Source organism: Mytilus galloprovincialis, chromosome 2 (assembly GCF_965363235.1).
Source record: "Mytilus galloprovincialis chromosome 2, xbMytGall1.hap1.1, whole genome shotgun sequence".
NCBI lineage: Eukaryota > Metazoa > Mollusca > Bivalvia > Mytilida > Mytilidae > Mytilus > Mytilus galloprovincialis.
In genome coordinates this window covers 51,037,095-51,109,183 of record NC_134839.1, presented here as the reverse complement: position 1 = coordinate 51,109,183, position 72,089 = coordinate 51,037,095, and the positions used below count along the sequence as shown (strand labels likewise).

At 32.1% G+C, this 72,089-nt stretch overlaps 2 protein-coding genes and 1 long non-coding RNA gene across 4 annotated transcripts; 1 reads left to right on the top strand and 2 right to left on the bottom strand.

Annotated features, from left to right (window-relative positions):
• Nucleotides 1-34,125: 34,125 nt before the first annotated feature.
• Nucleotides 34,126-35,335, bottom strand: LOC143062284 (uncharacterized). The gene is made up of 2 exons (XR_012974659.1): nt 35,250-35,335; nt 34,126-34,263 (listed from the first exon to the last, which is right to left on the bottom strand). It is a non-coding gene; the product is annotated as an uncharacterized LOC143062284 (long non-coding RNA).
• Nucleotides 35,336-49,999: 14,664 nt separating this feature from the next.
• LOC143063803 (putative ATP-dependent DNA helicase RecS) lies at nt 50,000-54,272 on the top strand. 2 transcript variants are annotated; one of them, XM_076236182.1, is made up of 3 exons: nt 50,000-50,515; nt 51,690-51,843; nt 53,267-54,272. In XM_076236182.1, the coding sequence occupies exons 1-3, from the start codon at nt 50,185-50,187 to the stop codon at nt 54,207-54,209; spliced, it is 1,428 nt and encodes a 475-aa protein (XP_076092297.1). In that variant the 5' UTR covers nt 50,000-50,184; the 3' UTR covers nt 54,210-54,272. The 2 variants fall into 2 exon arrangements, with proteins under 2 accessions (XP_076092297.1, XP_076092298.1); XM_076236183.1 differs by having other exon boundaries at nt 50,000-51,843.
• A 5,332-nt stretch (nt 54,273-59,604) lies between these two features.
• Nucleotides 59,605-64,127, bottom strand: LOC143063804 (uncharacterized). The gene is made up of 5 exons (XM_076236184.1): nt 63,651-64,127; nt 62,628-63,107; nt 62,151-62,277; nt 61,576-61,706; nt 59,605-61,072 (listed from the first exon to the last, which is right to left on the bottom strand). Exons 1-5 carry the CDS (start codon nt 63,981-63,983, stop codon nt 59,903-59,905), a joined length of 2,241 nt encoding a protein of 746 aa, XP_076092299.1. The 5' UTR covers nt 63,984-64,127; the 3' UTR covers nt 59,605-59,902.
• Nucleotides 64,128-72,089: the final 7,962 nt, after the last annotated feature.

Here is a 72,089-nt window from a genome sequence, read left to right as displayed (position 1 = left end):
AATCTGGACCTTTGGTTCTCTGTTTTTTACAATCCAAGATGGAGGAAGACACCCATACCACCTTAAGTAAAGACAAAATATCATTAAGTAATAATAAAAAACATAAAGTAATATCAGAGTTCCACATAAGACAGCTGTGGCGTTTCATACATTTTACCATTTATATTATTTAATAACATTTTATAAAACAAACCATTTCGCCATACAGTGTCAATAGCCTTCTCAAAATCTATAAAGGCACAATATAATTTCTTTTTCTTACATTTCATTAATTCAAAAAAAGAATACAAGGTAAACATATTATCTGTAGTAGAATATTTTTGCAGAAAACCACTTTGATTTTCTTGTATTATGATTAACTCGTCTGAAAAATCATTTAGTCTTCTATTCAAAACTGCTGTAAACAATTTTCAAGACAGCTAATGATAGTAATTGGTCTATAATTCTTTGGATCTTTGGAGTTGCCTTTATTTTTATAGATTGGTTTAATTGTACCTATAAGCCAGGTATGTGGAATAAGACCTTTATCAAAGATAATATTAAAAAGTTTCTCATAAATGCATAGAAACTGATTTGATGTGGATTTTATGTATTCGTTTATAATTTTGTCTTCACTGTAAGATTTGTCAACAAAAATTACGAAAAATTGACTATAAAGGACAATTACTCGTTAAGGGGTCAACTGACTATTTTGGTCACGTAAACTTTTTTGTAGATCTTACTCTGTTTAAAATTATTACTGTATACAGTTTATCTCTACCTATAATAATATTATGATAATTTAATAATATTCTCAAGATAATAACGAAAAACGGCAAAATTTCCTTAAAATTACCAATTCAGGGGCAGCAACCCAACAACGGGTTGTCCGATTCATCTGAAAATTTCAGGGCAAATAGATCTTGACCTGATAAACAAATTTACCCCCATGTCAGATTTGCACTAAATGCTTTGTTTTGAGAACATCTTTTGCAAAAGGCGAATTTATATGTTCATTCAGCTGTTCACATTGCATGGGATCAATCTTTGGAAGTTGCACATGTTGGTCATCTTCCGGTGCAGCGTTTAAATTTTTGAAAAAAAATCGTGTAATTTTCCAATGTCAATATCGGGTTGTTTCTTTCTTTTATTCTGATTTAAAATTTTCAAATATTCTTTCGAATTTTTGCAACGCAAATTTTGAATTTTATCCAAAAGATCTTTTCTAAAGTTTCTAAATTTGTTATCAAGAATGTGTTTATAAGCTTTTTCGGCATTTAGCATTTCTGAATTATTTTTAGAATGATTTTTGGACTTTTTAATTTCCTGTAATTTTGACGCGCAAGTTTACATTCCTCATCAAACCAGGGTTTATACTTATTTCCAAAATCTCCCTTTTACCTATTCTTTTTCACTGTACTAGTACCAAAAGTTGTCTGCCCAGACTTGACAAAAATATTACACCGATCATCCATAAGTGAATTAATCATGTTCTTATTCACTACAGTCAAATCAGTATTTGTAAGTGTGTATTCTAATTCTGCCATTTTTTCTACATCAATACTATTTTGAAAATCATTTATCTTTTCAGAATTCCATCTATTCATCTTCATAAATGTATTATTTTTACTAAAATAATCAACATTTTCTGCACGGTCAATTGCCAAGTTTTTATCACAAAAAAAAGTAATAGAGAGTGGGTTATGAACATCTGATAATAACTCACTTGAATCTAAATCTTCGAAGTCCTTAAACGTTTTCAATGGTTCAGGACTGCTTATACAATAATCTACTACACTGGCATTACGACAAGTAAATCGCCCGATATTTTGATCCCTTCCTATTTTTCCATTTACTATAAAAACAAAAACAAAAAAAAACCCGTTGCCTTTGCAAAATTCAACAGCATATTGCCATATCTATTTTTACCTTTATACATACTTTCCCGCTCCATGGGAATAGAGAGAGCTTCTAGAGCATTAATAGGATTTCGATAAGTCAGACAAGTTATTATCACCATGTTCATCTTTACTTATAAGTACAAAATCATCATCACAACCTGTTCTGGCATTAAAGTCCCCTAAGAGGCATATATAATTTGAAATGTTCGAAAAGCGTAAAAATTCTTGTTCGATCTCATTAATAGCTTCATTTGAGGAAAACTTAGTATATTCCGGAGGTATGTAAACGACTCCAAAAACAACGGATTTATCTAAACTAAATATTTTACCGTTAACTTGAAACCACATTACATATTTGCATTCTGTGTCTATTATTTCTATTATGGTTTTCAAATTTTCTTTGTAGCCAACTGTAATAGTTACCAACCGATCTCGTTTTCGCAACTTTTTTCCTGTCTTTCATTTTGAATTCATAACCAGGAAGATTTATCACTTCAATGTCATCGGTTTTAGTTTCTACAAGACATACTATTTCATGATTATTCATAATGTTTTTAAATTCTGGGTAATTCACGCGAGACTTTATTCAACAGCAGTTCAAGCATAAAATGTTTAGATCACTACTAGCTGAAAACTATTGCTAGGACTCCTACATGTATCGCTACTGATTGAAGTTGTAGCTTATAAATGTCTGAATTCGGGAGTGAGAATATGTTACTGTTTAAATCGTTTTCAATATTCGTTTTTGTATGTTGTCTAGCTGGTTGTTCTCCGTGGCTACTCTAATATTGTTTTGGTTGTGTGTCGTTTGCATTTGTTGATGGAGAAGGTATGGAATCAATGTTTCTGAGATTTCTTCTTATAGGGACTCAGTCCTAGCTCGTTTTGATCTCGGTGGGATTGGTGGGCTCTGATTGGTTGCCTCAATTTTCTGTTGTGTCACATTTGCCGGTGTTTGAAAATGTGTCTTTATTTTTTCTTCCATATATAATTTCCCGTTTATAAATAGTTTATCTCGTACCAGGATTGCCATTTTGCCGTCCTGTTTGGCTTTCTTTAAGATAGGATACAGCTTTCTCGCGCTTGTTCAATTTCAAACGGAAACTGTTCTTTAATCCCAAAAATTCCATAAAATCCCTGTTTTCCAAACCAATTGGCGTTTCCGAACTCTATTCGATGGTTAATTTTAAGCTCGTTGTTTAAGAAATGTCTGAGTTTTTCTTCAACATGCTCATCCTTCTGGTATTGTAAACCGGAGAATATAAATTTATTTTTCATCTATCAAATTTTCTTCCATTTTCTGAATAACGTTCGATTGATCGGTGACTTTTGCGGTGTTTGTTTTTTTCACTTGCGATCCTATTTTTTCCATTTCCAATTTCAGCTCTTTAATTTCTTGTTTATTCCCGGTATATTGGTTGATCACGCCATCCAACACTGTGCTTAAGCCTACAAAACTGTTCTCAGTCTGTTTGTTTCTTTCATTAATGGTTTTGACCGCGTTCTCAATTTCTTCTAGCTTGAAGGTAATTCGTTCTGTTTGGTCAATTTTCCTCTCAATTTTACCCATTCTAGCCTCCATTTTAGTTAGTGTCTTTAATATCTCTACAAGAACGGTAGGATTTGAAATTCTAGCTTCTTCATTTGAGCTATCGGAATTCATTATTTGTTCTCAGTTCTCCTTTATGACGACGTTACTCGTTTCGTTGTTTTTTTTTCTAACAGTCTAGGCTGAATGAATATTAGGAACATTATGGCTTTAGTGCGATATTGGACTGACCAGTTTTACCTTTTAACTCAGAATGAAATGCTGGATAAGTTTAGATAGTTTTTTCGTATGATACGCTCCTTAATACATCCTTAATACATCTAACACTTGGATTTTTAACGGAGAAAATTTTCCTTGTCGCATCCTCACAACACATAAAAATGTTGCCTATAATTTTCATAAATGTAATTACTGTTAAAACTTGTGAGACATAATGCTCGTACATATATGTATATATGACAATTTTAATTATATTTTAATAAGAATAAATTCAGTCACAGTTTAAACTTCTAATGAATATTCTCTTGGTCTGGTAGTATCTATTTATGAAAGTCGATATTTTTGACAGAAAATCCTTTTGTTCGATTATCTTTCTGCTTTCCGACCACTGTGTTTCCAACGTAGGATAAATATTGTTACCTAAAATATCGTTTTCTTAAATTTCTTAATGCTTTATGACATTTTCCAAGCAGTAATTAAGATACAAAACATATCAAATGATAAACGTTCAGAAATAATCAGTTTGTTCTGGGATATTATATATCAATAAACTATTCCCAGGTTTATTGTCATAATGCACAAAAGCACGCTGTATAAAATACTACATACACAACGCGTTCAGGGACCGTCTCAAAGCATGCATTATATAATTGCTTTATCATTATACTTGATATTTGATAAACATTCCCATGATAATAAAACATAATTATTATATGTTTTGTCAAGAGGCAGATAGATTCTAACATATATATGATTTTTTGACTGCAACATAGTCTTTATTGTTTTACTTTCCAATCTACAAATGAATTTGATTGTTGAATTATACAATGTCACGTGGTAGCCTATCCATAGATGGACCGTATCAAAGACAAAGATAACTATTAGCCTGGGATCCTGGCTTACTACTCGGCAGTCGACCTATCGACGAAGTATTATATTGGGTCAGGATGCCAGGCTAGTATAACAACCTGTCGTGTATATAAATGACCGAAAATTTTCGAGACACTCTCAAAACTCACCAGTATATAACAACAAAAACCTCAGGGGGTTCACGCCAAAAACCTGAAGTTTCGCTTGCTTGTACTTTTTTTTAATTAATCAAATTTCGAGATGAAGAAATTTCATTACTCAGGCATACATAATTTTTTAACTTTCAAGCCAAAAAAAAAACTTTTTAAAAGAAGAAAAAAAAATGTCCACGAATCGTTGTTTAAATTCAACAATGGAGAAAGTCAGATTGAAACATTTCATTCATTTTTTGTTCATAGAAAATAAAGAGATGTAGAATGATTGTCAATGTGCAAATTTTCACCAAGGTTTATATGAAGGGGATGTAAGCAATTATAGGAAACTATACGACCATCAAAAATGAGGCAAATCCATACCGTAAAGCATGTAAAGTATGCTTTGTTTTTAAGCACTCTTTATTACATTTAAAATATATAAAGCAATTAAATAATTGGTTGTTCTTTTTTTTTACATTGCTGGTCTACTGACTCCTCAGGGGGGGGGGGGGGGCACTTCAATATTAAATTGATATGGTGCCGCTGGAATTTTGTTACACCACCCTTTTCATATAATTTATATTTTAAAAATGTATACCTTTTCATAAATACGTATAGGTAAAAATGTTACCTTTTCCCATATTGCTTGGGTTTCATGTGGTGTTTAATGTACGAATGGAATACCAAAGCGTCAAAAGAGAAAAAATGGTTGATAAAAACACAAACGTGAACAACAAGAAAGATGACAGACAAAGACGTTATGGGTACTTTTATTGAACTTATCATATATTTCTGATACTTTTCCCGACCTATTTACATATTTTTAAGCCTGAAAAGGTGACCTATTCCAGCGGCACGTCCTATCACCTTGTATATAGGAAATATATACCACCCCAACCCAAACCCACCGCCCTAAGACTGACTCAATTACGTATGTCCTAAATATCTTGCTCTTATATATAGAGGGATAATTGCATCCGAAATCACATTGTGTAAATGATTACTTTGATCAATTTTATTGGTACCCTTTATTTATAGGTAGGCAATCCGCTGTGACGTGAAATTCCTCGCTTAGTATATCACGGCTTCATTTACACACACAGATGACTCTTTATATTTATACAAAATCACTTAAAATTTGCCCTTGTATGATAATTCATCATTCTTTGAAGTCGTGTCAAACTGTAAATAGTATCCAATCAAGTCAAACCAATATCGAACACAGATTGACATATGGTGATGCTTGAAACAATGTTATTTATAAAATAATACACAATAATGTATCTATTGTCCAAATAAGGTCATGATATCTCCAAAAGCAAAAATGGTGGAACATTACGAACATAATCAATAAAAGGGAGAGAACTTCTAAAGGGGATAATGAAATCCTACACAGCCTCATCTTCTAATACTGCATGATGAGGTCTATCGATGGTCCAAATTTGGTCTTGATTATTCCAATAGAAACAAGGGTAGGGCATGTAAAAAAATGTTTGAAGAAAAAAAAACAGAAACAAAAATTAGAAAAACAATAAGTTCTTTCCTCACGTAGGGGAAAGAACTTAATAACATTGCCATAGTTTTATGATACTGCTAAATAAACACCAAATAGCCGTGTATTCTAATGTCGAAATTGTGAATTGTTGATTCAAAATATTGTTGATTTCGACAACGAGGTATGAAATTGTGGAGAAAAAGTTGAGGATAATAACAAAAGAAGTAGTACCATATCAGTCTAATAAGCAAACTGAAAAAATGTTAGTCTTATATGTAGATGATTTTGTGTATTTAAGAATCATGAAACTTACTTTACTGGGCTGTTGTTTTCTGAAATAAAGTAAGCAATAGCATGATAATTGTTTAGATGCATCATTTTTCAAATAGCTGATTTTACCGCAATAAAATATTTTAGATCTCAATTGACACTTGCTATTATTTCTAAATCATGATTTTTTATATCATTGTGGGTTGTTTTCAATGCTCTTTATCTCTTATTCAAAACACCCACCATGAGGTGGGTTGATCGTTATGAGATATCTGTTTCACAGATGACGACGGATATGTTTCAAATTGTCGAAACTACTATCCTTTCCCCTTTTCCCTGAATCAAACTTACCGAATAATTATCACCAGTTTTGTACTTACATGAGAAATATGAAGGGTGCCAAATGTGGAGCTGGATCTGCGTACCATTCCGGAGCACCGGAAATCACCTGCAGTGTTTGGTTGTGTTCGTGTTGACATACTTTAGTTTTCTTTAGTTGTTTTTAGTGTACTGTTGTTTGTCTTTTTCTTTTTTTTAAGCCATGACGTTATCAGTTTATTTTCGACTTATGAGTTCGAATTTGCCTTTGGTATCTTTTTTGAACTGTTACGCACAAAATCCCCTTTCCTCCTTAATTTATCAGAAACTTAACATTGCTTAAAATTCTTTTCGCAGTTATGCTATCATGCATGGTACCTTGTCGATGCAAGTAATGTTCGTCCTTTGGAGTGGAAATTACTTTTGATTTTAATCTTGTTAGCCTGACTGTATCTGTGTTACGAAATTCAAACAATAATTATTATGACACCGTTTGCTTTCTCTTCGTTTAAATTTCGTCTCATGATTTATTAAAACTGTTGAGCTGTTAAAGCTAAGTTATACTTGATTTATCTTTATTGCAAAATTATAAATTTTTATTTGCACGTATTTTATTTATTTCCCTTCTTGTCGTATTTTTAGGTGTTGAGTTTCCGGTATTTAATTTTTTAACATTAACCGAAAGCACGGCTATTAACGTTTGTATTTGATCTATTTTAAGTAAGTTCCTTCGGGTAAATATTGGCAGTATATTAAGAGAGTTCTTCATTATTTAACAAAATAATATCATCAAAATAACGGTAAGTATTTTTGAATATATCAATTAAATGGAATTGAAACGGGTTCGTTGTAAACTGAAAACAATGGTGACATACCTATACATTATGTGTTGAAGAATTGCTCTTGGAGTCTTCCATATTTGAAAAAGAAAATTTCCTTCGTTTGTCCAAGCACTAATATAATTAGCTACATGTACAATGTGTGCTTGTGACTTAATACGATATATGTAGGGTCAGTAAATTTCATATGGGACGAGAGCGAACCTCATATGGAATTTACTGACCCCCATATATTTGGTCCGGGAACACAGTTATTGTCCTTTGATTTTCGTTGTCTACAAATATAGTCCCTTATGTCGACAGTATGTTATTTGCTATTTTCTTTATACCCCTTAGATAATTGTTTCTTCATGTTTAATGTCTCAAATAGCAGGTAGGGGATGAAATTACACTGTAAAGATATTTGGGTCATGAGTTTTAAAGTAAAGTAGTGAAGTTAAAAAGGTTAAAAATTAGTATTTCGGAAGCGGTAAAAAGAATTCATGACCCCCTAAACATAAAATTGTTCATATTTTAAGTAAGAGATGATGAAGTTTTTCTATAATTTTGATTTAGTTTGTACCACACTGTAAAACTTTTATCGAGAAATCGCAGATGGGATTTTTTTATTTGCATTTATCGTCTAAAAGAAATGCACAACGAAATAACTATGTTCTCGTGCCATATCGTATTAGATTACTAGGACACTGTGTAACAAATTGATCTTATCAACTATCTAAACATATGGCATTTAGACTAGTGGTTTATCAAAGTGACCAAGTTTTCAATATTTTGAACCTACTCTCATTGGTATACAAAAAAACAGATGCCAACAATAACAACTTGTCAGCTTTTAATATGTTATTCTGCGTTTATTGCAATCGTTCATCATCAATTTTTTCGTCGTTTAAACCTTTCAGATTTTTCCTTAACACCGTGCTATTATTACAAAGGGACGTACCACCACTTTTAACCGTGTATCGAAATAAACCACGCCTTATAACGCCATACGAAATATACAGTTCTACACGGGGTTGCTTTTAACCAATCATTAGGTTAGAAATGTGTATAAGGTAAGATAAGACAGACTATTCAAAGGGGATCGGGTTCTCATCATTTAAACACACACATGACTATTTTTTATCATGCAAAATACTCAAATATAAATGCATGCATATCGGTGTGTTTGATATATCATGCTGCATCAAGCTGCAAACATATCTACATTATTGCTTCCTGAAAGTAACAATCTATCGAAAAAATATTACTGTTTGCCATTTTGAATGACATTCTATTATTGTTTCTAGTTTTACCCGTGTACAAATACGTCTTATGTCTTGTATGTGGTGTATAATAAACATTTTTAGGGACGAAGGTTTCACTGCAGTTGATATTTTTGAATACGTTTCATTGTATAAGTCTTGCACGATTAAGTTATGTTAACAGTGAAATGAATAATCTGAAATACCTCAACACATTTAATGAACATTTTCCGGTACATTTGTCATGCTTGTGATGGTACATGTTTTATTGACGATTTTTCCAGATTTTGTATTGTGTATAATCATTTACCTTACCTCAAACCATCCCGTACGTAGTTCATCCCGAGAGTGGATAGACCCATGATCAGGGCAGTAATATTCGCCGTATAGTTTATCATGTTTATCACAAGATATTTTTCCAGCGTTTTTGAAATAGATTCCTTCTGAACATTTAAGAAAACATTCATACTGAACGCGTATCTTATATCTACTTTGAAGTGACTCTACGGTGCTTATTATGAATTCCCTGGTATTTCCGTAGTTGCATATCTGTTGCTCTTTATTGCGAAAATTCCACACTTGTGCTGCAATAGAATTTTCGGAAAGACAAACTATCAGCTTTTGGCAACCGTTCTCTTCCAAGTCGAAAATGCCCATACCACGATAAAGTTGCTGTCTGTCATTTTTGTCCGTACACAATACATAGTTTTTGACAAAGGTAACTAATAAGTGATTAAAAAATGATGGCGGCAAAAAATTAAAATCCAAACATAACCATGCAGTTCTTGAACAATTCTTACTTGTAACATTTAAAGTTTTTGTAATGATTTCAAAGCCAGATGCATTTATCATGCAAGGCATGTAATATTCTTCGTTTCCTTCCAAAGTAGTCGGTTTTACAATGATATCGAATTTTCCCATTATTTCTAATGCAAATTGTGCATGATTAGCCGAATCAAACCCAGGTACCTTTTTGAATAATTTTTTAATCAAAGTGTCTGGTAATACACCTGTTTTTTCTAATTGTGACCATTCTGACAAACCAACAAATTTTTGTTGAAATTCAAATGGTGATACAAAACATTTGAAAATATCAACTAGCCACTCTGGCTTTAACACAATGTAACTTTTGATATCTTCAAAATATATCAAATATCCAATCTCGTGTTCATACTTTAGAAATGAATCCAATTCAGACTCCATTTCACTGATTGGAAATGAACAAATTTTAGCAAGAAGTTCAGCTTCCTTATGTGTAATGACACGTTTTCCATCATCAATTAGCCTGTCGATCTCCTTTTCGAGAACTATCCATCTAGTTGGTAGATTGTCTCCCCATTTCGGTATAGCGCCTGCCAATTTGAAAATAACTTTTCGTAGATTTTCGAATTCTGTTTTGTATTTAAAAGGCTCTTTGTTTGACAAGAAACATAATTCGCGTATATGCCTACGTTTTCGATGACCATCAAGAAACGAGTTCAGACTCTTTGTCTTTTGACATCTCTCCTCTTCATTCTAAAAAAAAATCGATAAAAAGCATAAACATATTGTTAAGTCATGTAACTGCAAATGAACGTTGATGCTTATTCTTTATATGATTTTGATTTTTGTTGTGTTCGTGTTACTCAATCTGAAATGTTCTATGTTTGTGGTTTTTAGATTTGTTTGTCTTTTCTTAGTGTTTCGTTTTTTTTTTAAATAACTCTCAAGTAAAAAAAAAAACTGACTTTTCGTTGACTTGAGGGTTTAAAATGTATCCTTGTTAAACTGAAGCTCTTTTTGACATGCTAAACAGAAACTGAAAATCGACTAATAGTTCATTACAACAGTGTACAACTACTTGTTTTTTAAACTACATGTCATCCAATGATTTCATCTTGAAAGAAGGTCCATATTTATAACTAGTGAGTGTAAACTAAATTGAATTCTTCCAGAATAATCTCATAGTTCTTATCACTTCAACTGCTTTCATTAACAATCGACAATATTGCAGATTCTTTTAAATTGTTCGAATATTTTAGAGAAAAGTTGCATAACATTGTCAAAATAAAAAAAACACATAACGCTATAAATCATCCGTTCGGTTGTTTCTGCTGGAACACAGTTAATAATGTATAGTTTACCAAAATAGAAAATACATCTGCAGGTATGACTATTTTAAGTCAGTTGCGACACTGTGCGAGTCTTTCGCAAGTTCAACATGTATCTATACAAATATTCAAGGGTTCTATAATGAAAAAAAAAATAAACACTCACTTCTATAACTGAAAATACCAGAGATAGTCAATGAAAATAAATGGTGATTCCGAGGTCTTTGATTCTGAGTTTTCCTGCATTAGAAACCCCGAAATATGTTTCCATGTCAGTGTCGTTACAAGTCATGAACTCTTTCCCATTAAGGGCACTATATATCACTCCAATTTGTTGATAGGATTTAAATTTTCGTTGAACAATGTATCTGTTTAATTTACGCAAAATTTTTTCTTCTATTCTAGGGGGCATGCGGGTTTCTCTTTGTGTTTCTTCGACTAGCATAGTTTTTGCATGAACCAGTACAACGGCGTACTAAGACCCTATACAATTCTAATTCATTTTGTAATCTAAAACATTTAACAAATTAGATTACCACTACTACTCGATTAAATGAAAGTAGATAGAAAGAAAACATATTACTTGGTAGCAAATCATAAATAGAAAAAATAAGTCAGTAGTTCATCTTTTCCTATGATTTTAAACTTATGGGAAACTGAATTTCATTTGATAAATGTGATAACTCTTGCTTGTTTATTTGAAAAAGCAAGCGGTTAGCAAGATAATCCATGATTTATAATAACAGTTTACTCTTAAACTCTTCGGGTTAAATGTCCAAACAGACGACCAACGAAATCTCGAATAGAACACATCATTGTGGTGATAAAATAGTATAATAAAAAGTATCTCAAGTTACAAAGAGCTAAGATAAAAACAGAAAATAAACATGCAGAGTTCAAACTGCATTAATCCTTTAATCCTATTGCAACACATGAATGATTAAAACTTTAACGCAATTGATAACTTGGTATAAAAATATAGTATCAACAATGAATCATTCATGTTATTATATACTACAAATTTGCAATTAACGCAGCTAAGTGGCATTGATCGTATACCTATTTGTGATATACTGTCACTTGTCTTAGCCATCTAACGCTTTGATTGTGACGTCGACGTAGATAATGTGTTCCCGTAGAGGTTTATTTATGACGTCAATAACGTAAACAAGTCTTTGGATGTTTGATATTGTCCGCTTCAAATTCAGCCATTGTTTAATTTATCTAAATTATTTCATTTTAAACATTTGTGATAGTTGCAGTATCAAGTGAACAACTACTCATTGTCTCGAAAAGACAAATTTTTTTGCACTCGGCTCGACACAGAATGTTTGATCGACAAAACCTCGCATTCTACCTATGTCGATGCAGTGTACTAATAAATGTTATATGATGAGACTATGCATTCTTTATAATATTTATCAAAGCATTAAAGTAAGCGAGGAGGTCTGTGAAACTCTTAAGAACAAAATAAGTGAGTTCCTCCATCAGTTTTCTATAAGAAATCAATTGATATTAGAAACTCATTAAGATCTATTCTGCCTCGGATAAGATATCATTGACAACTACTGACTAATCAACTTTCCAAAGCATGATGTTAGATAATAACTTTATACAAAATTGAGTCATAAAATAGCTTTGATGTTTGACCATCTATAATACAAAATTTGAGTAATATACTTTTGATTGCCAACCAAGCTTCAATCTATATGTTGTTTAATTAAGGATGTTATACAGTTATATATGACATATGGACACCACAGGGGCTATCCTGATTAATGAAAAAGCGGATGATGATACACCATATGCGATCCTTAATCATTAGTCGAAGAAAGACAGTAAAAACATTGCTAAAACAAAGAACAGATAAAAATCAGTCAACTAAACACAAGAAAAAAAAAACCCAATACAATGCGAAATAAGAACCAGCATAAAATAAGTTTCTGTTCCACCTGTTGAACCCTTCGTGCTGGTAATTTCAGGTAAAGATCGATCCAAAGATATATCTCTTTTGAGAATCTCAATTTTCAGATAATTTGCTAGCTATGCTGCTTTGACAATATGTTAAAAAAAATAGTTTCTTTTGCAGGACTTGAATAATTATTGTTGGATGTTTTCACCACTTTTGTAGAGTCGAAGTGATATAGAAACTGACATATATTGTATAGATACGTTTCTGGTATATATATTTATTTGTGGTTTGTATACACAAATACTTGTTGGACATTTATCAAGACATTTTTGATCGAAAGACACACACAAAAATATTACATTTTCAATTAATTACTAGATAACTTCATCATACCTTGTCTAAGTAGGTTGAGCATGCCACTTATTAAGTTTTCTCTGTAATTTACGTCAACATTAATAGTTTGTTCAATTACGGGACAGTAAACATGGTCATCTACCTAGAGCGCTTCTATCACCACACAGAGCGGTCCGATTCAAATAATTCAATATTAATAATTTGTTCAATTACAGGACAGAAAAGATTTGCCTCCACCTAGAGTGGTCCGATTCAAAATAATTCAATATTACGAGTTTGTTCAATTACGGGACAGAAAATATTTACCTCCACCTGGAGCGGTCCGATTCCAAATAATTCAATATTGATAGTTTTTTCAATTACGAGACAGAAAAGATTTGCCTCCACCTAGAGCGGTCCAATTAAAAATAATTCAATATTAATAGTTTGTTCTATTACAGAACAGACAATATTTATCTTCAACTAGAGCGCTTCGATCTAAAATAATTCAATATAAATAGTTTGTTCAATTACGGGACAGAAAATATTTGCCTCCACCTAGAGCCGTCCGATTCAAAATATTTCAAAATTAATAGTTTGTTAAATTCCGGGACAGCAAATATTTTCCTCAAACAAGAGCGGTTCGATTCAAAATACTTCAATTTTAATAGTTTTTTCAATTACGGGAAAGATAATATTTGCCTCCACCTAGAGCGGTCCGATTCAAAATCATTCAATATTAATAATTTGTTAAATTACGGGACAGCAAATATTTCCCTCAAACTAGAGCGGTTCGATTCGAAATAATTAAATATTAATAGTTTGTTAAATTACAAGATAGAAAATATTTGCATCCACCTAGAGTTCTTGATTCAAAATAATTAATGTCTTTGTCATATAAGAATAGAAATAATTCATGATGCTGGATTAGAAAATGACTACACCACGGGTTGGCCCTTTATGCCGACATTTCACACCTTTTTACCGCCTTTGGTAAAACAAATAGCATAGAAGGCAGTCCGTGGTATACATAAATTTAAAGTAAAACCCAAAATAATTATTATTTTTTAATTCTGATATTAAGGGTTGTCAATTTTCCATTGTGGTGGAAGGGGGTTTGGGGCAACATATTCGTCGTTAATGATTGTTTATATATTTGTGATACTAAAGTAAGTATTGTTATTAGTGTGCACTTTTATCAGATTGTATAAAGATAAAAAAGCTCTATGTAAATATCATAAATATTTAGAATTGATAGTGGAAACGGGGAATGTTTCAAGAAGACAAAAACCCGATTAAACAGAAAAAACAGACCAAACCACCATCGCAGCGAGAACAAATCTTGCCTCCGGATATAATAATGTATACTTGTTCAGTAAAATGGACGCCCGCACAACTTCGAAACATATAACTGAATTGAAAAGTTAAAAAAAAAACAAAAACAAAAAAAAACACACAAGACCACAAAGGCCTAAGGTTTGTGACTTGATACCGGTGCATAAATGCGGCGGGGTAATTCATATACTCTATACTTCTAGCTAATGTTGAAAGAAGAAACACACAGTAATACGCACAGTAAAACTCAGTTTTAAAGAAGTACAAGTGATTTGACAACAGTATTTAATCATATCCCTTCTGAATTATTCTGTTTAAAGTTTTTGCTTTTGAGTTGAATTGCGACATTTTCATGCTTTCATTTCATGTATAGAGTATTCCCATAAAAGATGCGATGTGAAATACCTGAACGTATAAGATTCGTAATTACAAATGATATTCTGTTCCGATGAAACCACTTAGTAAAATTTTTGATATCGAAACCCCTGCTGTTATGATTTTTCAGTAAAACAAGACTTTTAACGTAAAAATCAATTACGCTGTTACATATTCGAGCCAAATTCACCCTCAGTTTTTGGTGGGGTTCGTGCTACTTAGTCATTAGTTTTCTATGTTGTGTTTTGTGTGGTGTGGTGTTGTTTGTTTGTTTGTCTTTTTCTTTTTTGGCCATGGCGTTGTCAGTTTATTTTCGACTTATGAGTTTGAATGTTCCTCTTGTATCTTTCGCCCTTCTTTTGAGAAATATATAAACACCATAAGACGGTATCAATAAAACTCCACCATCTACAAATGGATAAAAACAATAGGAAATGAAAAATTGTTCTTTTAAATTTTGTATCAAACTTCCCGTTTAAGATATAGATACCAAAATCTAGGAAATGGCAGTGATCATTGTTAGTTTAGGTTTCATGTAAAGTCATATCAACAGGATAAATATCTTTAGTTTACATACTGAAGTCGTCATTTATGTGAGACAATATATCATCCAAATATCTATAGTGTTTGTATCAGATCATGTTTCGATGGGTCTTTACTGATTTTAGTCATGTCCGCAATAAGTTGTTTACAGTTAGTTTCCATTGGAATTCCGATAACTTGGTGATATGCGGTATCTCCACAGCGAAACAAAATGTGTAGTTCTAATATCAAAGCAAGTCTAATTGACACAATTCTTTTGTTTGTTGTGACTTAAAATTGAACTTTTGAAAATTGAGTTTGAGCATATGTATTGACATTCAGACGTTTTAAATGCCCATTTAATTATTCATGTGATTTTTTTTTGCTTAATGACATTATAAGGAAAAGAAGTAAATAGGGTCAAAAATTTAAACCGATTTGAAAGCATCAATGTAAGCATCAAATTTATTAAGTACTTCCAACGAATTAGTACTACTAATTTGTTATGCCTTATTTGAAAAATAAATTATTACCAAGTTTTTTGAATATTTCATAAGCTTAATGCTAAACGATTTGACACTTACATATTTTAGGAAGGCCTAAATATATGGAAAAAAAAGTTTTGTAATCTCAACTCCTCGCCAGTTTCGTATTACATATACATAGAATTTAGAGTTTAAAAAACACGTTTTTTAAAGTAAAAACAAACACGCCTTAGGTTGAAAGTGAGCTGTACTAAATAAACTAACAAAAAAAGTAATAACTCTGAACAATTGAAGGTCTTTTCACCCGAAACGATAATTTTAAAATCCAATTGAACATGTCATTTCCAGTGTCAAATGATAGCTTATTGTATACTGATTCCAAAAAGATATGGTTGATATACACTTTAAAATTTGTTTGAAATAAGGGAGATAATTTGTTACTTCCGGTTTGAAAAATGACATTTCCGCTATATTTGATAGTTTACTTCCAATGATTCCAAAGATATATGGTTCTATATACTTTTACATTAAATAAGTACAAACAACCTTCTTCCGGTTTACACAAGGTCACTTCAAGTTGCCCTTTTTAAGGTCATATGGCTTCCAACATAATGCAAAAAGTTCCATGGCTTTATCATGTATACATATGAAGTTAAAGCAAAGGTCTAAATCTACAACGTCAAATTTACCTATGACCTTGAGCTCAATTTCAGATCTTAAAACAAGGACCTAACATCAAATGTACTAAGTCTTTATTGTGTATGGTTAATGAGTTATATCACCACACATGTAATTTTAAATATTAGAAGGAAAACTCCTAATTAATGTCAACTTTCCTTGTTAACCAAATGTATTTGTTACGACATGTCGCAACTAACAATTTAGTATAAACATGTTGTCGATTTCTTATCTGATTTTTAAAAAGATTTGAAAATAAGCCAAAATTTATAATATGACCTTGACCTTTGACCTTGATCTTATTTCCTTCTTTTTTTTGGACCAAGGACCTCAAATTTAAAGAACACTTCGGTGTTGACATGACTATCAATACTGTGGTCATTTTTTAAAATGTCCTGTTTACAAAACTTTGAATTTGTTTGAGACACTAAGGATTTTCTTATCCCAGGCACAGATTACCTTAGCCGTATTTGGCACAACTTTTTGGTTCAACTTTGTACTAGTTTGGCTTTATAAATATTTTGATATGAGCTTCACTGATGAGTCTTATGTAGACGAAACGCGCGTCTGGCGTACTAAATTATAATCCTGGTACCTTTGATAACTATCTCTATCACTTATGGTTTACTAGTTACAAATGCATATCACTTAAATCAAAATCATAAGGGGAAATAACTCTCATATGGAGTCACCGCAACGCTTCTGTTAATACCAAACTCAACATTCTGAAGATATAGCGAGCAATTTGGTTAAATCAATTTGTTGGTTTCTTTTATCGTTGCGAAGTAAAGTGGTCAGAAGAAAAACAGTGTTTAGGGAGATAACTCCTACAAGAAAAAGTGTTCGGTTCAATATGGTCAGTTTCAAAAGCTTATAAACTGTTCGATAGACCCCACCTATTGGATTAATAGTTCTTCGGACAAAAGCTATAAACAAATGGGGCGAGCAAGCGAGCGAGCGATTTTTTTTTTTTTTTTTTTTATTTCTTGAAAAGGAGTACTCTACAAGTGAAGCGAGCGGTATATAATTTTTTAAATTGTGTGATTTAGAAGTTGTACAATATATGTATATATTATAACTGGGTTATTTCATAGAGAATCGAGGAGCATATAATTTGATTTATTGGTGCCTGTACCATATTAGACTTACTTGACTCACTGTGGTTTAGTTAATTTGTGTTATTTTCTTCAAGTTAGCTTTGTCTGTGTGAATTTTCATTTAAATCCATTTATATATTTAGGAAGCATAGCAGATGCAGTTTTACAAGAGGAAGTACAATGAATGTTAGTTAGGTAAATGTTGAATAAAATTAAAATATGTGTATGAATAAAAAAAAATCACTCAAAGATATTTGATAGTTGTTTTTCATTGTATTGTGATGATTGTTTATTGTTGTAGTTCAGTTTTTCTGTTGTTCCGTTGTTTTCCTCTTATAGTTGATATGCTTCCATCGGTTTTAGTATATTACCCAGATTTGTTCATGTTTTTTTTTTTTTTGCTTAATCGAATTATAACTATTGAACAGCAGAATACTACTGTTGTGTTTAATTATTGGCTGCTTGACATCCAGTTGGAACTATTTATGCATATTCAGGATCATAATAATGACTGAGGTGAATATTTCTTGCTTTGGACTAGAACAACATCCTGTGTAAAATAGTTACATTGTTATATATACATGTGATCCAAACGTAGTAAAATATTCCCTTAAAAATACCTGTCGTCCCATTCACATGCATTTTTCCTACTGAGCAAAATTCTCTCCTTTTACTCCTAAAAGCTGTAATGTATTTAAAATTATTTTGCTTGACTAGAAGTGGTTGAACCAATTACACAACCCTAATTATTATGAGCATGCCAATCACAATACGGCATCACATTGGTCTGTTTGGAACTATTTAAATTAAACAAAATAAGAATTATATTTTCATGCCAAAAGATTAACAAGGTTCATCAACATGGATGAATTTACCATGCATTTCATCTTAAAGAAAGATAGGTTGAAACAAGGATGGGAGTGACGATGGTTCTATCAAATATTGATGTGTTTGTGGTCATCTAACGAAAGATTATTTATTTTTTTGCATCCTACAAAAGTTCTCTAAAGGTAAAACGAGAAGCATTTCGGATATCTGTGTGTTCAATAGCTACTTGTCCACGGCAATGCACTGACACAACTGCATGGTGGAATCCCGATTTTTGACCTTTTATTTACAAATCAATTTATCACACGTGCGTTTGAAACGATAGAAGCATTATATGCAACATAAAACCGTCGGTATGAAAAAAAAATTCAAGCAAAAATTAATTTTGGATTTGAATGCGGACCAAAAATGTACACAAGCGGAAATATTTTTTTGTTCATGAAAAGTCAATTTCTCCCAAACAGGAGCGGGAAAATCCAAAGAACTATTAATCAAATTTGTGTGGCCATATCATATACAAAATAGCTAAGTGACATCTTGTTTTCTCTCAATCGATTTATGAATTTTGAACACCGGTATACTACTGTTGCCTTTTTTATCTAACAAAAGTTTTGGAAAATACTTTTCTTTGTTTAAATATAAAACAAAACATGAAAAATGTGAAAAAACTGATCACATCCTGACAAAAAGTCTAAAATAAAAATCATAATAACCATACGTTAAACCACTTAAATGGTCTACAGTTTATTCAGATAAGGACAAACACAATGTAATAGTGGTTGTTTGATTTAATATCATTTTGTCGATACCACTGCTGGTGGACTGTAAGTATAGTAGTCATTGTTTCTGTACCATACAATTTATAACGTATACTTATATACAGAAGACATAAACGAGAAACTTAGGTTCAAACTCCCGTAAGCAACGATAACCTTATACAAATTTGGCTTAATTTTTCTAGTAAAGTCTTTTTTGGTCATAATGTTGCAGCGTATACACGCACACCTGATGGCGGTAAATCTAGAAAAGCGCTTCGGATGCACGAAACGGATGAAAAGGGTTTATTCTATTTTTATTTAAACCGATATAAATTAGAGATTTACATTCGGTCTCTTATATAAATAATAGAACAATATTCATACAATAATTTTAGCTTTCAGTATATCAAGACTGTATAAGCGGTGTATAAGCAGTTCAGATGGCCAGGAATATAAACTTTCAAGAAAACGATGTTGAGACAATATTCTAGTACATATGAGAGAAAAAAAGATCTCTTGGAGTAGAATTACTATAATGAAACTTACAGGAGGGTCAAAAGATACCAGAGTGACATTCACAAACAGACAAACAATAGTACCAAACCACAACATAGAAAACTGCTAAAGACTAAAAAATTAAATGTTTCCTAGTGTAAATTAAAATTTAAATTGAAAGACAGGAATTATATGTTAGCTAGTATATTTTTTTGTGTCTTTGACTTATAGTATACTATTTAATTGACCTCCTCTGCATTTCAAAAAAAACAAAGAAAGAAAACACACGAAGAAACGAATTACTAGCTTCACCTTTATCTTGTCCATTCCAGTACCAATTAGTATCACTGGTGGGTTCGGCAAATCATCTTCAGCATTCAAAGAATAACAGTGGATATTATCTAGCCAAAAGTCAATATATTCTGAAATTTGAAAACAAAATGTTTACAGACGAACACATCAAATTTATGAGTGACATTCATTTTACAGATTTCTTTCAAAATAGAGTATTTCGGATAGCTTCATAAAAATTTATACAAATCGTACTCATATTATGAAACTATAACACACTTGACCAATACTAGTTTACTTTTACAAATTGTGACTTGGATGGAGAGTTGTTTCATTTGAACACTTACCGTATCTTCTCATATCTAACAACTTCGATAAATCAATTTGAGATGAACGAGTCATGCATCAGTATAATATCCATTCATTTGATGTGTTTGAGCTTTTGATTTTGCCATTTGATTAGGGACTTTCCGTTTTGAATTTTCCTCGGAGTTCAGTATTTTTGTGATTTTACCTTTTATCAATGTAGACATACTTTGTGGCACACTTTGTTGAGCAGTAAATATACAGGTTAATACATTTGTATAAACCTGATGGACATATTTCAACACTTTCAATTCTCTACATGTCTTTTGCATTATGTACAGTCTTTGTTCAGTAATATACTGTCTAGATATATTCCTTATAATCGTAACTTAATATGAAAACAATCTGGATGCGTAAATTCTGAACCGTTTCAGTGTATATAAAGTGCGAATCCAGATAGTTCATTTGCAATGCCATATGATTGTATTACTATTGTAGAATAAGCGAAAACTTCGTATTTTTATTTGAATGTTTTTTTTAACATAATAACAATTGAACAAAGTTCCAAAATATGTTGTTAAAACGACAAAATCTAGACAAAAATTATAAAAAGCAATTCATTTTGAAGTTAAGTGTGATGCATTATAACTGTAAGTACGATGATTTCTGCTTTGGTATATTTTTAGGTGAGAAGGCTTTTCATTGTAGTTTTGATAATTAGACATATGAAAACTGACCATATTCATTTGATGTATTAAGTATTTATGATATTTACAACTTAAAAATCCGAACTTAAAATTAATGCTTAACCACCGTACAGTTGATTGCGAATATTGTGCGCTTTTTAGCGATTCAGAACACGCTGAGAGAAGCCGATATATAATACCAATAAAATATTCTGAGCTATGTACACAGGATGTATACAAATATATATTTTACATGTTGTATGCATGTCAAATGATCAATATTGATTAAATAATTCCAATTTTAACTCGGACTGTACTTACTGAATAATAAACGCACGTATGTTAACAAGCATTATACACAAAAACTCGGTGATAAAAGGCTTCAAAAACGAATCATTAAATAATATCTGATAATGTGCAGGTGAGTAAGGGTATATTATTGCAGAATATATCCTAAATACATAGTTCATTGTAAATTATATGACTTTATCAAACAGTGATCAGCTAATAAAATTAGTTATACTGAACCGATCGTTGCACATTTTCGAACAGTACTGTCCCCTTCATTAAAATGTCAAGAAAAACAGATGATGTCTCCTTTGAAATACCCATCTTTATTTTTTTTAATTTTGTGTATGTTAATAGAGCACACTTATCGGGAGCGCTTTATAAGGATGTTGATGGGTTGGTGGAATAGGGGGGAATGTTCACTTGATTCACTTGATAATTGTATGCCGAATTTTTCACTTTTCTTAATATGTGTTGTCCTTATTTTCTCTACTCTGTAAAGCCCCCGTCACACTAGACCACGATCGCACAACGCTCACGGCGATCTTAAATAAATATAGATCGCGGTATGGACGGCATGAAAATGTAAATTTTCGTTATTTTCACGATGCTTTTACGTCCTCGTTTCGCTTCTAGAACGATTCCGCTACGAATATACCACGTTCTTAGCACTCTTATTCTGCGACCTCACTACGATTATCATGATCTTACTACGCTCATCACGTTCTCACTACCCCCATACTACGATTAATACGATTACAAAACGATCTTACCACGCTTCTTCTGCAATTATAGTACGATCATATCACGTTCATATCGCGATCTTACTACGCACTAAGTAATAACGTCAACATCTTGTTCCATATACATACTGTTCCATTTCTTCTTTTTCTCATTAATACGTAGATTTCTTAGAAACAACAAAGTAATGCCACCAATATCTACCACAACTCGTGGGCATGGTGATATGGGTATAGAGGTAGAGGCATAAGAACCTCTGATACGAATCCTGATCTAGAAGAGATGCCGGACCAACCAATCCAATGGTCGTTAATATCTTATATCTGTGTAAATAAACTCATCATAGATACCAGGATTAAAATCTTTTATTTACGCAAGACGCGCGTTTCGTCAACAAAAGACTTATCAGTGACGCTCGAATCAAAACATGTTAAAAAAAACAAAGTACAAAGTTGAAGAGCATTGAGGACCAAAACGATTGTAAAGCATTACTACATGAACATGGTCTTGTGTTTCCATGGTTCAAATGAAATTGGTGTTTTCAACAAAACCTGGAGAGCATTTATAAATTTAATGTGACAATGACAACGAGCATGACTAGAAATTGAAATGGAAGTGGTTAGAACGTAGTCATGTCGTAAGAAAAAAGTAAAAATCACAAAAATATTCAACTCCAGAGAAAATTCATCAAGAAAAGTCCCTAATCAAATGGCAAAAATCAAAACCTCAAACACATTAAACGAATAGATAACAACTGTCATATTCCTGCCTTGGTAAAGTCATTTTCGCATGTAGAAAATGGTGGATTGAACCTGGTTTTATAGCTAGCTAAAACTTTTATCTTTGAAAAATCCACCCATAAAGGATCAAAAGAAGAGCGCGATGAGCTCGTGATGAGGATGGCATTAGCGTTATAGAAATCGTACTATGGTCTTGAACAGAGTAGTTAGTATCAACGTTGTATAGTCGTAGTAGAAGCGTTGTTGGGTCGCGGTAAGAACGTAAAGGTTGTAATGAGGTCGAAGTAACATCGCTGTGAGATCGTAGCGCATTATCTCTGACTAGAATCGTGCTATCATTACGCTCGCGCCACGATGGTACAGCGACTTTAGCAATGACCATACTGCGCTCTCACTATGCTTCTCCTACGACCTGATTTCGCTACGACCGCACTACGATTGTTTTGAATTTGTTCATCACGATCATGAAAACCTCACCATCGTACCACGACCTTGTTGCGATCTACACAATCGCACTGCGATCATCAAAATTTGCATTTTATTTAGAGATCGTAGTGCAATCATTATCTTGTGTGACGGGGATTAACCCCATTCATACCCTCATTGAATGCAATCCAGTCTCTGGGGATTTTGCCAAATTAACTCTAAAAATCTAGAATGTATTAAGATCCAAATATTGCAAAACACCTGTCCATCCGCATGACATTTATGTTATTGTTTCCGCAGATATAAACCCCTAACAACCTTTGTGCTTGTAAATCACATGTACACAAACTGCTTGATAAATGCATTAGGTATTATTGACAATTCCCTGAATTAGTCTGAAACATATTCACCATCGAGTCAAATAAGTTATAATATCATTTAATTAAGTAAAGTAAGAACAATAACATCTATAATTCTAGAAATATTTTAATACTGTCATTTGACTATCTGATAAACAATATGAAATTCATGTTTATAATTTCACTAGTTCATAGTAATAATCCACATCTAAATGTCGTCTGCCATTTCGGCCATACGGTCATTACGCTTGGTTGAATATAATTTTCACTTTCAGTTGATTGTAAATCAACAAGTATTAGCCTTTCAAAAAGGGCTAGCCGTCTCTTAGCTGATGAAAATGGAAAGTGTTCTCGCTTTGTAGATTAATTCATTTAGAATATCAATCAACAAATTTTACCACACACGCGAGGTCACATGTTATGAAGTATTATATACATCGTTTAACGTTGGTGTTTCAAGAAGATTCGGCTAATTATAGATAAAAGTTACCTGTGTACCAATATCATGAATATGCATAATTATTGACCAGACAAAATTTAATTGCTAAAATAGAGAGAACAAATCCGATACTCTACGGGATTGAAGGACATTTACTAGGTTTGGATTGTCCTAACCAATCAATAAACTTTGGTTAGTCACGTCTCGTAATATCTTCCAATCAGGTAGTAAGAATCCTTCACTCACTGACTGTCCATCGTTCAGTTCTTAATATCGTCGCCGAGGAGACGATAATAACGATGACTTCTCTGTCTTGTAATGTTTATACAATCCACAATTACTTCTGTCTGTCATTTTATGTTGATTTATGAACCGAAATGTCTTGGATCAAACTTTAGCAACTATAGTGACTTCATGCACCGTGCTTGAATTTTATGAGTAAAATGTTCTGACATGCGCAGTAGAATACATCTGTCACTTGGAACGGGGTTTCAATAAAACACTATTCTTAGGTTTTGGCAATTATTTTCACATAATCTTTTTAATTCCTTATGGTATTTGTGAACATCGTCTTCAATGTTTAATAAGTACTATGCTTGTTTTTTAATATTTTAGTACGCCGGTGAAACACATAGCTTATCACAATATTGTTCAGATCTATGTATCGTAATATCCGGTGGAATTATATTGGTGCATTTGTTGTTACCATAGTACCGTGTAAAAAAAATCTTATATAACTGTTGCTAGAATTGTATATAATTATGATTTTTTTTTATTTATTTGAGAATTCTAATATTTAGTTGGCCAGCATCGCGCATCAAATAGTTTTCCAACTTTGCCAACAATCCAACCTTGACGTCATTTAGACACTCGTTAGATAGTTCTGCTTACATTTTTGGTTGATACAGTTAGTATTTTAGGGAAAACGGTAGTATTACATTTTCCCAGCATTAGGTTGGCCTTTTGTGTACCCAAGACAGGTGAAGGAAGTCAACTTAGGAGAGCTGTGATTGGATGTAAGGGTACAATATATTTTTTCATTTATCTATGAATAACTGCAGTGTGTCAATTAACAATATAAATTTTAAAACCTATTGAAATATTTTCTAGAGAATTATTCGAAAAGGCTTCCAAAATTTCATAAATTGGTGCAAAATGACGGTGGGCATGCATAACATAAACAAGCTCCTATGGAAATTGGTCATGATACTATTTGGCTTCAATTTTTAGAATACAGTAATAAAGTACTAACACCACACATAACTGTTTTATCCAGGTTTTTATTATAAAACCTGGTAAATTTAGAAAATGCTAGTATTGTCGCCTATGGCAGAATATATAGTACCGTTTTCCATTTATTTTGCTCGTCATTGATTTGAGTCAAAATGATTAATTATTCTCACAAACTTCATTTGTTTACGGTTAAATTGTGATGGAAAAGAGTAAATCTAGTGTTTTCTAAGTTAGAAAGGAATATTTTACTTTTAGTTGACTCTTATGAGCCCGACTCCTATAATTTTTATCATTTGCTTAAAACATTTTATCTTTTGGTAAATTTATGAAATATATTAAAACTGATTCAAAATATCTGTTGGGTTTATCAATCATTATTTCTAGTCTTTTTATAGTTAGGAATTATTGTAATTTTACATTTGAATTTAATATTGTAGTTCACTTTTACTGTTAACATCTGTCTGTTTCTAATAAATAGAATTGAATCGGTAAACATTAGGCAATTAAGGAAAATTTCCTAAAAGTCTGGAAATTATAATAAACAAAACAATTTATTTAAGGTTTATACTGTATTTCATTGTTAGTTTTTATTCGGAAAAGGTTCTGAATAAAAACTTATAATGATACACTTTTTTATGTTACTGTTGAGGAATCAGTTATAACTTCAAAAAATGTCAGAAAGAGGTCTTCTTACAAAATTTTCTTGAAATTATTATTTATTTTTAATGTAAGTTATTTTCCTGGAAATATAGCAGGATTCAGCCTTTTATGTTTTTTTCAAACATACCAATATACAATTATTGGTGATAGCAAGTGCTATATTTGAATAGAATTGAATGGACAAAGTTGTCATGCAATCGTGATATTAATATTTATTATCTCTGAAGCTAGGTTCACACTGCCGATCAGGTCAAATCGCTCAATCCCGATCAAGACATTTTAAGTAATCGAGAGACTGGTCTGACTCAATCGACAAGAATATTCGAGATGGTCTACCTAGGTCGTCATCGATCTGACTTTCTACCCGAGAATTTGTTACACGTCAAAAACATTCGAGTAAGGATTGAAAAGCCAGTCACTCGAGAAGAGATCGAGAATTCGTCGAGTAGCGGACAAATTGATCGATAAAGGATCGTGTAGAGAGCGAGTTTGGTCGGCATACAAATATTTTACCGATCAGTATTCGATCATCTCGAACTTTGCTCGAATATATCCGATCATTTTCCGACCAACGCAACCTGTTCGATCTGTTTTCCAGATAAACTCGATCAATGCCAGATCGCTTCCAGATCACGGCGAGTTCTAAATTTATTTTATGCCAGACCGACTCGACCAATACCCTATGTCTACGTGAACACATTTGATCACTCTTCTATCTTTACTCGGCCATACACAATTACACATGACTGCTACACGATCTGAATATCTCTCATAACTTTGCTTCCGCAACAATATTGTGTCACTATTTATTTGTAACTGTACACAAATTCCTCCATATACAGTACTTGTCTGTACTTTTGCAAGGATCGGTGAATTTTTAAAAGAGAGGCAAATGATACCCAAGACACAATCAAACTCAAAGGTCGAAAACAATCAACACAGCAATAGCGAAAAGCTAAAACCGACGAGAAGATAAACAACAGTCCCTAACACAACATAGAAAACTAAAAACTTAGCAACACGGAACCCAACAAAACCTGGGATGATCTCAGGTATTCCGGAAGGGAAGTAGATCCTGCATTTTTGGCCGCAGAGGAATTTTCAAATTTAAAAGTAATTGTTGAAATAAATTTATTATTAGACAGCTGATGACTAATTTAACCTTCAAAGTTAGTTTTTAAGAACATCAAGATTATTTTTTACCTTTTTTATTGGCTAACTTTTGTTTGACTGTCCTTATGTTCAGACATTTTTGTAGCATAACAATAGGAAAATGTCGTATAATGTCTAATGAGACAACTCTCCACAGGACACCAAATGAAACAGAAATTAACAACTATATTTCACCGTACGTTCAAACGTTTAAAAACACTTATTTAAAACAAAGCTTTGACGCAATTTTACACAAAAATGAGACGAAACACTAATGATTTTTATTTGAACTATTGATATATGTAGATATATGTAATCTGTTTCAGAAAAGGTATCACTCCAGAGGATTGAAAATCTACTTTTGGCCAAATTTGAGGAAATATGTGACATCTTAACCCCCTTTTTGCAATATGATTTAGCAAATACAAGCAGGTTGCTACCATGGATACAACAAAAAAGAAATATCTTTAACCATTCAACTTCTGGATATCTAATCTATGGAAAATACTGATTACGTACATATCAAATTGAGAATGGAAATGGGGAATGTGTACATATATATATATATATATGACACATACATGAGGCTTAATTTGCAAGAAAGTAACGAAAAGGAGATGTTACATTTTTATATATTGCTATCAAACACAAGTACTAATCCAGTGACAAATCTCATTTTGTGCTGTCATTTTCAAAAATGAGCAGTATAACTCCTATAACATATCATCGTCCACACTAAGGAAGATTGAATAACCATTGGGTTCCTCTTTGTTGAGCTCCTGCAAGTCTCTGATACTTTTGATTTTGCCATTTGATTAGGAATTTTCCGTTTTGAATTTTCCTCGGAGTTCAGTATTTTTGTGATTTAACTTTATACTGCCCACACAGTAGTCTCCGTGTCAGCCACTGCCTCACCTAGATTTGTCGTTACCCGTTGCTGTATACGCCTTCTTGTTCGTCTTCTACGCTCTCTTCAATATCCGTCACAGCTATTTACCTGTTTCTCTGGAGCTCTTACCACCTTGCCCACAAATCCAACTGCTTTATTTCCATGAAGATATTCTAAATGTATGATTTTACTCAGACCTTCTGCGAACTACTGAATCCACCCGAATAAACTGAGTATGTGTCCAGAGGACACATATAATGCCCTAGCTTGCTTATATATAACGTCATAAAGGATCAATACTCAAAAACACACTTGATCTGCGTTATATGATAATAAGCATTTTGTATACGTTTCATAAAATTTGATTGAGGCAAAATAAAATTACAGAATGGAAACTAATTATTGGGACGTACGTACGTTCTAACGGATGGACAAGGGTAACACTTAATGCCCCCTCCGCTGTGTCGGGGCATATAAAAACATTCAGACGTTTTTAAATTGAAATTCTACATACCCGACCAATTCCCGACTATCCCTTCAACCCCTATACGATCAAGTCGATCTGGTTTGGTCTACATCAGGCCGAGATCGAGTAAAGTTGATTTGGTCTTGCTAGTCGGGTAAAGATCGTGTAGATATCGTGATTTGGTCGTAATTATCGACTATGTGTTCAATTAGTGGTCGGGTTGATGGAGTCATTAAGGAGTCGTGTATGGTCAAGTTCAGGTTGTGTACAGTCGAATAGCAGGCGGGTAGAAGTCGTAAACAGGCCCGAGCAAGAATTTGGTTACGCTTTGTCGTGAAAATTTGGGCAACCGGAATCATCGAGTTGATATGATCGGCAGTGTTAACCTAGTTTTAAGCATGTGTTGAGTTTAGAGATTAATTGATATATACATGTTTATTGAACAGATTCTTGTCACATCATCTGAAAGTCTATAATTTAGTTATCTTACTTCTTTAAATTGATTGTTTGATTATCCCGAATATTAATGAAACTATCAAATGTTCGAAATAAATAAAATATTAAAACTTGTATATGTTACTTTTAACAAATGCCTACATTATACTGAACAGATTATATCTTGTCATACTAACTTAGCAATCTACAAACTAATCATGAAATTTGAGTAAAACTTTTGGTCAAGCATTTCAAGCTCTTGCCCGCATCAATATTATAATAAAAATGAAGACTTCATTAGAATCTATGATATTTCTTTTATCTGTGAAAGTACGGATCTGATGAGCCTCTTTCAACTGATTTTGATACTTTGTTCCTATCTTTTTATGTTACACAACTGTCACATGCTAAGCCTTGTCTAATTCTGTTTGGTCTGTCCCATGTCCAGAGCTTGTAAATCAGAGCTTGCCGCGTTTTGATGCTATATTTAGCTGATTTTATTGTTTTGTACAGATATTAAATTTCTCGTTTCAATCATGCTTCATTTATCATACCGGGTCCGTTTTTAAACCTCATAATGTTTTGGTGTTTTTACATTGTTGAAGAACATACTTATAGTTTCAAACTATAACGTTAATTTGGTCTCTGCTAGAATATGGCCTCTTTGATAATTACACCATATATTTCCATTTTTGTGACGGGAATATAACGATGGCTGATAACATCAATTCCCACAATATGACAAATACTTTCCTGCATATAAGTTGGTATTAACTAGTATACCTCAACTAAAATATTTTTCTGTTTAAATACGGTTAAATTAAAAGAACAGCATTTTTCCCAACAGAATACTTTATAAATACAATTATTTAGAAATTTAAAATGTCAAAGGTTTCAATTAATGGTGATATGTTGTTGTACTGTCTTGCACCACCATTTAACTTCACATATTTGGTAAGCAGATCATTATCATAGTCCAACTTTATTTATAACAATTACAAAGACATTTATGTTATATATTAAATCTAATTAATCAAAGATGTCATTTACAGAACCATAGTATTTAAGGGGTTTTTGGTGTATATTACTGCCATCAGACCCGCACAACAAAGAGGCCATTTTAAATTACAATAAGTTAATATGAAAAAATATAAGACGATAGAAATGTATTATATCAAAAGAGGGACGAAAGATACCAAAGGGACAGTCAAACTCATAAATCTAAAACAAACTGACAACGCCATGGCTAAAAATGAAAAAGACAAACAGAAAAACAATAGTACACATGGGACAACATAGAAAACTAAAGAATAAACAACACGAACCCCACCAAAAACTAGGGGTGATCTCAGGTGCTCCGGAAGGGTAAGCAGATCCTGCTCCACATGTGGCACCCGTCGTGTTGCTTATGTGATTACAAATCTGGTAAATAGTCTAATTCGGTAGGTCACATTCATGAAAGGGAAGGGGATTGTAGTTACGACGTAAGGAACATATATCCGATATCATTTGTGAAACGGTTGTTCCATAACGGTCAACCAACTCGTGATGGCGTCCGTAAAATTTACGAAGGGATGATTTCAACTTCACCATTTGGAACTCTTGGTTTAATAGCTTCCTTGTGAGCAGTAACCAAATTACCAAAGTATCAAATTATGACCATTTATAATAAAGCAAAGACTATTTCGTTTGACAGCTGGTTGTTGTTGACAATATAAAACATATGATTCAGGTTCAAGTTCTATCAAATTGATGATTTCCATTTTGGAGTCTGTAAGTTATGTATACATTTCGATTCATAGAAATAAAGACACACCCGCTTTTATAATACAGGCTCAAATGATACTTCAGAATATTCTCCTTAAGACATAAGAATTTACCAAAAAATAGCTATTGTACCAGATGCGACATTTGATGTGACTATGCATGGTAATGCTAGAGGTTTAAAATAAATTAAAATCCTGATGTGATCAGTGACGAGATGAAAAAACAATTAATTACCAAAAGTGTATCAAAAACAGGAAAAGTTTAATTAACGTTATACTTAAATAGTTGTATGTTTAGTAGTAAAATATGTCTTCTTTAAAGTATTTGTGATTGTTTTGACCAGATATAAAAGTATCTACTTGCCTGTATCACCACTGTACATTACTTTGTTACAAATATTTAAGAATAAGTCTGCATATATAATGTGTCGTTAAGGGGGATCGGCACTATTCGACAGCGCATAATTTCACGTATGAATTACCAAGCACACGAAAAGTTTGTGTCGTAAATTCCATATTATCTTTTTTAATATTTTGAATGATTAAAAATGCTAAATTATTGTATTTTTGTCAGTAAAAAAATATTATCGTTATTTGTGTATCTGTGAAAGAACAGTCTCCTGGAAAAGTTTGCAATTCCACTGATTGCAAAAGTTGTCACCTTAATTTTTGGAGTTAAGTCAAAATGAAGTTGATAACTTGGTTGGTATTGGTTCCCTGATATTTGTCCTAAAAATTTTGGCTCTAGCACCACTCTTGAACAAGTTATGCCCCTTTTTTCAACAATTTCCTCAAGGGAAATAAATTTCCCTAAAGGAAAAAGATTTTTCCTCAAGGGAGATTGTTTTTTCCTCAAGGGAAATTGTTTTTTCCTCAAGGGAAATTGTTTTTTCCTCAAGGGAAAAAGATTTCCGTTAGGGAATTTGCTGCATAAATATTTTCTTTAAGGACATTCTATTTCCTTTGTTGAAATTCTATTTCCTTTGAGGAAATTCTATTTCCTTTGAGGAAATTCTATTTCCTTTGATGAAATTCTTTTTCCTTTGAGGAAATTTGCGTCTTCAAATTTTCCTTTGAGGAAATTTGCGGCTTCAAATTTTCCTTTGAGGAAATTCGCAGCTTCAAAATTTCCTTGGAGGAAATACTTTTTCCTGTAAGGAAATTTTTGACAAACACTTTTCCTTGAGGGAAATTTCTAAACATCAAATTTCCCTTAAGGAAATGTTTTCCACTATTTTTCCTCTATGGAAATTTCTTAACAGTATAAACCGTATAAATATAATTTTTCCTAGACTGAATTATTGATACAAAAGATAATTAAAACTTAAATACAAATTTTCATGGTGAGTATTTAACATACAAAAACAAAAGGCTGACTGTTTAACATGTTTAAGACAATACAATAATAAGCAAAACGCTATGAATATCATACCATTTGTGATGTTATTTATATTGTGCTCATATTTGGATATTAAATAAATTGAACACTTTTCATGTTAAATTAACTTGTCCTTTGTTTCAGCTGCTGTGTACAATTATTCGACTCCCTACATAACAGTTCAGTGCATAAATAATTCCATCCACAAGACATCTTCCTTCAATTGGTTGAATAAATTTTGGCAACTTGTTCTTCAAACATCTTCTCTGTATATTTGATCTGATGGAGCCATGTACATGAATGGATAACGCAGGTGTTTATTTCGACAACAAACATGACAAAGATACTATTTTTTTCTTAATTTCTCCATAATCCATCAGTGAATATGTAGGTTGTTACATTTTACACAATTGTGTTCTTGTGCATCTTTGATAGTACTCCATTTTGTTTATAGCAATTTTGTAGAATTTTTTCTATTTCTTTTTCTAGGAAAACACAGTTCATTTCACATTAATTAGTCCAATTAGCACATTATTTAGAAAGGTATTCTCTGCAGTATAGACATGCAGGACCTGTTGATGATCATAAAAACCAAGATATCTTACGGCCCCTAACCACGGTAACGGGTCTTTAGATAGCTCAAGCGAAATTGTGTATTTAGTTTATTTAGACATTCTAACTGGTTACGATAAGTATTCAATTAGGAACACAAACATTCCCTTAGTGATTTATCACCAACATTTCGAGAATTTATCTTGAAATATCACTATAAGTGAGTAAACTATGACCAAATCTGACACTCAAGAAAAAACCAATATGGCGTCGTATGCCGAAGCTTTCAAAAACGGACCTAAAGTTGATCAATCTGATGATTCTATATCCTCAGTTAAGCCAGTATTCATTGAAGAATCTGATGTATTTGGATATATACCAAAACCACATTTGAAAAGTTTGTATCTGACAATTGATGAAATGTTCAAAGCCATAGGTGCAGTAATACATAGAAGATCAATCCAGGGTCTTCAAAGGATAAGAGGTCTATGGCGGATATACCTGGATACAGAAAAAGAAACAGAATGTTTGCTTTCTGACGGGCTCGAGTTTCGGGGCAAATCTATATTCATATATTCTAGAAATCCCCGCGTTCGGTTTGAGGAAAATTCTACAGATATTAAAATACGTGTGAAACATGTACCGCTATCAGAGGATGATGGACAAATTTTGAGAGCGCTAGAGGGGTACAACTGCAAAATTCTTAAACACTTCAGGGAAAGATTTAGATTCGAATATCAAATCACTGACTGTCAGACAGGAGATCGAATTGTCATCTGTGATGGCCCATTAGATAAGGCAATTCCCAAATCTATACCTATTGGGAAATATAGAGCCACAGTACTTTATAAAGGGCAACAGAACGACAATATTAAGTGTAACAAATGTATGGAAACTGGTCACAAAACCAGAGACTGTCAAAATGATTGGAAATGCAGAAGCTGTGGAGAATCAGGCCACAGACAGAACGAATGTACAAGTGATTTATCTTCGAATCATGATCATGAACAAGAAAACTCTAGCGTACATGATGAAGATCAAAACGATCATTGTGAAGCTAACGCACAACCTCAGAGAGAGGAAAATGAATATCCGGAGGCTACACATTCACCAGTAGGCACAGTTGAAGCAATAACACCTACATCCATTGAAACAGAGCTGCAACAATCTCAATCAATCCTAACAGGGATTGTCACTAACAATCGTGAAATGTTCAATGATATTCCCAAAGCAACTAGACCAAAAGTCATACCTGCTCGCAGAGAAAATAACAAACCTGCAAACACAGCGAACAAATCTAGTGGAATTCCAAACAAAAACTCCGAACAACAACAAATCACCAAACTCACAGCAACTCAATCTTCGTCTCGACGCCAAAATCATGGTACCCCAGTGAAACCAACAACAAGCAGTGGACTTGAAAAGTCACCAGTTACCCCTACAGAAAAACTTCATGATGGTGCTACAAATAAGAGTACAAAACTATCAAGAACCTCGAAAAAAAAATTAATCTGTCTAAGTGTAATCAGCAGTCAATACTAGTGAAAACTGTAATATTGTATTAAACCTATTTTATTATATACCATAAAAAAAAATGCAGTTGTACATAATTATATTTGTTCTGTCTGTACATATTGAGCTTTTCATATTTTATCCATATCTTATGAGGTTTCAACTTTTTGGAAGCCAATGTTCAGTGAGGACCAGTCAAAATCGGTCACCATCTTCTTATCCTAAAAATAAAGATAAGAAATGTTAAATCAAACACATTTTGGCAATAAAGCAAAAAATTAAAATCTTCAAGCAAACAATTTTACAATATATTTTATTTGTCAAAAATTCAATCCTAGAAATATTCAAAACCCAAAAGTTAAATATTGTAAATGTAAATGTGGTTAAAATGAAACATTTAAACCAACATACCATTTCTATAAATACAAATATTTTGACAAAACTGATTCTCATGCTTTGTACTTATAACAAAATTGTTTTTATTGGTTATACATGCATGTGTATATGCAAGCATGTGTATATATACAAATGGTTCTTTTTAAATATGCTTTGAATATATGTATTTCAAGTTGAAGTACATAAGTGTTTATATTTATTTGATCCCAATAGACCCTGAGTGTACTCAAATTATGATGTACATGTCAATGACTGTTTTTGAAGTCACAAGGATGACCCAAATAATGACCTTTGAGGTCAAAGAAAACAACACATTTTTCTCATTTTTGAATGTAACTTGTAGTTATATGTCTTCAATGGAGATAAACTATGCTAATTTCTTTACATGATTACACATGTAAAACCAGTAAAATTAGATATGCAGGATGGACAAATCATCCTTTTTGTAGAAAGAATTTAAACACAAAAAGTACAAGTACAGGTAAAAAATTAATAATGTCTGTAAACATTATTTATAAAGTTGATAAGTGTAAAACTTGTAATGATTACACAACAAACACATTCAGCCACAAATGTAAAAGAATTATAAATATTTTACTCCTATTTATAATACAAAGAACGAGTCGATTAATAAAAAAAAGTCCCTTTAAAAACGGGAATAGTGTTAAAAATAAAACACCTGGAAAAATGTCTATTTATAGTCTCTGTGAAGGTCAACTAAAATGTAACCTAATAATAACACTCCAACTGGGATTTACCTAAGTTTACTGAAGCATACTGAATGTTACAAATAAAGATTAAAAATACTCACCAACTATGGTATAAAACAAACATCTTCATATCTGTACAGTAAATTGTAAAGGCTTACAACAACCTGATAAAAGAAAAAGATTGTTTGAATCGTCAAAAACCCAAAAATGTGACATTCTTCTTATGCAAGAAACACACTTTGCAAATAATTTGATAAACCATTTAAATACTGAATTTGAAGGCAAACTAATACTAAGTAATGGTTCTAGCAATTCAAGGTGAATTGCCATATGGCTGGAAAAAAAACTAAACTTTAAAATTATAGATGACTATAAAGATAATGAAGGAAGGCTATTGCTTGTTAATATTGAAATAGACACTATTATAACAATACATTGTAGCTAACATTTATGCGCCAAATAATCCAAAAAGTACCAATATTTTTTTTTTAAACTGTACATGCTGTAATAGAAGAAAAAAGTTTGGGTCAACTAATTCGAGGAGGAGATTATAACGAAATTTTATCCCATATTGATTCAAAAAGCAAATCTAAGCACCAAAAAAATAAAAAAAAACTGCTCACAACTTAAGTAAACTTATAAAGTCTCTTAAACTAAGTGATGTGTGGAGAAACAGAAATCCAAACAAAATTCAATATACATGGAGTAGAAAAGATAGATCGGAGTTGACAAGAATTGATTATTTTTTAATTCCTCCAATAGAACTACAATACACAGATCACAACTGTGTTTCCTTAAAAATAAATTTAAGTAGAGGACAAAAAGGGGATACTGGAAACTTAACATTAGTGTACTTCAAAATGAAGACTACATTGAAATGATTAATAAGATAATAAAAAATTATAAAAACAAGGCAAAAACTAAAACTGAACTTGACATTCTGTGGGACAATTTCAAAATTGAAGTTCAGACAATCAACTATTGTAAAATAAAAGCTAAAAATAAAAAAAGACCAAATCAGCAAGTTGGAAAAAATGTTAACGGAATTAAATAAAATTATAGATAAATCATCATACAATGATAAAAACAAAAGTAATTTAATACAGAAAGTAGAAAATATAGAAAATGAAATAGGAAAACTCTATAATGAGAAAATAAAAGGTAATCGAATAAGGGCAAGGGAAAATGGGTCGAAGAGGGAGAAAAAAATTCAGCATATTTTCTAGGGATGGAAAAATCTAGACAGAGTAGAAAAACAATAACCCAATTATATGATGATAAGGGTCAAGTTACAAGAGATCAAGACAAAATATTAGAATTAGAAGCAAATTATTATAAAAATTTGTACTCTACAAAAAATCCTGAGATAGAAGAAACAAAAAAATATTTAGAATCTCTAAAAGAATATAAAAAATTAAATGACTCTCAAAGTAATACTTGTGTGAAGGGGAAATAACTGTTGATGAATGTACTGATGCAATTTTTAAAATGAAACTAAATAAAGCTCCTGGGCTTGATGGATTAAATGTTGAATTTTACAGAAAATTCTGGAAAGAATTAAAAACTTTTATAGTCGCTACTTTTAATTATTGTTATGAAAAAGGAAAGCTATCAAACACTCAGAAGGTAGGTTTAATATCCTTAATTTATTAAAAAAAAATGACCCTCTTTCACTAGATAATTATAAACCTATAACTCTTTTAAATTATGATGCAAAATTACTAGCTTATGCATTAGCACAAAGATTAAAACCCCTGCTAGCCAAAATTATACACACTGACCAAAAAGGATACGTAAAAAATAGGTATATTGGTTTTAATATTCGACAAATACAAGATGTAATAGATTACTCTGAAGCTTTTAAAATAGATGGGGCAATCTTATTCCTTGACTTTACAAAAACATTTGACTCGTTAGAATGGGACTTCATGTTTGAGACTTTAAAGAAATTTGACTGTAAAAATAATTTTATTAGGTGGGTTCAGACAATGTACTCGGATATTAAAGGATGCATTATTAACATCGAGTGGGTTTCTACTCGATTCAGTGCTTCACGTGGAATCCGACAAGGATGTCCGTTATCATCATTACTATTTGTTCTAGCAGTAGAAGTAATGGCAATTAAGATAAGGGAAAATAAAAATTTAAAAGGACTAGAAATAAAACTAGACGGAAAAAGTAATACTCTGAAAATTTGCCATCTAGCAGATGATACTACTTTATTTCTTCAATCAAAAAAAGATGTTACCCTTGCAATTAATTTAATAGAAATATTTGGTACTTTCTCAGGTTTAAAATTGAACAAAACAAAAACTGAAGGGATATGGCTAGGCCAATTGAAACACTGTCGTGATAAATGTGAAGGTATAAATTGGTGTACTACGCCTATTAAAAGTCTTGGAATTTATTTTGGTCATAATAAACAAGAATGTCAAAAATTAAACTTTGAAAAACAGCTTTTAAAATGTAAAAAAATAATAACTGATTGGAGTAAAAGAAATCTTACTATTATAGGAAAGATAGTCATCATCAAATCACTTGTTTTGCCAAACCTAACATATATTGCATCAAACACTATAATGCCTAAAAAAATGTTGCAAAATTTTAAAACTTTGATAAATAATTTTATATGGAAAGGCAAAAAAGACAGAATAAAAAGATCCACACTTTCAAAAGATTTTTTAGAAGCTGGACTTAAAATGACAGACATTGATGTTTACATAAAATCACTGCATATCAACTGGATTCTAAAATTAAGTGAAGATAAAAATGATAATTGGACAATCATTCCAAAATTTTATTTTAACAAATTAGGGAAAAATCTTCTTGTATTCAAAATGAATTTAAAGAGTATTAAAGACATTGATAAAAATAAGTTACAAAATATGCCAGACTTTTACAAGCAACTAATTAAAGGTTGGATTAGTGAAAAAGAAGGAAACCACAAATATCCTATAAGATTTTTTGAAATTAGAAAACAACTTTTGTGGGGAAATTATAATATTGACGATTGGATAAAAAGTGATATAATTACAATAAATGATATCATTGATGAACAGGGTAAAATTTCTGAAACTACCATCTTATCTAAGCTTAAATATAAACGAAATTGGATTAACTAAATATATATGTTAAAAAAAGCAATACCAATGAATTGGAAATTAATTCTTTGTACTGAAGAATCCATCAAAACTAAAGTTAAAGTTATTAACGACTTAAAAATTAGGTACACAAAAATAACTCCATTAACGAGCACTAGAGAACTTTATAAAATGTTCAAACTAAAAGAAAATCATGAAAAACCGAACGGATCATTTAGCTTAAGTTTGGTATGTTTGGTAGAAATTGGTTCAGTAGTTTTAGAGGAGACCACCACCAGACAGACGACGACGAACAACGACAGACACCAAGTGATGGCAAAATCTTACTGTTCCACTAGAACAGTGAGGTAAAATTGCACTGGCTCTATCCAAAAAAAGACTTTTACAGTACAGTGTACTACTTTTGGGACAGATCTAGACCAACCTCAACATTGGCGGATCCAAGGGGTGGTACAGAGGTTGGAACCACCCCTTTTCTTTGGCCGAGCAATGCATTTGAATGGGAGCATATAGTTGGAACCCCACCTTTTACTCTGGGTTGGGACCCCCCTCCCCCGCCTTTTTAAAATGGCTTGATCAGCCCCTGATTAACATGATAGAAAAATCTATAAGCTGTAACTCAAAATAAGGAAAATTCTATTTTTAAAGGGTCTATAATTAAGTTTGACAACTTCAGACATACTCATATTTTACCTTTTCAAACTATACCAAATCACTACTTTACTTTAAAAAAAATTGCCACATTTCATCCAATTTAATTTCATCCCTTACTTGCTATTTCATCCATAATGTTTAACGAAGGAGTATGATTTTAATTTGCAAGTTATATACACTATCCAAACTAGAGACCTAATAGAGTAGATATACTAGACTAATTTTAATCAAACTTGGCATGAACTAAGATTTAAGGGAATAGATGACAGTTTACCTACAATGACCTAGTTTCATGGCAATAACATATACATTAATGACTATGGTCATTCTTTTGTTTAAACTTTGAGTGTTCATTTTTTAATGTTTAAAGGTAACAATTTCAACTACATGTATCAAGATTTGATCCTATATTATTTAAGTATTGCATAAAATAGCTTTTTAAATGGCTCCATATATAATTGTGTATGTCACATGTATGTACATGATGTACATGGTGTATTTTAATGTAAAGCAGCTGAAAACTCATTAGCCGTCTCATATTTATTTCAGTTCTTCAAAAGGCAAATTTATATAAGCCTATGCTTGAAAATAGAGATTTATAATTAAGGGGAAAGCCTCCCCCCCTTCATGTGAAAATTTTTGTTGATTATATAGGGAATCACTAAAGCATGCCTGGAGCAAACATCACCCCCCCCCCCCCCCCCCCCCCCAAATGAAAAGTTTCATTCGCCCCTGTCAACCTTACACTCATGTCACTGGTGAAGAATTGTCACACACAATGAATGATACCAAATGTTCATATGAATATGTTTTAGGTCGTGTAGGTGGCAGGAGGCAACCATTTGATTTGTAGGATGAAAAAGGTGAATAATATTGCCTTGTAAACTTGTGCTATAAATAAAAATTCATTAAACAAATTCATCAGCCCAATCTCATCCAGTGAAAAAAATTATTGTCTGTTTTCGAAGTTATATGGAAGGCTTTTCTACCTCAGGCATATATTACCTTAGCTGGATTTGGCAAAACTTTTAGGAATTTTGGTCCTCAATGCTCTTCAACTTCGTACTTTATTTGGAATGGAACCAATAAATTGATCGGATCCGATATGATCTTCCCAGTAACGGAACACCTATTAACCTTCAGGTTATTATTAGTGTCGGTGGTCTCACAAGTAAATCAGAGTGAATATTGCATGCACATTAATTAGAAGAGAAGAGACAATTATCAACTGGTGTATTATTCATTTTCTCGCAGTTATTTACGGTAAATTAGCTATATGTATATATATATCCCAAGACAGGTGCTCGGATCTAGTACTAGTCTATGACTTTTAAATAACAATTATATTTATATTCTGTGGCGGGTTGAAGGGGATGGAATCCGGGGTTGGACTCCCCTTTTTGTGAGCAATAATTGCATTTAATGATAATCTCGGGAATCCTCTGTAGTTCCTATATACAAGGTGATAGGACGTGACGTTGGAATAGGTCACCTTTTCAGGCTTAAAAATATGTGAATAGGTCGGGAAAAACTCTCTTTTGACACTTAGGTATTGCACTGTTACATTACACACCAAACAAAACGCAAACAATATGGGAAAAGATAACATTTTAACCTACCTAATATATGAAAAGGTATACACTTGTGAAATCTAAATTATATGAAAAGGGTGGGGTAACAGAAACCCAGCGACAACGTCATCCCTTATTTAATGGAGACATGTAGTTGGAACCTCCTTTATCGTGGCTGGATCCGCCCCTTATTTTACATGTAAATCAAGTCCCGGGATTCTGTTGGCATAACGGTAATCACAAAGAGGGGGTAATTAAAAGCACGAGGAAATATAAATATACAATTGAACAGGGGTAGAGTGGATGGAGGAATGGGAATTAAAATTGTCACTTCACGATGATCGAAAAAAGTATCTTGCGCGTTATTTTCATCATATTGTCTAAAACACTCTGAATAATGATCTTCAAGGCGAAAACAATAAGTCATGTGAAATACTAATAACATACACATTGTATGGACAAACCCTTAAATCCTAACAAAAAGTGTTTCATTCATGTCATATTAAATAAATTATAGCGCGGAAAGTTAACTTTAATTTAAATATCAAATCTAAATATTTGTTATATTTTTCAATAAATTTATAAATCTTAATTAGGCATGCGTGAGATCCATTTCATGAGACCTACAAGGATTTATATTATATAAATTTAAATTATAAATACAGTTTTCAATTTTTTCCCGGTATAGATAAAAAAAAAAATATGTTTATAATCGTTTGAGAAATAATACGATTTAGTTGAATTATTTCACTTCATAATAATGGTAAATCCTACGTTTCCGCAAATTTAAAGTATACGTTTCCGCAATTTGTATTTATTACTTTTCCGGAAATTAACCTGGTAAGTTATAAATATTTGAATATATATTGACTTGAAAAATGTTGCTATGTCCTTATACAGAGACAGGCGAAAGCAGTTTCCAAAATTACCTAAATGTAGATTACAAATTCACGAGGCATTAAGACAAATAGATTTGAACACTAACAAAACTGAAACTTATTTTCACTTTTAATTAGTCAATGATTTTGATTCGGGAATCGTTATACTTTCATGTTTCACCAACTTGGTATGTCTATGTAATGAAATGACTGATATTTTCATAGCTGGCACATTTAAATCCTGTCCGAAATTCTTCTACCAACTCAGTTATAAATGTTGTTCCCAGTTCAAATATATAAGAAAAAGTTCTAAACAAATTCACATTCATTACCTTTTTATCAGTTAAGGTAATTCTTTGTTAGCCTAGCGCTAAAGCCATTTTTGTACCTAGCAATTTTAACTAATTGTTTTATGAATCTTTGAAGAAAGAAAGAAATATATTTTAGATAACTATTTCCTTTACATAAAATGGAACAAGAAGCGAACTTGTCAGCAAACTAGAGTACCTATATTTAGAAATAGCGTCGTTACAGGTCTTCTTCTGACCGGCAATAAAACCTCAGTAGAAGGATGGTGGAACGTCCATTGGGCTGTGCTCAGACACGTACGAATGGGGATCCTTGCAAGATCTTGCAACAACCCTTCGAGTGGACTGTATTATCGGTAAGGAGACATACCGCAAAGGACTTCTTAGTGCACTAAGAAGTAAGTTTAGTTTTTCCAGTAAGGACATTAAACGATGTTATAAGACCCCAAAGAACATGGATGTAAGAGGATATGAGTAAATAGCTCACATTTATAAAATTAGGTGTCAATAGATTTTGTAATTTTGAAGTTAAATGACTTTTTAATCAGCGCGTGGCACTAGGCACGTGACCAACGGCTTATTGCAAATTCGGAATTTCCCAATCATCATGTTCAATCAACCTTAACCAAAAAAACAATTGTCTCTTGATCGTTACTAATTGAGTAGATAATGGTTGTTGTTGAATAAACTAACGGTTTAGCGTGGTATGATTTCAAGTTGGTGAAAAAGAGAATATAAATCATAACTGTCTTCTATGAAAGATAACTTTGTTACTGATGTCAAGCAATGACGTATGTTAGTTATAGGTCCTTGTGTCAAGGTCCTTAGTGCACTTTTTTGTTCTTAGTGCACTAAGGAGGTCCTTTGCAGTATGTTTACGGACCCCTGTATTAGTAGCTCGGTATAAGGCCAATTTTCTGTCCCTCCTTTTTCAGTGGCAGTCGAAAATATTCCGACCGTATTACGGGCGGTCTCAATTACAAGACCTACCTATCGTATTTATTGTTAATTTTGTTAATTTGTTCCTGAACATACATTAATTTTTTTTAGCACTGTTTAGCTATAGGCGCATCCGACATTAATCAGTATTTTAAAATAGGGAATGAGTATCTCCAACATTCACTTGCCTCTTGAGGTGTAATACCATCAAATCATGGTACGTAACATCCGGTTGTATACGAAAGTAGGTCTAAAAAAATATTCCCTTGAATTTGACACTTGTACAAAATTAGTCCTGCATTTCAATGCACTTAAATTTTTCTGAGTCATAAACATGTATGTTGGGTGTCTAAAAGCATCATTCCTTTTTTATTTGATGGTCTTATAAAATATTTTGAAAAGTTAAGGTTACATAGTTACCAAAGCAGGTAACCAGTAAATAACAGTATAAAATTGGGTTGTTTACTTCCGGTGATGGTTACTTTCTTATATGCAAAGAAATGTAGCGTGAAATTTTCACTGTAGCACTGGAAAGGATTAAACTTTATACATGCAAAGTATTTCTTTGCTTGAAATAAAGGTAAATACTGTACATTTTTTTCAAAGTGCCAATTTAACAAAGACTATAAGGGAGAAATCAATGGTGGTATTACACCTAAATTATTTAGGGAAACTACATGTGCACTCGTGACCTTATTGTACTTTCATTTTTTAAAAATAAATACTAAACCAGTACATACATTGAAAACATGGACTATTCGGAATGGATTGAGACACAGAAAGCACGTTTGAGGTAACATTGCCTTGAAATGGGGGTTTACCGGTGTTTTCTTAGTCAAATGGGTGGACAGACTAAGCTGTATTCAGTTTACTGTATCAAATTTTCAATCCCCCTTACAGTTTTGTTTATACAACATGTGAATTTTCATTTCAGTGTTAACCATGTTCTAAAGAGCAGTCTGTTGAACAATTTCAGATGTGAATTGGTCTGCAGATGACACTTTAGCATTAAAGTATGTATCAACTAATGTCATGTTTTTTTGTGTTTTGGTCGCAAAAGTTTACAGTTTGCCATTGTGCCGTCTGCATTTTTGCACTGACAAAACATCATCTAAACACTTATTTGCTCTGGATTAATACACATCAGAATCCAGTCTTATATACTTAAACTTTATAATTGTTACCAATTTTATTTGTTTTACCAGCATTCCAAGGGACATAACCCTTTTTAAAAACATTTTGAGGTATTTTTTTATTACTCTTTCTCCACATTTTCTAATATAAAATACAAGAAAGTGGATTTGTTTGTGTAAATCTATTAGAAATATACTGTTATAAGTAAATAAAAAGACTTTGATACCAGTAACAATAAATGATTGACTGAAAGGGAACCGTTATTTGTCACACTAGGGGAACAGACCAAAAAATCATGTTACACATAAGGGCTTATAGAAACTTCCGTGGAGACTGTTAACATTTATAGAGACAGTTCTTTCAGCTAAAACACTTTAATCATTGATTTAACATTACATTTATTTCATTGTTTTGGGAAAATAATCACATTTGTTTTATTTCTTAGACAAAAGATATCAAGTTTTGATGAAAAAAGATGGAAAAAGGAAAAATGGACCAAAACCGACCAAATTAGACCTTCAAATGAACTCTAAAAGGTGCAATAAAATTGTTTAACATCTTAAAGTTGTCTTTTGTATCCTATTTAATTGTTTGAATGCATACATCATGAGTATATGATCAGATATTAGTCAACACTGCACTTTAAAATGATACACTGAAATTAGGATTTTTCGAAGAAATTAGACTGAAATGGCCGTAGGATATGGCCTTACATTATAGTGGTTTTCTCTGAAACTATAGCTCTGACTGAGATAAAACTTGACAGTTATGCTTGAAATAACTTACAATTGGAGGGTAAAAAGTTACATTAAGTTTATTTGTCATTTAGGTGTTCTTTAGGAGTAATACCACCAAATCATGGTACTTAACATCCAGTTGTATACGAAAGTAGGTCTAAAAAAATATTCCCTTGAATTTGACACTTGTACAAAATTAGTCCTGCATTTCAATGCACTTAAATTTTTCTGAGTCATAAACATGTATGTTGGGTGTCTGAAAGCATCATTCTGTTTTCATTTGATGGTCTTATAAAATATTTTGGAAAGTTAAGGTTCCATAGTTACCAAAGCAGGTAACCAGTAAATAACAGTGTAAAAATTGGGTTGTTTACTTCCGGTGATGGTTACTTTCTTATATGCAATGAAATGTAGTGTAAAATTTTCACTGTAGCAATGGAAAGGATTAAACTTTATACATGCAAAGTATTTCTTTGGTTGAAATAAAGGTAAATACTGTACATTGTGTTTTAAAAGTGCCAATTTAACAAAGACTAAAAGGGGAAAATCAATGGTGGCATTACACCTTGAAGGATGAATATTGAATTTCTTCCATCTGCACCAAACATGTATATTTAACGGTATAAAATGTTGGAGTTTAGCAATATACAATCAAAGTAAGCAATATACAACAGGCAGAAGATCTGAATTTGTAAATTGGTATTTTGATATCACCTGATAAGAACGTGTACGTCTCTCTGAAATTTTCTGATAAACTTACACACACATAATCTGCCTTTTAATCGTACGATAATGAGATCTATAGGAATATAGAGCTATAGGCCTAATTGCATGCAAGTCTTTACAAGTTATATATTTTGGTATGCTATAGTTGATTGTTTTTTATAGACAACTAGTCATTTGGTAGGGATTTTTTTTTTGTTTTTTTTACATGCGGGTTGACTTGAGTGTGATATATATTATGACTTTTTTGTATCTTTTGTGCCGTATTTAACAATTATTTACAACCATTCTGCATTTTTACACATTCATCACTATACCGCATCTATGCAATATCAGTATTTAGTTCTATTTTAATCTTTAATCAATCCTAATTCTATCTTACTTTTGAGATATAGTTTTTCATATGTGACGTAATTTTTCTGCTGTTTCAGAAATTTCATATGTTCAAATTTTTAATGCCTTTTCACCATCGTATGTGATGTAATTTTTAATGCCTTTTCACCGTCGTATGTGACGTCATTTCATAATTTACTGCGTTGAGGCCTGGACTGAGTCGGGTGTGTCTAATCTGTGTTGGTCATTCATTATGTATTCGTGTTTGTTTTATGTAATGAGTTAATACTTCAGTTTCATTATGTATATCTGTTATATTCATTTGATAAAATTTACTGTTTGCAATAGCATTAATTGTTCTAAATAATTAGGATGTTCTTATCCCAAGCATACAAACTTAGCCGTATTTGACACAACCTTTTTCAACTTTTTATCTTCAGTGCTGTACAACTTTGTACTTTTTTTCGCTTTCGATAAGCTGGAGGAGGGGTGGGGCTTCATATTAAAAGAAAAGAAAAAATAGCAATAGCTTTTTGTGATAAATATAATACATTCACAGTAACAGACATAGATCATACGAGAAAATAAGCTCTTCAAAGCTCTGTCAGATCCAGGCACTTTTAACTGTTTCTTGACGGGTGCAAAAAAAATGCAGTACCGTGTTATAGGTGCTCATTGACAAATTATCATCTTTCGATTAAATGATCTTAAATCTATATGGTCGTAAATTTTTAAGTTATCAAATCTAAATGTTAAGTGATCTAAAATGTTCATTACTAATGAGTATTTTCGATTTTTCTGTGAAATGAGTCTAAGGTCGTCTTAAAGTATATACATTTGTATTTGGCTTTTGACTGCATTGTAAACTATTTAATATATACCTATTAGGGGGGGGGGGGGTCTGAGCGGGACGCGGGATTGTCGAGGCGGATTTTTTTGTAAGCGTGACACATGAAAGTCAAATTATTGTGCCGTGAAAACGGGAAATGAAGTTTAACGGGATAAGGGATATTAAAATAAATTCAGAATTGCTTACTTACATAGTGTAAGCGGGATGCGGGAATAAAAAAAAAATAGCTAAGCGGGATCTGTGATCAGAACCCCCAATGAGACCCCATTAGTTGTGGCTTATTTTGGTCTTTTAAGTTAGTCTCTTTCCCCTACATTACTTGATCGTTTTTGTAAAACAACAGCACTCGAGGTCTGACAGTGTTTTTCCAAGAAATGGACAAAATATTCAAAAAGAAGGCTTAGAAAATTCAAATATTGGTATGCACACATACTAACCTGTCAGCACAGACAATTATATCTTTGTTAACGCGCCAAACTAGTTGCTTCCACAGTGCGAAAATCTTTACAATGTTGACATGGTTAATAGTGGTGAAAACCTAGTCCAAATAATTATGACGTCTTGCACGGCTATTTTATTTCTGGGACGCTTTCCTCCAACGAAGCCGAAATGTGAAACCAAATCAACGAGAAGTCTAACATTTATAATATAACTGAAAATAGAATTGAAATTGGAAATGGGGAATGTGTCAAAGAGATAACAACCTGACCAAAGAGCAGATAACAGCCGAAGGTCCAATGCAACGTGAAAATCCAACAACATGAGGCTGGGGTGGATCCAGCCATTTAAAGGAGACACGACATGTCCCCATTCAAATGCATTGATCGTCAAAAAAGGGGGGTTCCAACCCTCGGACCCCCCTGGATCCGTGCCTGTGAGGCATGCTTTAGCTTGCCATGAAACAAAAATGTATACTAGTTGAGTGATAATGGACGTCATACTTAACTCCTGAAACTAAAATAAAAATCATACAAAGGTCACAAAGGCCATAACTTCTGGCTCCTGACTTGGGAAAAGTGCAAAATGCAGTGAGGTTAAAAGCCTTTACTGTAAATTCCTGAAATTACAATGACATAAATTATCTCGCATCTTTGTGCATTTTTTAAAAATTGGTCATATTAATAAATGCATGCAATATATTCAGAAAATTTCAATATATAGGCTTTTAAAAGTCAATCTTGTGCATGATTATACTCGCGCACAATTAACACATGTGGTTCTCAAAACTAAGAGGTGTCTATGCTATTTATGACAACATTTTAATCAAATATTTACAAAATATGTTTAGTACTCTATGATTTTTAGGTGGGTCAGGATCTGGCAACTCTCACTGACTGACTGAGCACATGAATTCAACACTAGTTTTTTGGTGATGTTGGTGTTGCTTAGTGTTTTGTTTTGTTTTGTTTTTCTTTTCTGCATCTTATGTTTTGACTTGGCATTGTCAGTTTCTCTTTGTTTGTTTTTTTCATGTTAAATAACAAGAGAGAAAAGACAAAATAATATGGGAAAAAATTGGCTTAGTTCAGTAGATATTAAGGACAGAGATAACAGATAGCTAAATCAGAAAAAGAAAATTCCTTTTCTACAGTCAATTGTCCGATAACCTAGAATATAGCCTGTTTTGCTCTAATTCTCCTGAATTCTAGCAGATACTTTATTCCAACTTTTTAAATTCAAACAAACCGTTAAGGATTTTATTCATAAAAGGGGGAATTTTTCCAGTATACTATTAATAATGCTTTGAGCAATTTTCATGAAACTTGGTGAATTATTTTTGTATAACAAAATCATGATAACTTTCCTTTCAATTTTAAAAAAAATCTGATTTATGTCATTATACTATTGGGATTTGGATAGTCTCAAGAATGCTTTCACCAAATTTAGTTAAACTTTTACAAAAGCTTGTTTTTACAATACTCAGATCAAGTTTGAATTTTGGTGATGTCAGTGTTACTGTACTAGAGTTATGCCCCTTTACAAATGGGGAAAAATGCTGAATTTTTGGTTTCCCGTTCTCTAAACTTTAGTTTGTCTCAACCAAATGTTATGTAACTTATACACAATGCTTATCGCCATAAAATACAGATTAATTTTGAATTTTGGTAGTGTCTTTTGTACTATTCTAGAGTTATGTTCTTTAAAAACGGAAAAATGATAAATATTTCGTTTCCGGCCTCTAACTTAAGTTTACCTCAACCAAATTTTATTAAACTTTAAAACAATACTTTTTACCACAAAATCAGATCAATTTCAAATGTTGGTAGTAAAACTTTTACCGTTCTTCAGTTATGTTCCTTTAAAACTTTCAATAACATGCAAGCTGAAATATCATCCCCTATTTATCATGTATATTTTTGTATAAGATGCAGAGTTAAGGCACTTTAGTTGTTGGAAATTTATTTAAAATCTTAAATTAAAATTCAGAATGGAAATGGGGAATGTGTCAAAGAGACAACAACCCGACCAAATAAAAAACAACAGCAGAGGGTCGACAACAGGTCTTCAATGTAGCGAGAAATTCCCGCACCCGGAGGCGTCCTTCAGCTGTCCATTTTATAACTTTGGAAGGTTTTAGAAATGTTTTTGTTATAAAATCACAGCCTTAAACTTATAGTCACTTGAGATATCTCTAAATGGAGCCAAATTATCTTCATGTTTTATGTCAATGAATACCACTGTGTGTGCATGTCCTTTTTTCTTTGGAAAGGAGGGGGGGGGTCTTTTTTGCGCAGTGCTCATAGTTTTTCTAGTTGATCATTCAAATTAATTTAAAGCATAAAGACCAGCTAAAGGGCAATAAGCTTATCAAGCACTCATGGTACAGATTTTTATTAAACACACGTTAATATACATCATGTACATTAAACAGCCAAAAAAAAATATGATGCAAGATGTCTTTCAATAATAACTTTTACTCTTTTATGTATAGGACAAGAACTATAGAAGATACAGAGAAATTATAAACAGCAGAAATGACAGGCATTTTAAAATTTGCAGAAGCCAACTAAACCTAAATGGTAAGGCCACTTTTATTTTTAAAAAAGCTTTTGAACTTGAAAGATGAATCATGATTATCATGATTACTATAAAAAAAAAAAAAGATGTGGTATATTTAATATGAAAACTATTGATCATGGCTTTGAAAAATCAATTGTAGGCCTGTGACGACCTTAAATAATGAGATAATCCATTCCCTATAGTCAAAGTAGGCAGCTATAAAAGACCCTTAGATGAAAAATTGAAACAATCCAAACTGTAAAACTAATTGCCTAGTTTTATAACAAAATAAATGACAAAAAATAAATATGATCGTAATGAAACAACAACAACCACTATATTTTAGTGTCAGACTAAACTACAGGCTCCGAACTTTGGACAGGTACAATAGGAATATGGCAAGGTTATATAAAAATAATATGTGGCATGATTGCCAATAAGACAACTCTCCACCAGACAACTAATGATGTAAATTTCCTGCAAACACAGACTGGACTACTGTAAACCAACAAATTTTTCACGAATACTTTATTTTGCGTTTTATACTTTCTAGTCTACATCGCAGCTATTTATTTTTCGCGATTTTCAAGTTTACTTAATGTATTTTAATAAGGAAAGCAATCTAATTGAAATTAAATCTCTCACTCGCTATTTTTTTTATTCTTGGTCGCTGCGTGGGAGATCTAACAACATCCCATTTGACAGGGCGTCAGAGCTCAAAATTTGAATAAATTTGCCACCTTTTTCTGACCAATGAAAATCGTTTCCGAGATTTCTTTCAATCCAATCAGCGATCGTTTTATTACTGATGTTCGGCTCGGCATACAAAATGGCGACGTCCAGTGATTCGAGTGAAATAAATGAAGCGATAATTAAAATTCTTCCTCAGTTCGGAGTTAAAGAGTTAAAAGCAGAACAAATGAAAATTTTGAAATGTATGATATCGAGAGATGATTGCTTGGCCGTTTTACCAACAGGATTCGGCAAATCCTTGCCTTTTCAAATGTGTATTCCTGTACAACGTGAATTGCATATTAATGACATTGGTAAAATAATAGTGTGCTGCCCGCTAGTTTCAATCATGAAGGACCAGGTTGAAAGACTCCAGAAGATACCAAATCTTAAAGCAGTGTATATAGGTAACTATAAATTTGCTTCAGCTAGAAATGTACAGTCATTTGGGAAGGGGTCCTGTACATGTGTACATTTGTACTTGTCTATTTTGGGATTCTGCTTATTTATTGGGGGTCTACATTTGTATGTTTTGGCCTGCTTTTACTTTAGTGGCCCATATAGTTTAGAGAATGGGTTAATAGTAATGAATAAATACTAGTTGTTAGGGGTTAGGGTTATTTAAGTGCTCTATATGGATTGGGACCCCTCATGTGGTTCCTGTATTTCAGGGTAATTGGGATTAATTTACATCTTGTACATAATGAATATGAGACTATTTATTTTATCTAATGCAACCATATCCAAACACATTATTCTGACTCGGTGTCAACAAGTCTTTGCTTTTAATACTAGCCGTGTTATCATGTTATGTAGGGGGAAAAGGCACGTACCAATTTTTTGTTGGACTCAAAAAAGGGGGTCAATTTACCGTCAAACCACTGGGTGGAATAATTGTACAACTTGGGGAGTCCCGGACTGCTAATAAGTCTACTCTGTTTGTCTAAAAAGTCAACTCAGACAAAGTATTAAAAGAGTTTGGACTAATTCAATGATGAAACATTTATTACCAATAAGAAATCACAGACAGTCTATTTAGGTCTCTATTAAAGACAATTCAATACCTTTGATATTTTTGGCACATCCCCGTTTTTAGGAAGTTACGTATCCACCCCATGACATGGAGATTACTAACAAAGATTAAAAAAAATGACCAAGCGTGGAGATTTTAATTTATAATTAGTCTAGATTGACATACAGTAACTAAACCAATTTATCCTTAATTCTATTCATTTTTTATATAAATATAAAAATAAGAATGTATGTCATGTATGTGGTATGATTGCCAATTAAACAGCTCTCCAAAAGACCAAATGATGTAGAATTTAACAATGATAGGTCACCATATGGCCTTCAGCAATGAGCAAACACATACTGCATACATGTAGTAAACTAAATACAAGGCCATTAATTAATTGACCAATGCAAAACAATTCAAATGAGAAAATACATCAGGCTGAATGATTTTGCATAAAACACATGGAAACTAAAATAAAAAAAATGTGAAATATAATGATGCACATGGTGTCTTGTCCTATGGACACATATTTTTGTATCTATAATGAATATTTTCTGTTGAAGGCTCAAGTTCTGATATCAGTGAGGACATGAAGGATGTAAACATCATCTATGCATCTCCTGAGACACTGGTTGGAGATCCTATCTGCAGAGAAGTCTTAAAGACTTTACATGTGTCCACAATTGTCATTGATGAGTTTCACACTATTGCAACTTGGTAAGAAAATTTAAATGATGCTTTTTAATCAACAAAAAAATGTACACTTACATGACTTAAGCTTACAATGACGGTAAATTGAGAAAACAAATCTTTCTTAACCTGGTTATCTTACAGAAAAATCTACTTGTTAATTAGGTGTATTGTGACCAGTGGGCTTCATCAGCTGTTTCAATGTTATAATTTTTAGTTCATGTACAAATTTGTATAGTGCTAATAATAACAAAATAAAGTTTAAAGTTGCACAATATTATCAATTCTCATTTTTGCTTTTCATTGGGGAACAACCATTTAACTGCAAAAAGGGGGGGGGGGGGGGGGGGGGGGGGGCTATGTTTTTTTCCTAAAAAAATAATCTGATTCCCAATTTGATGAAAAAAATATTCTGTTCAAGGAGATGACAAAAAAAATATTCTGAATCCAGATTCCAGATGGTATTAAATTTAGAAAAAAAAATAATCTGATTGATAGCTTTGACAAATCAAATAAAATTGTTTGTGCGAACCACGAACAAAAATGTCTGGCCCTGACAAAAAACATAGCCCCCCCCCCCTCTTGAAGTTAAGTGGTTGCTCCCATAGTAGGTGCCCTTGATTGGGTGATTTCAATTGGGATCAAATATATTAAGTTGCAACATGCAATATATGTACTAATCAAGATAAGTACAACCATCTAATTATATTAAGCAACATGAAAATGAGATGGCTTCTACTACCAATGTGAAATGATTACTAAATTGAATGCTATTCACCAAAAAAGATGCAAAGCATATCTAAAATATTTCTTATTATTGCATAGCAATATAATATTGCACTAGTGCAATAAATCTTCAAAATTCATGACGTCATCAACGACAAAATCTTAGTTTAAACCAATTTTCACTTTCAAATATTATATTGCTATACAATAAAAGGGTTATTGCATGAATATTGGGGAATATTGTCCCTCGTAGAACATATATTGCACTCGCAAGCTCGTGCAATATAAAATTCTACTCGGGACAATATTCCCCAATATTCATGCAATAACCCTATAATATAAAAATAAGAAAATGTGGTTTGATTGCCAATGAAAGAACTCTTCAACAATGAACAAATGACATAGTTAATGACTAATGGGTCTTCAACAATGAACAAAAACATACTGCAATGAAAGCAATAATAGGCCTTATTTAACATTGTTTAAGAACAAAACAATACATTTTGTAAATGAAAAAAAAATATAATGATATACAACAGCAAACAACAACCACTGAATTACAGGCTCCTGACTTGGGACAGCTAGACACATACATAATAAGATGGAGTTAACATGTTTGTTGTTGCAAAACCCTCCCCTAGCCTGGTGCAATGTTTTAACTGCATTATGAAATAAGAACAAACTATACATATCTGTTGCTAAATTATCTAAATTTGTATTTCAGGGGAGAAGATATTGATGGGAAACCAGCATTCAGAAAATGGTTCCAGCACATAGGAGAAATTAGATCCATATGTCCCACTGCCAGTGTTCTCGCATTAAGTGCAACATGTACATTAAAAATAAGAAAGCGTGTAATGAATGCCCTAAACCTAAGCCCAGATGTGACTGACATTACAATGTCACCAAACAAGGAAAACATTAAGATTGTGGTCAATAAAGTTAACACTGAACTGGAGATAGCTATGTGCTGGCTTATAGATGGCTTGCATAAAGAGAAGGAAAATTTTCCTAAAACATTAATTTATTGTACATCAATTATAGACGTTTCTAAAATGTATAAATATATATCAAATGAACTCCCTAGTTATATTGGATACATTGATATGTATCATTCAGAGAGTACAACATCAAGAAAAGACAAGATTTTAACGGAACTTAAAAAGCCAGATAGTTCTTTACGAATTATCGTAGCCACCTCAGCACTGGGCATGGGTGTTGACATCTGTGACTGCCAAAACATTATTTTGTATGGTGCACCGAAAACCACACTTGATATTATTCAACAAATGGGTAGAGCTGGAAGAAATGGTAAACCTTCTTTGGGACTAATTCTGTACAATTCTTACAACAGTAGGCATGTTGATGTAGACGTTAAACAAGTGTACAGCAGTAAAGATTGCCGCAGAACAGCTTTACTTCAACCTTTCTTAAAGAAATCCGACATGGATAAATTGAGAAGTGTAGAAACCAGCCACACATGTTGTGATCTTTGTGCTTTAAAATGTAGTTGTGGAATATGTGAATCTTTACCACTTGAAATAATGTTCACAGACACATCAAATATAAGTGAAAGTGAATCTGATTCCAACACAGAAAGTTATGACTGGGCTGAGTATGAAGCTGAACTAATGGGACTACCAGATCTAGACATTTGTGATGATTAAAAAAGAATATGAATTGACAAAAGTAGTAAATAAATCATGTAAATAAAGCCATTTTTTTCCAAAGTTAACCGCATATAATTTACTGTTTGGTCAAATGAGTTGTATGAGTGTGACAATGCCAATGAGACAGATAAATTCATTTGCCTTTCTGTTGTATCTAAATGGAAAAAGGAAAATGGTTATCATTACCAATGAGACAGCCAGCAACTTTTCATATCTAGGCACCTGTTGTAATTAAACCACCTTTCCAAAAGAAAGTTCACTGATATGTCTGTCCCATAAAATTTTGTGCCACTCTCAGCAACTTCCTGAAATTTTGTATCAAGCTTCATGTCAGCATTTCAGATGGGTACCTTAAAACGACTAGATACATGTCTGTCAGAACCTCGCTTCAAGCTTAAGGTTCAAGTTATATCTTAAATACTATTTAGCAGTAGGTCAACTATATGTGGAATATGGAATGATTGTAAGCACAAAAGGTGTACATATAAATAAGAAGATGCGGTATGAGTGCCAATGAGACAACTCTCCATCCAAGTAACAATGTATAAAAAGTTAAAACAGTTATAGGTCAAAGTACGGCCTTCAACACGGAGCAAAAGCTCACATCGAACAGTAAGCTATAAAGGGCCCCAAAATAACCAGTGTAACACAATTCAAACAGAAAATCTAAACAGTCTAATCTATTTACAAAACAAGAAGCGAGAAACATATATGAAACACACTAACAAAAGACAACCACTGAAAATGTCTGTCTAGCCGGTATCACACGTCTTCCTTTGACCTCAGTTTCATGGTTCATTGGCCAATGTTGAGTTTTTGTGTTTTATTTTCATTTGAAGAATTTGTTGAAAGTTTTGTGTTAAATTTATCAACAATTTTGAGAGGCTCAACCTCAGGACAATATACAGCTTGATAAGTTGATATATAATGAGACCTTAAGTTTAGGATGTTTGTCATAAGACAGACAAAAAGTTTGTAACATCTATATACAAAGTATGAAGCATCCAGGTCTTCTACTACTGAAACACTAAGCTTTTAAGTTGAGAGCTTACGCTGCCAACGATCACCTACCTGACGCCTCATTTTCATTGTTTCATTGGTCAATGCTGTTTTTTTTTTAATTTGATATACTATAAGCTAGGAATACAAGAACTTTATTTGGTTTACAATCTATGGAATGAATCATAATGTAATGTGTATACATGTAAATATGTCTGGTATGCTTCATCTTACCTTGACCTTATTTCATGGTTCATTGATATGATTTAGTCTGTTTTCCAGATACAATAGGGATAGAACTTCATTTGGTGTATAGAATAATTGTAAGATGTTTACATCTGTCTGGCAGGTATTATTTGACTCTGATCTAATTTTCGTGGTTGGTCAATATTAAGTTTTAAATGGGATAGTTTTTCAGATATTATAAGTTATTTATAGTTGTGTATTGAATAATAGTAAGATGTATCTTACCTTGACCTCATTTCATGGTTCATTGGTCAAAGTTAAATTTTTTTGATTAGGTTTGTTTCTAAGATACTTTTAGCAATAGGCTAACTGAATTTGGTGTTTGGAATGATTGTTCAGCCTGTGATTGTTTATTTCACCTTAAACATGTGAACATTGAATTTAATCAATGCTTGTAGAAATCAAAGAGCAGAATGCTCTGAGGGATACGATTGCCATAGTTTTCATTGACACATGTATAGCAGTTCTGCCAAATTTTCATTAAACAAATGCATGAGATTTGGCCAAAATTGAAAAGATCAAAGAGGAAAAAAATAGATCCAAGAATACTGCCGCAAAATAATATGAACATGCGGGAGTCTCAAGCATTTTTGGCCAGTAACCCTGGTACAGCTGGATAGTATTAATCTCTAAACTAATTCAACTGCACATGCAAAATGTAACAATCTGAATAGTCACTCAACTTAAAGAATAGCCAATCCCCGTTACAAGTGTATGAGCCATGTACTTATTGTGTTTTATCGAATTATAGTTATCCTGTACCATTGTAAACTCGTACCACTAAAAAAAACTTGTACCAATGCAAACTCGTACCATTGCTAACTCGTACCAACTTATTTAAATGCATTCAAATGGTGATAAATGATGAATATACATAATATACGTTACTTTCACCCAATACCTCTTAAGTCTGTAAAATGTATATAATTTGAAAGTACAATGACCAATTTGTAGCTAATGTTCCTTGTTTATTGGATAGAAAATACTGTGGCAGATGTAGATAATTAAAGTATTAACAGTTTCACCCGAAGAAAATTTTTCATGAATAATTAAATCTTAGCAGTTAGTCAAAATGATTGCCAAAATTATTTTTACTGTCTATAAATAACAATGAAATGTAACTGATTCCTGTTAAGGGGGTCCGCATTTTCCCCGCAAAAAAAGCACATGGCTTTCAACAATTGTAAACATAGCATTCAATTTGTGATCATGGATTACAGCTTTAATTAACTTAAATTGGATATATATATATTCAACATGTTCAATTTTAATAAAGTACAGTTAAAGCAATGTTTTAACTTTCCTCTGGATTAAGTTCTACAGTGGCGGATCCAGAACTTTTCCTAAGGGGGAGCCCGCTGACTGACCTAAGAGGGGGCTCGCTCCAGTCATGCTTCAATGATTCCCTTTATAATCAACCAATTTTTTTCCACGAAAAAAGGGGGGGGGCCTGGATCCGCCTATGTTCTAGTTTGAAAGATCAGTTAAAACATTAATGCTTTAACACATTCTTTATTTTTGTCTAAGTTTTCATTTAACTCCTGTGTAAAATTCAAGTAATTCAACTTTATTTCTATTAAGTTTACAAACAGAAATAAATAAATAAGCTTTATTTAGAGTCGGCATGGTATATAAAACATAGACAAACATAAGCTCTAATGAGCTTTTAACCCATAAAACATATTTTTTAATATATTTTTCTGAATGGTACGACTTCCCAGTAGTACAAGTTAACTTTTTTGGTTCCAATGCCGCGGTACGAGTTAACTTGCTTCCGTATCTTATCACCGTAATTCTAGGAGGAACCCTAAACTGGACCCCTGTTGTGTTCACTTATCGTTACACTGACCTTCGGTGCGAAGCTATATATAGAACGGCGGACCAGTTTAGGAGGAACCCCATTTCTTACTCTTTAGTTATTGAAGTTCCTTTGGGTCAGATGGCATGACTCCTTTCCGTACACACTCCTCTGTTTACATTGAGATCGTTCTTAATATAATACGACGTTTATCGGCATTAACGAGTTAATTCTTCTTGACCAATACTTCGAAAAGGGAGACAACTCGAAACGATAATATGGAAGATTCCATTTCTGCTGAAGGGGTGTTATAGGAAATTTTTACGATGAAACATTTATTTTAATTTAAATTATGCATATGATTTAAAATTGTGCAACAACAATAGCCCTCCATATGCAGACAGACATAGAAAGAATCTCATGAGTTTCAAATTAATCAATAAAGCGGGGAATCACTCAATCTGATACCCCTTGAAATCAGGAAAACTACACGCATGTGGGGTCTCACTAATTAGCGACAAAAATCGTCAAGAAGCGACAAGAAGAAAAAAAATTAGTGACAAAAAGCAACAAGAAGCTATTTAGCGACAAGAATACATTTTGTTATCACATACATCAAAATATTTTTTTAGGATTATATTGAAAGATGAAGAAATAAAAAAAATTCGAGGAAGAGATTGTGTACTTTTTATATGAAGAAATTAAACATGTGTAAGAGCAAAGGAAATGTAAACGCTATAAAATGAAAATAAAAACAAAGATTTGTCACCTTCCTTTTGAAGGATTTAATAAAAAAAAAAAACATGAAATATTATTTCCTTCCTAACTGTACAATTAATTTTTCCTGATAGGACCAACATTAGCTGTGGCTTCACTCTAAGGTAATACACAATTCAGAGCATCAAATGAGATTAATAGGTGCGTGTCCTTTGTTTAATTGCTACAATAACATCCATTAACACCTTCATCTATTACATGCACCAGAATATACAATTATTGTACCGAATAGTGAACACCTGACTGTTGAAAACTCAAGATTGTCATCAGTTTCCTTTAATCTTCAATATATATGCATAAACATGATAAATATCGTTAAATGAGACAATACACTAAATAAAATGATGAAAAATATTCACGTTTTAGTTATGTTTTCCTCTTGTTTGATTTCAGTTCTTATTTTGTATTTCACAATTTGTGTATGTATTTTCTGGACAATTATGCACAAATAATGCATTTTGCAAGTTAATTATATATTGTACAAAAAAAGTTTTAAAAACAAATAAAAATAAAAATATATTATTGTTCTAAAACACAAGTAAAAGTAATACCATAAAACGACAGGGTAAAGGTAATACTTCCTGTGATACCTTATATAAAATATCATGTAAATAAATGTAGAAACTGAATTAGATTTACAAGTTTAATTTTTTTCCCTATCAAAATTAATTTTCCTGTCGTTGAAATTGTTTTCTTTTGCATATCTTTTTAATATTTATTTCGAATAAGTATAAATATAAATAAAAAAAATTTTTCTTGTCGCTAAATAGTTTCTTGTTGCTAATATTATTCTTCTTGTCGCTTCTTGACGCTTTTTGTCTCTACAATTCTTTTTGTCTCTAATTAGTGAGACCACGCATGGGCATTAATACATAAACAAACCGCGACTTGCGATTTGGAACAAGAACGTTTATTAAATGATATGATGAATGGTTCTCCATTTCTTTATGAGAGTACAGTATCAAATATCAGTTTCATAACGGTAAAATATAGAAATACTCCACTTCAGTTCTTGTGACAGAAATAGAATTATCGATCGGCTTTCAGAGAACTCTCGCAAGTTATCAAAATTTGGGAATTCCCTCTGACGTGTTTCTAAATTTATAAAAACACTAAATATAAATACTGTTTAATTCTGATTTTCCGTATTGTTAAAAACACGCATATAAGTCAAGGAAAATATCACACATGAAGATTATGAGTAAAACATTACAGGAAAGTTGTTTATGTTCAATTGTTTTGCTTGTTTTTACCTTTTAAAGCAAGACAATCATAAGAATCTGAGATGTTGCTGAATGTTTAGAATAAAACGAATGACGTGAGGGAGTGTATCATAGGGTCAATGGTAAAAGTCTACAGATTGCTTGACAGCAATCGTATCCCAAAAACTTATCAACATTAATTCAATTGAGAACACTAGAAAAGGTGAGACATTTTAGTGTGTCCACTCTTGTTATAATTGGGTTGCTGTCTCGTTGACATATACATCAGATCTCATATTATTCATTTGCAAGACAATAATTATATCAGTAAATTATAATACATGTAGCATGAATAGTGAATACTCAGAAGTAAGTTTAAGCAAGTAAATTTTATTTAGAGACAAACAAAGCATAGTAAACATGAGGTTTATAGAGCTCCTAGCCAACTTGATATTCACACATTTTAAGCACATGTCTGCTTGTGAGAAGGTCTTGTATATATAAATTGATCTTTATACGAAATAAGATTTGCATGATTTGGTTTGATTGCCAATGAGAAAAGTTCCACCAGAGACTAGATGTAGAGTTTGACAAGGATAAGGCATGGTTTAATAGCTATATATAGCCAGTGAGAAAATACTACACTAAGACACGGTATCACACAACTACTAAATATGCTTGTCACGTAAACGACGAAATGGAGTTGGCGGTTTATGACGATGAATCATAGATGACAGTCCTGACACACAATTTTCAAACGGATTTCTGTCAATTTTTAAGTCTTTACATTTTAATTTACGATTGATTGTATGTTTAAGTGCACTGTGTTCCAATAAGTCCTTAGCAACTTTTCTCACATCCTCACAATAAGATGGCAAGTGATGAAATCCCTTGCGTTTTCTAGTACCGCTGATAAGCTCGAAATACTTTATGTAGTTGATTAAGTGAGCATATTCCTTAGAATGTTTGATGATGCTTTCTTTCGTTTGGTGTCCAGTACAAGTGATCTTGCTGTCACGATTGAGCATTTCTAAATGCTCATCAAGAGCTATATTATTATTTTTACCACCCTGTACATTCACAAATCTGTTTGATATCAAGCTTTGAGACTGATCACCAGGAAGAACACCTGATATTAAACTTGTTAAGTGTACAGAAGCAATAACATATTTCACTTTGTTAGTTTTGTTATAAATGGGCAATTCATACTTGGTTGATCTTACACATCTCTCACCATCTCCCATGTCAACTGCAGTGTCAAGGTTTTTATGAAGGAGTGTTAGTTTAAAGAGCATCAAAATATAGTCTTGTAGCTGATCTTGATCTTTTACAGTAGCTTTTTTCTTTTCTTTTTTTATTTGAACACCGTGTACTTTCATTTCATGGGACTTTAATGAGCCAACATAAGTATATGTCCTTGCACAAAAATGACATTTCACATGTCCATCTTCAAGGTTTGCAGTCCAATAATTCACTTCATGCTCTGGATCTGACAGAACTTCCCTAACAGCATGACATATGTCTTCATTATTTTCAAAAAAGAATTGCTGAAGAATATTTCTACAGATTGTATCAAGCCAATCAATTTGTTTTATTTTGTCCATGTCTTCAAAGTTCTCTGGAATAGGGATGTCTGAGTCTAAATCAGCTAAGTTGAAGTATGTGAAAAACATTAACAATAAAACAGCATCCAAAATTGTATAATACAGTAGCTTATATGGCCTATAAGAGTTTTTAACTTTGCCTTTCACATTTCTCATATTGAGTAGGTTTCGATAGTAGTAGGCTGTACATGGGTCATTTCCACTTCCACTGTTGTATGTCAACTTGTGTATAGCCTGCAAACATAGGTCGATCATAAAATTAAATAAATAGGTTTTTTTCAGTAAAGGTACATTCTGTTAATAGTTATGGGTAGTAGTCATTGTTCTTATTTGAATTCTATACATTTTAAATATTACATACTTGAATGTACGCATTAAAATATCTGGTCTGCTTATCTTCTGATTTTTCATAAAGTATTGATCATGAGGAAAGACTACTATACAGTATGGGTTTATCTCATTGTTGAAGGCCATATGCTTGCCTATAATTGCTTTCATCCACATTTAAACATTTGTGGATTGTTGTCTCATTGGCAATCATACCATATCTCCTTATTTTTATACAAATCTAGTTTTCCAGAAATGGAAATTAATATTTTACTTAATGTAGACAGAGAAAAGTAAATTTTAATGCCCAAAGCAATGCTTACAGATTAGCATATTAGTAAAATTGAACATGTTGGAGTACATACAAAATGTACATATATGCCAGTTTATAGAATGTTTTAGTAATTTACCTCTAAGAAATTCATCAGCCTATGGAAATCCTCAGTTTTAGAGATGAATCCTTCCAATTTTTCTTTTGCTGTGTCTGCATTGCCCATGGCACTTTGAGCACCCTGTATTCGCTCATCTGTTAGTCTGTCTCCTTTAAAATGATAAATATTGATTTAATTTTCAGATTTTACAATAAAATATTCTTAATCATTTGTAATGGAGAAGAGTAAAGCCTATTGTCAGTTACAACATCATTTGTTTTGCGAAATAGTTGTGTGTAGGTCATATTGAAAAGACATATTGATTGTTCCAGTGTAGAATTTGTAAGCATGTGCTCATAAATAATTTAAAAAAAAAAAATTTTTTCAATAAGAATTTTTAGATCCCTGGCTTACAATTTATTGTCACTGTACTGTTCAGGACATGATGAAAGAACAGGTTAAATTTGATGTGACCTTGAAACTGAAAAAGTCAATAGTTAGTTGATTGGTTGTTGGTGTTTAATGCCACTTTCAGCACTATTGACTAAATCATGGCACCAATTTTAAAGGGTTGAGGAAATGGAGGTGCCAGAAGAATTATAAAACATGCATACCTCCAAAAAAGACTGGTTCTACTATTTTACCATCCTTCAATGGCACATACTTGTCCGACAGTTCTTTTAAAAGTTGAATGACTTCCTGTGTCTTGTTTTCATTACAGTCATATATTCCAAGAGGATACTGAAAACAATATATATATTATAATGAATGGCATGAACAAATTGAAAACAAATCATGTACAGGTTGAAATGTAAAATACCCATACAAACTATTATATATCTTCAATGGTACATGAAACATCACATTCATTTGCCAAATACATGTACATGTATCAAGAGTCTATATATGTCAAAAAATGAAAAAGTTAATTTCCCCACCTCCACAAGGTATTTTTATCTGTATTTTTTTATCTTGAGGTCCTATGTCTAAGTCAGATGAAGAGAAATATGACCTTTAAAGTCACTTTAACAAATGATATAGTTTGATGAAGTATGTTGTTTAATAATTAAAATAATAGGAGTTACAAATACCTGGGCTGTCTTTAATCCAGCATAGTCACTGTAGGTATGGTTTAAATGTTCTGGATATATTTTCTTGAAAAGTCGTCCAATCTGAGGCACATTCTGAATAACAGATGTTGCAAAAATAAAAGTGAGTTCCTGCATCAATTGTTTTTGTTCTGTTAAAGATGGAATGAATGTTAACAGGTCAAGGTCTGACACATCTAGGAAACTTTCACTTGTATTTTTTTCTGCTGGAACTCTGTCTACAATGGCATACATGTTAAACAAGTGTAAGGAAAGTGTTTTCTGATCAGAAGTGCGGTAAGATGGGAGGATGTTTTTATCCCAGTTATCTCCAATTAATTGGTATTTTGTAGTTCCACCATTTGCCCATGAATCTCGAATAGACAGTATTTCTAAGTCAAGTTTGTCTTGCCAGCTTGCTAACTTATTATGAATTGTCTGTGGGTGCACACAAACTCCGATTTTCGCTAGTCTTTCAATATCCTATAATTATAAAAAAATGAATAAATTATAGTTAATAGGTAGCATAGATGCCTAAAATAATTAAATACAAATATATGCATCTAAGACATGTATAAACTGATGACTAAATGTATCCATCATGTTCTTGTATCAAGAATAATGTAACCATTATCAATAATTAGCAGTCACTTTTATATGTAACAAGACACTTTTCTTAAAAGTGCCCAACAAAGTAGAAACATGTAATTTGTTCATTGTTTTAATTGAACTACATGTACATTGTACCTCTGTATCTTGTGTAGATGTTTTTATATATTTTAATGTCTAAAGTTTTAGAATGTTAGACAAATGATATAGCTACTTAGTGTTTAGAAAAAAATATATCTTTGCAGATCCAAATATAAGATTCTTTTTTTATAATGATGATGGAATTGTGGATATATGTCATGTTCAGCAGCAAGTACATCATGATATGCCCCTAAAACTGAGAGTGAATATTGTACAATTCTTATAATAATGAATACATTAACCATTAACTTGTATAAGAAATAATGAAGAACATACTCTTTGTGTACAGCCTCCATGAGTCAAAAGAAATCCAACCATGTATTGTATTGCTGACATTTCTTGTGATCGTCCATGTAATCCAATTGCAGCAGTTACCATTATATGCATGAAAGGCTTGGTATTAACACTAGGTGGAATATCACTAACTATTGATGATATTATAGCCAGCATTGATGGGCACATCATTTTTAACTCATTGTACATATGGTCCCAGTTGAATTTGAAAAAATCATCATAGCCTTTCTTTTGAAATAAAGTTTGGGTGCCTCTCTTGCAGATTATCTTGCATTCTTCTTGTATTAACCCTGCAGTTCCATGTACAACTTGCATTGGGTTAGACTTGCATAAAGTTTGTACAATTGTTCGGTCAATATTAACATTATCAGTTCCTCTTACGAGAGCTCTGCAAATGGTTTTATAAGCTTCTGCTGTTATAACTGAAGTTTTCTTTCCACTTGGATAGTATATCGATACCTAAAGGAGAATATATAGTAATAAATAATTTTAACATAAATTATTTTAGATATATCCATGAATCAATATAAACATCATAGCCGAGATCTATGAATATGATTTTTATTGTTAAAAAATTATTTTGTTTTTATATAAAAGCATATACCTAAAAGTGTATTGTCATGCATTTTGAAAATGTATGGCCCAAGGGTTTCCACTGGCGCCATTTCACATTTTGCGGAGAAAAAAATTGTGGCGAAAAAAATCATCAGGTCCTATATATTGATTTAATGTACATGTGTGTTTATATGTTTTGAAATTGCAAATGGTGATGCTTTCTCAGATTGTCTATGACATCCTTTCACTTAATCTGTTGGATGATTGTGATTGCTACTTTCTGAATCAATAAACTGTTACACATCATTCAGATACACAGTACATGTATGTCATGCATGTGACAACTGTCAACTCTACATTCATGACTAAACTAAATGCAAAAAAACAGAATTTTTAAATTTAAACATAAATTATACTGAGTAAAAAAAGTTTTGCAACATTTAAGGTACCTATTTTAAGGACATTTTCTATTTGTTTATATCAATGGCGAATCCAGGACTTTTCATAAAGGGGGGGGGGGGGGGGGCGCTGACTGACCTAAGGGGGGCCGCTCCAGTCATGCTTCAGTGATCCCCTATATAATCAACCAAATTTTTCCCACGAAAGGGGAAATCACAACATGCATATTGCTTAAAGCACACATGAACTTAACATGTTAACACTTTTTTGACAAAAAGAAGAAACGAGTTAGCTAAGTAAAGGAAGTTTATGGTAGACAATTAAACATACATGATACAACTAAATTCTTTTCAATATTTTTTCATTCAAAGACTATTGTTGTGTGGTCAAAAATGTGTTGCGAAACTTTTTTTTCTCATTATATAACAAAAGCAGCATGATATGATTAGGTAAGATCTATTTTGAATTCAGAGATCTGATCTATAAAGATTAAAACTTATGTTACAAGAAAAACATACTTTCATATAAATACATGTATCTGTATACATGTATACATATGCATTGTGCTATTAAACTCATTATTATCTCAATGTATTATTTGATTAAAAAAAAATAAAATCCTTTAAATGGTCAACAAATTTAGAAATTTGGAATGAATTTGAAAACTTAATCATACAATGCTGCATAAAAATGTATCAAACTGAACATGCTGAACAAAAAACAAAACATTTTTTGTTAAACCTTGACAGTTCCGTCCTTGAGAGATGAATTCTGGTTCTCTTTTTCTTGGTTATAAAACCCAAGAGATCTCTTAGCAGATTTAAAATCTGGTGCATTATCTGGTGATGATGATATATATATACATTTGTAGTTAACACAAACATTTTGTTTGTCAAATAGTAAAAAAAAGAAATTGAGGTATGATTGTCAATGAGACAACCCTCAACATGACCAAGGTTCAAATGAAGAGGGTGTAATAGGCAACAATCATCAATGATTAGCAAACCAATAAAAGCATTGACATGAAAAACATGAAACAATTCAACCAAGAATTGTACAATGTAAGCCTTATTTGTAACATAACAGTTTACAAATTTTTATGTGCCATGTGCATTTACATAAATAAATAATGTCTCTCCAGTGGTGCTCAAGCTCAAGATGAAAATATTTGTAAGGTCAATAAATTATACAAACATATTGCAGAGCTGATAAACATGTTACATGGAACTGACCATGAAGCAAACCAAAGTACAAAAATGTATAGCCAAAATTAGCCAAGGAATCAGCAAGAACTGGGCTGTACATTCCTTAATTTCATACTATTTCTACAATGAAACAATACTTTTTTTTCCATATGAACCCCATACCTTTTTTTTTTTCATATGAACCCCAAATTCATGAAACTACTGACATGACATATTAAAAGAAAGTAAGTAAATGTATGTTGTTACTGTAAACTTACCAATTTTAATGCTTGTCTGTGTTGGTATTATTTTAAGCGGCAGTGCAATGGTTGCTTCTGACATGTCTGGCAAGTTGGTAGGTTGGCTATACAGAGGTCTAACATCATGAACCTGGGTAGATGTATGTGCAAACAAATTTGGAATTTGCACTAAATGCCTCAATTCTATGGACGGAAATTGTTTGTTTTTCTTTTTAGATGGATCTGGCGTTGATGGAGACCTTAGGAGTCTTTTGTTTGAAATGTCTGAAACGTGAGACACACTCTGAACGGCTGAGTAACTCTTTAAAATGTCCGCCTCGTGTCGTTTTGCCTCTTCTCTTAAATGATTAACCTTTTCAATCCGCCGGAAACATTTCTTACACACCCCATTGTTTGTGTCATCAACAGTTTTAAAATCGGGGATAACTTTTCGGATAGCGATTACTCTTTCCGTGGTCAATTTATATTTTTCATGAAACAGTTTTTTCTCAATTTTTTGTCCATTTTCATTAATTTCGGTTACAATAAACGAAAAGTTGCATAAAATACACACGTTAGATCGACTATAAAGTCGTCTAGGTGTTGACAATCCACCCGAAGCCATTTGTTACATTTGTACTGGGGGCTACCATTTTGTTTAGTTTGTTGTTATGAATTATTTCCCTTTTACGGAAGTCGATAAAAATTGCGACTGACTGTGCCAGTCTACTTCACAGTGAAGATTTTGGGAGCACTGTTTTGATTGGACAATCGATTTTGAGCTCTGACGCCCTGTCAAATGGGATGTTGTTAGATCTCCCACGCAGCGACCAAGAATAAAAAAAATAGCGAGTGAGAGATTTAATTTCAATTAGATTGTAAGGAAAGATACATATGAAAAACATTCGCGAAGATTTATTTGCGCGTTATATTTAAGAATTTAATGCTTCTTTTTATAACTTCATTGGGGTGTAAAAGCGTTGACCGAAGTACATTTTGTATGATGCGTGCGAAGTTACAAAAAGAAGCATTCAATACTTATAATTACATTTTTAAGCTATGATCATGAAAACACGAATTTTATATTTTTGTTATTTAATTCACCTGTGCACTTTATTGTCGGACCACGTGTTATCATGAATGAACAGTTTTATTAAGTAATGCAATTGCTTAAGGAATAACACGTGATGTACAGTTAGCCAATCAGAATAAAGTATTCTAATGAAACATACATCTAATTTAATTATTTCTAAATGCGAAAATGAATTGCTTGTGAAAATAAATTGCTCGTGAAAATAAGTTGGTTTACAGTAAGCAAGAAATTTATACATTTCCCTTAATTGAAAAGACACAAAGTTAAGTACTCACCGTAACATAAGTAACTGACAGCTTAAGTTAAAAATCCATACAAACTAATGCATGTAATAACAGGTTTATTAGCACTCATTTATACCCTTCCCTAACTTTAGACAGTGGTCTAACAGCTCAACATATTTATAATACTAAAATTACGAAGTCCAATTTGCCAGCCGTCATCGGATAAAACCGACAAATCAAAGAATTCAACTCTATATATAACTAATATAGGACAATGGTGTAGATTAAAAATTACACCACTCAAGACCCTTTTGTTTTCCACATAATTAATATTGCCAATAATTAACAATTTCCGGGTCGAATCCGATACCGATACCAATAGTATATTCACCTGTTAGCTATTACCTTATCTGTACGTTCCGCATTTGACAGGCGCACCACCAAACGGTGTATTTAGGATTTTGCTATATACACGGGTCATAATCAAAGGACTGACACTACTAAATTCAATTATTGTCAAATTGTTCCCTATTGTAGTTTTATTCAGCAATCAGCAAGACTTTCTAAGATAACTAATATAGGACAATGCTGTTGATTAAAAAATACTCCATTCCTTGATAGCCAGGACCTTTTGTTTTCCAAATAATTAATATTACCAATAATTGATAAGTTCCAGGTCGACGGGTTCAAACAGAAAGATTTGAAAGCAGAGAAAACTTTGTATCTTATAATCGACATGACTTTATCAGATGATAATACTAATTACTCAAATAAGGCTTAGACATAGTTATACACTTTAATTCAGTCACGGACCCGCGATATCACGGGTGTGTACTTGTATAATATATAAAGAACAAACTGCCTCAACTTGGAAGATTGATAAATGCAAAAAATCAACTAATATAAGAACTATAGACAAACGCATTCACAAGTAAGAAAGGAAATATATTTAAAATGTTAATAAACATGACAAAATAAACTTTTATTGCTGTTTCTCTCTCCATTTATAACATTTTATTTGTTTATTTTGTGTACTTATAGGTGATCATACGTTTTGGTTTTCATGATCAATAGGTCATTACTGAAGAGGAAACTTTAAGTTGAAATTTATCTACATAGTGCGCAATTGGATTAATTTGAACTGGAATGTGTGCTTTTCTGCAAAAAAGAAATAGGAAATTTCATCATAATCACATGATATTGGCCATAAACAAAATGGAGTTCTATCATAGATACACAAAAACACTATTGTATAAAAGCAACTACATATTTAAACATAAATTAGTCGAAAGAAAGGTGAAATGCAGAAAAAATACTATTTAGTTGTTGAAAAAAGGAACACCAATTGTATCCACTCGTTTACATTGTTCCCTCATATCAAATATACGGAAGAAGATCATTGAAGAACAATTTGCAAAAATGTTTTCTCTTAGAATTGAAGGGAAATGTTTAGTGAATGGAATAATGTATTCACTGAATTCTTACGTAGTGGATTGAATAAATGTACACAAGCTGAAACAGAAGAAAATTTTTAATTAAATTAACAGGAAAATTGTTTAATTTATTATTTAATCTGCAAATAAAACAATTCTTTAGAACACAACAAATGGTATGACATTCAAATTGGTTGCTTATTAATGTATTGCATTGAAACAATTACAAAGGAAACAGAATCCTTTGTTACAATTTTTTTTATAGTTATATAAAAAGTATGAAATAATACCTAGACTTAAACAGTCAGACTGTATTAATTTTTAAATTTCATAAAGATAAAAAATAAATGCCTTTTATTCCAAAACTGGATAAATAGTAATATTATCTTTGTTAATGTCATCATTGATGAAAATGGTAACATAGAAGAGAAGAGAATTTTATTTTACAAAAGCTTAAAATAAAAAGTAACTGGATGTCAGAATTTTACCAATTAAAGAAAGCTTTTCCAAGAGAATGGTTAAAGATCTTAAAACAGGAAATTTCAAAGAAAACTATAGTAAAAACGCCCTATGCAATACATATTAATAATAATTGTAACAAAAAAGAATATTTAGAAAATGTAGATACCAGAAAAATTTATACTATATAAATTAAGAATGAAATTGAAATACCTGTTGTTTTTTACAAATGGAAGACAATGCTTAACCTTGAATACATTAAGAGTCTTTCGTGTAATATGTTAAAGTTTGTTCATCATTTTTTAAAAGATAACAAATACAAAGTGTTCCGTTGGAAATTGCTACACTTTATTTTACCTTGTAAAGTTTTATTGAAAAAGTGGAAGATCTGCGATATTTCAAATTGTCACTATTGCAACACCACAGAGGATTATAATCACATGTTTCTTAAATGTCACTTTCTTGATAATTTCTGGAGTAAAATTAAAAAACTCTTAGAAAATCTGAATATTAATAATAATATTCTAACATTAATAAATTTAGTATGGGGTTATAAAATAAATGATGAGCAATACTATGAAATTAATTATCTGATTACTATTATAATGTTTTGTATATATAAGGCAAATTATATGTCTGAACAGAAAACAAAATCTTTAGATGTATATTCTGTATTTAAAGCAGAATGCATGTACAGCTACAAAGTGCAGGCAACTAGTAAACATACTAAGAATAAATGTCTACTTGATAAAGTTGTCAAATTGTTGTAATAATTTTTTTATGTTTTCAAATGTATAATCTAGCAAAAAAGAAAAGAAAAAGGATAATATTATAATTTTTTTAGATCCGGAACTGATTTAGAGAAATAATTTTACCTATCACCGATAAGCGTGGAGATAACGGTATTTATTATCCACTGTTTTTTTTTTTATCGTTTAAAAAAAAAGGGAAAAAATATTTACATACTATCTTTTTTTCCAGAATCGAAACATTAATACATACCTGTGAATTGCTAATTATATTAATCATAAATCACTATTTTAAACTGGTAATTTCCAAACCAGGAAGAGATATTAATACAATAATATAAAATCGATAACTGCAAGTGTGAACTATTTCCGGAAACTTTTTCTTTCCAAACAAGCTAGATACACATATTGATAAATTCAAATTTCATATATACTTATTTATTTACGGTTGAAAATGAAATATTTATAACATAGATTAGATAAATTGTAATGTTTTATTGTTAAACAGAGAGAAATCCTGGATTTCTTGTTAAAATAAAGATACCCTTCACTAGAATGCTGGACTAGTGAAGTAAATTGTTAACAGCAAGCAATATATTGTTGAATAAAAAAAAAAAAGTATTAATTTTTAAAATGTTGAGTCAAACATTTATTAATTTAAAAGTTTTAAATATCATTTGTATCAATTATTCAGTCTTGTAAAAATTATATTCATACTGTTTGTATACATGGTATAGTGAAGAAATGTTTAACGAGTAAAAATAAGGGAAAACATTTCCTTAAGGGAAATTTGATGTTCAGAAATTTCCTTAAAGGAAATTTGAAGAACAATGATTTCCTTAGAGGAAATTTGTTGTCTTGAATTTTCCCTCAAGGAAAAGTGTTTGTCAACAATTTCCTCACAGGAAAAAGTATTTCCTCCAAGGAAATTTTGAAGCTGCAAATTACTTCACAGGAAAAAGTATTTCCTCTAAGGAAATTTTGAAGCTGCAAATTTCCTCAAAGGAAAATTTGAAGACGCAAATTTCCTCAAAGGAAATCGAATTTCCTCTAAAGAAATAGAATTTCCTCAAAAGAAATATTTATGCATCAAATTCCCTACTTTTCCTCTGAGGAAATTGTTGAAAAAAGGGGCATAACTTTTTCATCAATGGTGCTAGAGCCAAAACATTTTAGGACAAATATCAGGGAACAAATACCAACCAAGTTATCAACTTCATTTTGACTTAACTCAAAAAATTAAGGTGACAACTTTTGCACTCAGCGGAATTGCAAACTTGTCCCGGAGACTGTTAAAGACTAAAAATGATAGTTCATCCAATTTCACCATTTTCTCGCCGAAGTTTTGGGTTTTAAGGCAAAATAATTTTTCCCTATCGGTGCCCTATAATTTTTATTTGCTTATTTGTTGAAGCTATCTTTCAGATTTGTATAATACAGTTTTGGACTAAGTGTCACAGACAGTTTTTTTTTTGATATTCCGATAAACATATGTCAACACCTCTATTTTCCCAATCATTTCATTGAAAAATGGTCCCTTTTATATACCTGTTTAAAAGTAATATTTTGAGCTTAACTGGTGCGAGACCCCCCATTGATTCACTCTCTGTAAAGATTGAAATAACAAAAAATACGGCACTTCTGACAGACATTTTGAATAGACCCGAACCACCTTAAATAAATCAATTACCTCCAACTTTATCAAATTCATGTTCTATCATTTCTTGGTGGTTTTTGCTTGCAAAGTCTTTCGACATGTCTACGACCAGTAAATAGATAGCATTTGTGCTAAGAAACGTCTGGTGTGTTGCATAGAATTCCTTCTGTCCAGCAAAATCCCAAAATCCACAGTCGGCAAACTGTTCATTTTGATATGCAGCTTTAGAAAATTTTTCATCTACACGATTTAGAAGGAAATAAAACATAAGATAAGTCATGCATACAAAGCAAAATATCAAAATAAAAATAGAACTCCACAAAAAAATTTACACGAAAAGTCCCTTATAAAGTGCCTTTTTCAAAAGCTCAATCAGATCAAACGAATGGAAAACAAGTCATCATCCTGACTTGGTACAGACATGTCGTT

Coding starts and splice junctions, on each gene's coding strand:
- LOC143063803 (XM_076236182.1), top strand. CDS start 50,185: ATGTTCGGCTCGGCATACAAAATGGCGACGTCCAGTGATTCGAGTGAA. Junction 50,516..51,689: donor TCTTAAAGCAGTGTATATAG/GTAACTATAAAT, acceptor TTTCTGTTGAAG/GCTCAAGTTCTGATATCAGT. Junction 51,844..53,266: donor TTTCACACTATTGCAACTTG/GTAAGAAAATTT, acceptor TTTGTATTTCAG/GGGAGAAGATATTGATGGGA.
- LOC143063804 (XM_076236184.1), bottom strand. CDS start 63,983: ATGCAAGTTGTACATGGAACTGCAGGGTTAATACAAGAAGAATGCAAG. Junction 62,278..62,627: donor CTGGATTAAAGACAGCCCAG/GTATTTGTAACT, acceptor TATTGTTTTCAG/TATCCTCTTGGAATATATGA. Junction 61,707..62,150: donor AGAACCAGTCTTTTTTGGAG/GTATGCATGTTT, acceptor ATCATTTTAAAG/GAGACAGACTAACAGATGAG.